Source organism: Onychostruthus taczanowskii, unplaced genomic scaffold (genome assembly GCF_017590055.1).
Source record: "Onychostruthus taczanowskii isolate IOZ18803 unplaced genomic scaffold, ASM1759005v1 scaffold53, whole genome shotgun sequence".
In the NCBI taxonomy this organism is placed as follows: domain Eukaryota; kingdom Metazoa; phylum Chordata; class Aves; order Passeriformes; family Passeridae; genus Onychostruthus; species Onychostruthus taczanowskii.
Genome location: NW_024502902.1, coordinates 2,215,144 through 2,286,414, shown reverse-complemented (window position 1 = coordinate 2,286,414; position 71,271 = coordinate 2,215,144). Strand labels below are relative to the sequence as shown.

Below are 71,271 nucleotides of genomic sequence, written 5' to 3'. Positions count from 1 at the left end.
TCTTGCTCTTCTTCCCATTTTACACAAATTTTTATTAGCTGGTCTCATCAAAGAAACATGCAGTAGCTGATTGGAAACATAGTATTTTGTACTCAGCTGTATATACTAGCAGATTTTCATAGCATTTTCCTCCCATATCCCATCCAAATGTATTGCTCCAATACAGAGTCCAATATAAGATTAAAAACAATTTTTACTCTATTGGATTAATGTCTTAATGTAATGAATTCTCTAGGCTACGCTATGCCCAGAAATAAAGATATCATATCTGTTGCATCTTCCATCTTTCACATAGAAAAAAAGGAGTTTCATAAATGTTGTGGAAAGGAGGTAATGACATAAGGTGAATTGCTCTTATTTGAGTACGAATATTTACAGGTTTTTCCCTAGATTTCTGTTTCACATTGCAAAGTGCCTGATTATTGCTAGACAAAGGGAATTTAACATTCACATGCACATCCAGTATTCATATGCACACCTGCATAAACACCAAATTCCTCAGCTCTTAGTTACAGTGCAAGAGCTCAGAGTTACAGAGCAGCATGCTGGAAACTATGTTTTTTGGAATCCTCTCTCTGACACAGTCACAGTTGGAAATAATTAAATCTTGATTATTTTTTCCCATATTTTGAAACCCAAATACGAGGAAAGCACCTTGGAATATCTGTATCTGTAGGTGGGTTTTATTGCCTGTGGTTGGTTGTTTTTAATCAAATCTCATAGTGTCAGATTCTTGTTTCTCTTTTTACTCTTTTGCTTTGGAAGTGACTTTTGAAAAGTCCTCCCTGATAGCATAAATGTGTGAAATACATCATCACTCTTCATCCCAGTCTCTTCTATGATCGATTTGAGAAATATAATTCTCCATCTGACTTGCAGCTAGCAGAATTCCCCAGAGCTGGCCACAGCTTGTGTGATTCAGAGAAGCTTTGAAGGTACTTGAAATGATACCAAAGACCATTTTTAGGATAAGCAGTCAGAGGATTTCACAGAGCCCAGGCATGGCCTGATGCCCACTTGACCCCTCTTGACTGCAGTCTTTTACTGGAAGTAGATCCCAGAGGATGAAGATTGTAAAGGGCTGCACCCACATAGAAGAGGTGTATGTACACGTGCATAGATACCTGAACAAATGCAGAGGTGTACATTTTGCTCTTTTTCTGCCCTGCATCCATTTATCCTTCAATGAACCCTCAACATTAGCGCAAATATGTTGCAGGCAGGCAGTTCACTGGTATACTGATATGGTGTATTGACCATAGTGGTCTGCTGCAGCCCTAAATTTTATGAATTCATGAAGTGCAAGCTCCACCTGTGCACAGAAGCGGATCCCTTGCTTACACACGGGCACAGTGGGAACAGGGTTGGTGGGAAGAGGGTTGGTTTTCTGATAACCACACACTTGCAGTGCACCATATATCAGTCAGTGCTGAAGCTTACCAAGAAAAGATGAGAAAAATTGAGAGGCAGTTAGCAAGATAAGGTATGAGGAGATTTAAAAGAAAGTAGCATAGAAGGAAGTGGCTACATTTCATGCTTTGGTTGTTTGTCTGGAGGGCTTGAGAAGGAGCTGCTCGACAGTTGTGTAAAAGAAACGATTCAAAGCAACTTCCCATCAGGCAGCATTCCTCAAGTGTCTGCTCTTAAGGAGCAGTCAGGGAAAATTCATTCTGTAGGAAGCAGTTAATGGGGCTGCATTACCGACCCCTTATTGCTCTGTCTGATAGAGAGACAGCAGGTTCACTTTGGCAGCTCCAGAGCCCTGATCAGTTCAGATTAGTGGCCCATCATCTGTCTGGCTTAATCAGGCATGTTTAGATATATTAATCATGATTAGAAGGGTGTAGTGCAGGGAAGGGGAAGAAAGAAAGAGTGAGATTACTCTTCTCTAGTTTCAAATGGAAGCTTTGCAAATCCCACTGAGTCAAAAGGTGCTTATCAAAGAAAAATTTAAATCCTGGAAAGGATTGTTTTGTTGAACACTCCAGCACTGGATTCAAATCACTGAAGAAGAGTCTCTTTTTCTTTCTCTCCCTTCTTTTCTCCATCTGCTGTCTTTACATGCAGCAAAGAAGAAAATCAGCAGCTCATGCAACCCACATTGATTTGGCTTAGCTTATCTGTAGCTCAAATTTTAAGTGTTATTTCAAAATTAGACATCATCGTAATAGACATCTGAATCCTGTGTTCTTGTCATGTTTATCTTTCAGGGATGCACAGGGTACCACTGAAACAGCTTCTAGGGCTTACTTTCGTACTTGTTAGTGTCCAGAAGGGGTGGTAGTAAATTGTAAAGGCTGGGAAGAAGTTCTTTTTTTGATCAGTAGCACTGCTTCTGTGGTTTAAGATTAGAACACTGTAAAGAAAAATTAGCATATTATATATTAGTATTATATAGTGAGATGTGCCAAATTTGCTGCTGTTGTAACTTAGTACAGTTCACAGATGATGAGGGAGATCAACTTGTTAACACTTATGAGTCTCTGAAAGAGACCAGCAAAGAGAAGAAAGTTTTGGCTCCCAAGAGATCAGCAAGGAGAAGAAAGTTTTCTTAGACCTCCCTCCATGGTGAGGAAGATCAGAAACTAGTGCTGCTGGTGGAAAGCTACAAAGCAGAGGTCAGGCTACAGGATCTATGGTGTTTTCCCCTGAGTAACTGGCCTTTTTTTGCTCCTAGGTGAGATAAATGTAGGACAGGCTTGGAAAATGTGCTGTTACGAAGAACGTATTCTGTTTGTCTTGTTCTGTGGCCTCCAGCCTTCTTTGGGTTTGCAGATTCATCCAGATTTCCGAGTGAAAAGTACAAATTGCTGTGTGGTGAACAGAGGCCTCCTTGACAGTGAGCTGAATCTTCTTTGGTCCCAACTGCTAATCCTTGAAACCCCATTCTTGGGCCTAAACTGGAAACTCTGACATGGAACACTATAGAACACAGCAGGCACTGGCTTTGGCTGCGTGTGCTCAGAGCAGCTGCAACACCAAAGCTGTAGGGCAGCTCTTCCTCTCTGGGCTCTTGGGCAGCAGTGCAGCAGTTAAAGAAAATCTGTGGAAATCCAGAAGAATTATTTGGTAGTGGAGAAAAATAAGTCAAACTTCCCTTTCTCTGTTGTAATCTACTCCTTCCTCCTCTGGTACTCCGGTTGGCTCTGTGACAGTTCAACTCTTGTGGTCTTGTAATTGCTGTCAAAATTATAATCTTGGGATGTCCCAAGACTGGCCCAGTGTAATCACCATACAAATGCAGGAGGTAGAGAACCTGACTGGTTTGAATAAAGAAGTTGCTAGAGAGACACTAATAATTCAGAGGCAGGAATTATGGAGAAGGGGACGTAGAAGAAAAAGTTGGCAGGTTTGAAAGGATTTGATGAAAATATTGAATATCAACAAGTTTGCCAGTACTTCGTTAGAATAGGAAAGTAGAGGATCTTAGCCATAAACTTCCACAGAAAAATCTCTCAGAAGTGCAGAGATGCTCCTCAGCTGAAATGGTAGGGGATATCTTTGGAGATCAATTTGCAGAATGATGGGAAGCATTGTATGAATTAAGTGGCAAATTAACACTGTTGTTCAGGATTAAAACCACATCTCCTTGCAATAAATGGTGCTACGTGGATGGGACCAGGCAGTTAAGTCTTACACTCTCCTGGTGGATACACAACCACAGAATTAGAGCAGTACTCTTACAGATAAAGCTTATTCCTATAAGAGAATTGGCTTCATGCCTTTAATTGAAATAATTGTACCACTTCTGAAAGCACAGTAGGCTGTTCACATCAGCTAAACTGAATGTTGTTTGTGAGCGTGATGGTGACAAGACCAGCACTAGAAAAGCAACAACATTGCAACTGATGCTGATGACCGAGCTTTTTGAAAATCCTGGGACGTGATCAAAGAGTACTGTTGCAGGTGAGCAACAAGACACAGAGCTTTCAAGAAAATTTTTGCTAACAGGAAGCACAGCAAATTGGGAAAGAGCTCTTCCCAGATCAGTTGGTGGAGCTCTGCAGGGAGGCTTTTATAGCACTGCCACTTCTGTGCACTCAGTCCTGAAAAAAATAACTGCCCGCTAATGACCTGTCACTGTGGACAGCCTGAGCAGCTGTTTGCAGGGAGCAAAGCTGTGAGAGGATGAATTGCTCTGTGTGCAGCATATCTGAATGTGGGAACAGGAATAGATGGCAGGCTGGGAAAGACTAGACAGCTTCTATTCATAATGTTCAGCTTTATGTGGATTTACAGTCCTGGTGCTCCCAATTCCACAGACGCTGGGTTATCACTTACAATTACTTACAACAATTGAAACCTTCCTTGTTTCCACACTTTGACTTCTGTTTCCCTTGTTGACAGTGAACCAAGAACAGGGGGAAGCAGTTTATCTTGAAGGTAACAAAACCTGGCCACTTAATTCTTCACGTATTATCAATACAATTCAGAGTAGACAAAATATTTGATGTATATGTTTTGTTGGAAATTACTTTTTTTCCTTTTTCTTTACTTTTTCTTTTCCCTTTGGTTTTCTTTCTGGCTGCCTGCATGCTTCCCAGGTAGAAACTAAAGTGAATAAAATGTCTTGAAAAAAGATTCGTTTCTTGAAAATTTCAGGCCAGCAAGAAATCGCTGAGATTTTTGTGAGACAGTATGTTCTTAGGCAGTTTTTAGACATGGTTGCAGACACATCTGTTTTGGGTCACTCACCTAAGTGCAAAAGCAGGTGCAAATTTGTCTGCATTAAGCTTTTTAAATCCAGGTCTTCTCAGACTGTATAATAGCTATGGTTTGACCATCCTGTCTGGACTGTGTCAGTAGTAGATAATGACAAAGAAGTCTGCAGCAAGTAGTTGTGGAATAACCTGTCTGCCTGGGCTGGGTTTAACCCAGTTTTCTAATAGAGATGGGCTAAAACAGGGATGCATGGAGTCTGATGTCCTTCCCATTAGGTTTGTTTCCATTACTTATGGCTTAAGTATCTGGATATTTCTTCATATTTTTCAACATAGCTGTGATAGATATATTCTGCAAGGTGAAGAGGTTAATGTGCTACCATAACTGTGACAGAGGAGGAATATATAGAAATGGAGAAGAAAGAAAAGAGAGTTATTTCCTATTCTATCCTCTTTCCTATCCTTTCTCAGTGTTGGGAGCTTGCCAGTATTGAGTGTTTTGTTTATAGTATAGAAAGCCACATCTCTTACGGCTTGACATTTAATAGATTTAATATTATAATGCAATAGTTCTGGATACATAACAGGAATCCATGCAGTGTTTTGTGACATTGTCAGGCAGCAAGCATGAGTGACAAGTCACCAGCAGCGTTCTTGCTGGGGGGCCCATTAGATCACATCATGGTAGAAAATAGAGAAATTAGGTCGTTCCAGTGTGTAACGTAATGCAATCTGTCATGCCACTCACAGACCACGAAAAAGCACAGAGCTTAAACCCAAGAAGACCGTGAGGACTGGTGTCCCACCTTCCTGTACAGAAATTTATATTTCTCATGTACTGATAGCCACACGGAAAACTTTTCACAACATGGAAAGAATTAACTGCTGTACTCTTCCTTTAGCCCCCTGCCTGCTGAACCTGTATATTTTTTCAGCAAATATATTCAAGATTATCCTATTCAGAGGGAATTTTCATTGTATCTAACCCTGACTGGTCTGAGTGCTTCAGAATTTTCACACTACCCCTGTTTTAACTTACAGATATTCCAGTGAGATTACTACCTCCCCAGAAGGCAGTCTGTGTGGGGACCACCATCTACCAGCCTGCTGCTGGACCAGTCCTCTTGGACTAGCACATTGTGATGGCTTTTGGTGAAGAGCCACAGCTCCTAAGGATTAATTAGGTCAGGTTAAAACTTACTCACAATCCACGGTGCTGTACCCAGCAACAGCTGCTGGGGAAGGAGAGTGAGAACACGACAAGTACATGTCACAGCTTCTTTCCCTATGGCCTCCCAGATTCTGACACTCTTGGAATGAACTCCTAGTGCTTATGTTATGAGAAATGATGGGCAAAACCTCCTGTTTACCTTTTCCATGACTCTCATTATTTCCAACATTGCTCTGTATTTATCCCTCTGACAACTTTTTTTTAAGGGTGAAGGATCCCAGTCTTTGATTTGGTCCTTCCTTGTCCAGAACCTTCCCATTCCTTTGGCCATCTTTAGTTGCTTTCTATCTGCTATTTCTAATGTCTCTGTGTGAGACAAGACCTAGCTGCTGTATTCAAGTGACAAATATTCAAGCAGGTGCCCCAGGGACTTGTACAGTGACACCGTGTTGTCTTCAGGTTTGTTTTTGGTCACTTTCCAGGTGCTTCCTAACCTGTCTTTTTGACTTCCACTCGGCTGACACTTTGGTAGAACCCAAAGAGCATCTCAAAGGTGTCTTTCCCGAGTGGTAATTGCTAATTTAAGCTCATTGCTGTGTTCATGTAGTTACGTTTGTTTTGTCCTAAGTCCATTGCTTTTGCAGCCTTCGGCACTGAGATTCATCTTGCACTTCAACAGTATTTTTAAAACCATCTGCAAGGCTTTGCAATCAGATTTAATTTGTATTACCCTGGATATTTTCTCATCAGTAAGTTTTGTCACTTCATGTTTTCCAGATCATTTGTGAATATTTTGAACAGAACATTCAAATTGTTTCAGAACTTTTAATCAATTGTTAATCTTCTACAGGACCTTCCCTCCTATTCTTTGAGAACCTAGGAGGCTTTTTAAAGCATCTTTGGTGAGAGAATTCATGAAAAATGATGTAGAAATGCAAGTTTTATATCAAGTGATCATCTACATCCACATTTTCATCAGCTCCTTCAAAGAACTCAGATTGTGCCGTATGACTTCCTTCTACAAAAGCTATGTGAGGAGGAATTGGTATGTTATTTCTCTCCTAGGGCCAGTAATTCATTTCATCATTAATCTTTTAACCCATTTCAGGCACACAGAAGTCAGACCTGCACCTTGCAGCCCCTCAAAACACATCTCAAACATCTGCATTGTGTTTGCTGCTTTTTTCCTAGTCCTGAGGCTTAGTTAAGTCTAGCATTGTAAACCAGAGTTTAATTGCTCATCCTTTACTATTTCATGTTCAGTTTGGATTTCATTCAAGATTTCTAAAATATCACATCCTTGAATTTACTCTTGTTAATTTACTGTTTTTTCCTAAAATCTTTTATTCCAGTTCTTCATCTTAAATAGCTCTCCTGGCTTTCCTCTGCAAAGAAAACTCCAGTGTGGGGACCTCCTTATATCCCTATGGGAGATGCATGGATGCAGAGAATTCATTTAGCTTTTGTGCTTCATCCTTATCTTCTTAGAGCATTCTTTTTACATTTCAATCATCTGTCAGCCCTACAGACACACTCTGGCAGGCTTCCTGTTTCTGTTGTCTTTGAAAATTATTTTATTACATGTTTTTATGTCTTTAGCTACTTGTTCCTCAAGATATGCTTTTCAACAGACTTACGGTTTCTCAGTTAACTTAGCGGATCTGTGCTCATTTCTGTTTTCCTTATTTGGGTAGAACTTGCACTTTTTGAGGGACCCTCCTTTCTTCATCTGTTAAACCACCCTGGGCTGAAGCAGCAGCCAGGGGCAGCTCCTTTTGAACTGGCACCTAAATATGCGGGGTACCAAATATTTCTGCCATTAGGAAACCATCCGTGCCCCGCTCTGTCCCGTGGCAGGCAGGGATGGGTGCCCGTGTCCCCCATGCCCACTCCGGACTGTCCCTGTCCCCTGACACGTGGGCCCGTTGCCGATGTGTGACACAGGCGCTGCAGGGAGGGGCCTGAGCTCTCGCTCCCATCCGTGCCTCGGTGGCTGTGCACCTGCTGCTCCGAGCGAAGCGGCGCCAGGGAGGAAAGCTGTGCAAGGTACGGGCTGGCCGCGTCTCCGGGGCCGGAGCGGGGCAGCTGCCTGGGACAAGGAAAGGGGGGAAGGGGGTTTGGGAAGGAAAGGTGAAGTACTGCGCAGGAGGGCAGAGTGTGGGATCCCAAGGCCATCTTGTTTATCGGCTTGCACATCAGAGCAAATCCCTCCAACTCTGCCAAATCTGACCAGCTGGGATGTGAGGGAGGAGGTAGGTGAACAGAAGGAAGTGTTTCCCCACCACCCCAGTCCCCCCACGCCAACCCTTCCAGCACAGCAAAGATTTGGGATTTTATACTGTCGCAGCATCATGCTGTGATATCATACCCGGTACTGTATCAGGTGCTTCTCTCTTTGAACCTGTCGTTGCACCAGCTTCCCATGTCGCTGCACAACTCTACTCTGACGTGATGGGAAGGAGCACAGAAGACCTGGGTTCCCTAGGGAAATTGAGCCCCATCCTAGTTTAGGGCATTTCTTACCAACTGCTGTTGGTTATAGAGTCCTGAAAGTTTGTTTGTTCTGTGAATCCAGTTCCTAGGAGGTTTATTTTGTTTGCACATAGGCTCAGCCCAAAATGCTATGCATTGCTCTGTGTGGTAGAATAGCCAAGACTTAAATGCATCATTTCACTGAGTGTTTTAGTGACTTGCTCTCCGTTATAAATTTTACCCTCTTATCACTGACAGTCAGTGAAGCTGCACCGTTAACTCAGTAGCAAGAGGTTTGTGTTTTTGGAGCTAAATATTCCCATGCCACTTGTATGTGGCTTAGCCGGTGAAAACAAAGCTGTTATCTGCAACAGCTCTTCTAGATTACAGGTCCCTTCTCCATTGTTTCTGCTGAAATGTCATCTGGAGTTCCTGTACAGATGCTCAGGGCTGAATCCTGTCCCTGGCTGCTCATCAGTCCAATAGGTTGTTCTGGCAGAGCCGAACAAAGACGCGATAGCTCGTGCTGTATATGTTGGTGCAAAAACTCTCTGGATGAAGCTTCAGGATGGAGATGTGTGCCATTTTTTATGCTACAGACATATAAATAGAAACTTTTTGCATATGGTTCCATTAAGTGAGTGCATTGTTGTAATTTTGCTCTCCTTCTGATGTAAGTAGGTGAAATTGGGAAAGGCTGAAGCTGGGCAGTCCCCGAGTGGCAAACTCTTCATAGGTGGTGACCTTCCCTGGCATTGTTCTGCTGAATTTGGAACCAGCATGGTGTAGGGTAATGGTGTTAAACTCTTTGGGACTCTGCTGTCAGGCTGTATTGCTTGCTGACATGTTTTAGACCTTTTCATCAACAGAGACACTGATGTTCTTGCTCAGGGAATGGCATTCCGCCAAACTAAAATGCCTACCTTGTGCTCTGGAAGCCAGGCTGCTTTTCACTTTTCATTTTGTGAACCTTCTGTTGCACCAGTCCCACAGAAGTGCTGTAGCCTTATGCTTCTTGAATCCACCCAGTTACAAAGGTGAATCACAGAGAAAATTCACCTGTGTGCAGAAAGCCAGCACAAAATGAAGGGCACTGGTCAGCTCACACTTGGAACTGAAAAATCCCTCTTTGAACATTACATATGTTTCATGCTAAACTCTCTACAAAGGTGATTTTCACAGAGAATATTAAGCACAGTCTAAAATTGTCCTTGGCTATCAAAAGCGTAAAGGAGTTGCACCATGCAGTTAAAAGCAGAATTTGGGATAAAAGGTGCTTGAGAAATGTAAGTTATGATAATAGTGAAAAATTTCCTGTCTGTCTGTGTTGTGGGGTGGTGCTGGGAGTCACACACATGCAGAGAGGGAAAGAATGGGCTGCTGGCAGGAGAGTTTTCATGAGAGCCCAGCACCGACCCATGTGGAGTGGGGATTCTCAAGTTACACATGGAGGGAGGAACAGGATCAGAAAAACAGAACTGGTTTGAAGTTCAGGCGCTGAAAAGTGGTAGGCTGGAGTTCAAAGACAGGATTATTGGCTAGTGTTGCTTTAGTAGTTGGTTGGGGAAGAGCTTAAGGCCAGAGCATTACTGCATTGCTGATTTATCAACACAGCCAACACTGTGGATGCTGTTTGAGCCACTTCTAAATCCAGCCGCTGGCAATGAAAGGCATATTTAATCCATGTGTTAGATTGTTTGAAGAGGTATCTCTCTCCTGGTCTCTCCCTGAGGCTGGGATTGCTGAAATTGGAAAGGAAATGAGAGGGGAGATTTTAACTGTTTCACAAACTCTTCTCCTTTGGAGGGGGCCACATTCCAATAGCACCTTTAACATTTGGATTATTGAAAAATAAAAGTTTTTCTGCTCTCTTACCCCTGTAGAGAGAAACCTCACTACTTCTTCTGTATCTAAGGGACAGAATCAAAGACAGGATTTGTATTTAAATAGCTTGCATTTAAATTGTTTTTAAGTGAGTTCTTTTCCTCAAGCTGGGATTAATGGTCTGCACTTAGGAGTTCCAGAATCCACCTGCACTGTTGGCTCTGATCTCTCTGCAGCAGGCCCCCACTGCAAGACAAAACACTGAAAAACAATCCTTGCTGAAATAATTCTCCTTTAGTCTTCAATTGTCTTCCATGAAAGACTATCATTGTTTAACCAGTTCCCTTAAGGGTTAATTCCCCTCCAGTTTAATAGCCCATGCTCTGTTAGCACACAACGGAGCTGACACTGCCTGTGGAGGGCTACAGGCTGAAGCTCCAAAAATATCTGTGCAAGAATAGAGGACAGTTCTCAAATCAGGCCCAAGCTGCACCTGCAGGGTTACACCAATGTCTTGGATTAAGAGTAAGACAGCGGCTGACCCTAATCTGCAAAAAGTATGAAAAGTAAGAATTAAAGAGCATTAGTAGGTCAACAGGGAGAATAGGGGGTGAAAATGTTTGGAGTAGGTGGAAAGCTGAAGCCTGAGAGCAAAGCACCGATGTGCCTTAGGGTGTTAGGGCTCAGCACTGCTGTGTGTTGGAAGCCCAAGGCAGCAGGCGGGAGGAGCAGGAGTAGGGCAGATCTCAGCTGAGCTACTACTCAGACCTACCTGGGAGCCCCTGGCACTGAAACAACCCCAATTACTCTAGAACAGATCCATGCTGAATAAGCAGAACTCTCTGTGGACTGCCAAAAAATTTGCCTTGGTGCTTCATAGCTCTCGTCAGTCACATGGATATAAATTCACCTATAAGCAGCAAAAAAGACAGTGCTAACATAATCCACTAGGAAGCACATCAATATATTTTTTTTAGTTAGAAGTGATCGTAACAAATCTCAACTCTCAGGACTGATATCCAGTGATGTTATCGTCCCTCTTGTGAATCACTTTTTTCAGGGATCTTTACTCAAGTGCAAAGGGACTCTGCAAGCAGGAAATAGACAGTTTAGTCAATAAATAACTGCTGTACACAGTTAACACACACAGAACCTAGTTCAGACTTAAGGAAATACTAGGCTGCACGTTACCATACTCCTCACCTGTGTAAAGGTACCTAAAGATTCTTTGCAGGTCTCAGTCAGAAATGAAGAGTCACCCTCCATGGTTGCCATCTGCCACCAGCTAGGTCAGGCCTGGTGGCACTGACAACTCAGCTCAGTGACCCAAATGATTCATGACAGGTACTCAGCTAGAATGACTATCACAACTGAACTATGGGTTTGTTTTTCCTCTGACAATTTATATCTTCCCATGTTGGTGGTTTTCCTCTGGAATCTCTGGGCTAATGCTGGTGCAGTCCTGGAGCTTTTGCCCTGCAGGCTTTCTCCCAGCTCATTCTCAGCAGTTTAAGCTGAGCTGTATCAGAGCTGGGCCCTGGATTCTGCTTACACAGCTAGATAAATCCCTGGGTTGTGTGTCAGAGGAGGAACATTACAGCATGTGTTGCCGAGAAGGAGGGCTACAGCAGTCTTTTGATTTTTGAAGTGGCAAAATTCTGGAGCTTGCTCAGTATCAACACTTTATATTTTGGGGATCTTGTGTCAGTTCTACTTGATAAGAAATATCTAACTCTAATTAGTGTTTCTCATTTGTTTGTACAGTGTCTTTCTAGAGCTTTCTGGTTAAGAATGTTTTGGATCAGACAAACTGGCACTTCCTCTCAAGCCATAAAGACTGGATGTTTTTGTGAGAATTGAGATTGGGTAGTGGAACCTGTGGCCTCAGGATCTTCGTTCCCAGACAAACCTAGCTTAGAAATCACAAAAATTACCTCTATACTGCAGCTGTCTGATGGTCTTCAGAAGCTGTGCTGCAAGTACATCTGCCAGCAGCGCTCTTGTTTAAGGTGGCACTGCCTGGCTATTTCTTGGCTTGTCAGTGGCAGCCTTGCCACTGGGCTGTGGGGTACCTGACCCAGCCATGGGAAATTGGTAACTCTTGATTATAAAAATGGTCCTGCTGGGGTACATCCGAGTTACGTGAGCAGGAAGTGGTGAAGGAGCAAAGCCCATCTTGCCACTTCCCCTGCCACATTGCTCTGGTGCCAAAAAGCAGGCTTTGGTTCGCAGGCTGGCTGATACATTTCAGGCTCCTGGGTTACCGACACTGAGGTAGGCTAACTCTCTGCCACCTTCAAAATAGGGAATACAGCCTTTCTGCAAACAGTGTTTTCCTACCTGAAAGTTGTGGTCATCCATGTTAAGCCATCACAAATAAAAGACTCTTTGAACCTTCCATATTGTGGCCGGTGTCCAAAAAATATATTTATTGCAGCCCTGTTTGTTTTGTCTGCAATTTGACTCACTCTTGAGGCAAAGAGTAAGTCACTGTAGGGGGCAAATGCATTTTTTTGTTGCAGGACAGAGTCACTTGTTTTATTGGGAACTGTGACAGAGTTGGTCTACACGTGTTTTTCCCATGAGATTGCTCTAGAGAAAGAGATCTGTTGGAGTAAGCATACACTATTGGTTATTTGTACTTCTGACTTCAGCTACTGACAGCCTCAGTCATGCCCTCTCTTCCACCTGCTCATGTCTTTCCAAGTCTAGTAACTAATGGCTGTCCATAGGTGGTGAGTGCTTCTCCACATACAAATCCCAGCACTGCCTGTCAGCTTTCCAGAGGCTGGACTCCACAATCCCAGTAGCTCATAGGTGCTGACAGACATCTGACATTACCTCTTCCAGATTTGCTTTCCCTCAGGACACGGTATGGAAGCCATTGCCAAGTTTGATTTCACGGCTTCAGGAGAAGACGAGTTGAGCTTCCAGGCTGGGGATGTGTTGAAGGTAAGTACAGTCCCCAGCTTGACTAAACAGCGTCTCTGAGATTGCTTCCAGAGCTTTCTTGTGCTTCCATTTGCCTTGGCAAAACAGATGAAGACACATCTATAAACTAGGATAAAAATGCAGGATAATCCTCTCCCATAGGGTTTGCAATAGGACAACAATTCCCAGGTTGCTTGAGTCTGTGGCCACTTTTCTTGATTTTATGTCCATGAACTGTGGATTTAGTTGCCCTGCAGTCCTCCAGTAATCAGCAGGAAAGAGTATGTACCTTTGCTGGGGCACAGATCAAGATCTTTGGTGACAGATTTTGAGGGTCCTGACTGTTTTCATTGAGCAGGTGAACTATCCCCAGTGACTACGTTATGCTGACTATGTCTAAACGCAGGCAGGACCAGTTCTGTCCAGTGGGTTTGCTGTCTTCCTTATTTCCAGTCTTCGAACTGTTTAAAAGATAACTCATCCATTCTAGAATTTATATCTAACTTTTCACTGTTAGTAATTCTTGTTAGATGCTGCAGGGATCTTAGGCAATTGGAAATAGAAGAGGAAAATCCCATGAGACAGACTGTTATACACATAGTGGAATAGTTTAAGACGTCCTGGTTTAATAACATTATACACACCCTTGCAGGAATTTAACAATGGGGCAGTGGCAGAAGTAGAGTTCATCATATACAATACAGAGCTTCTGGAAGTCTCTAAAGTTGATTTGTATGTGTTATGATAGAACAATTCTTTTTAACCTTACCAAAGTCCTACAGATGAAGCCACATTAAGTTTCACTCTAATTATTTATCCACTTCTCAGCCCCAGATGCTGTGTTTCCATTGCAAATGCCTGAGTATTACCCCTCTCTCAGTCCTTAGCTCCTTTACTGTCCAAAGGGATGATGTACAACGATAGGATGTACAGCCCTGTTTGGCGAGAAGCCTTTGCTACCTCTCTGTGCAGTCACAGATATTCCAGCTAATAATCAGATATTGAGTCTCAGCTTTGGCTTTTCCATCACCACCATTTTTTATTTTATTGGCCTTTTCATTCTTGGCATTTAGACAAAGCTGATAGCATCCAGAGCTCAGAACCTGTGAGAAGGTTCTGGAGAAATCACTGCCTCTCTTCAGCACAGATAAACACTCTTATTCTTCCCCAGTGAGTCCCTACTATCACGTAATCTTTACTGATGCCTTTTTTCTCAGGAGACTTCCATCAAGTCCCTGCTGGGGTGATGGTGTTGGCCAGATCACTTTTCTTTCTGTTCCTCAGTTTCCCTTCCTATAGAATCTTTATAAGCTAGAGTTTCCTTTCCAAGTATGCTGGAATCTCCTGATAAAAAGTGTCAACACTACACACCAGTTTTATTATTATTAGTTGTCATAGAGAATTCACTACCAGAAAAATCAAACTGCCTCTTGCTTTAATGTCCCTGAGGTGAACAAAACAACACCTTAGCCTCCCAAGCCGTAGTAGCAGTAAATCAGCCTGAGTAACAGCTCTGTTCTGGCACAGGCACACACACATTCCTACCCCATCATGAGCCCCCTCGTGCTGCCTGCAACAACCTGCTGATTTATGAAGGAGATAAGGTGGAGTATTGATGTAGCGATTACAAAACAGGAAACATGAGGCCCTCAGCCAGTAGTGACAGGAGGAAATTCACCCTCTTACCCCCCCTACATCCTTCTCTGAGAGGATGACACACTGAGAGAAACGTGCCAGCTCTGCAGTGGCAAACAGCTGCTGGGTTCTTCTGGAAACCTCACTTCCAAGAGAGCATGAGCAGGAAGTGGCTATCATCCCCCGTGTTTGGCCACAGCAGTGACAAAAGATCCTTAACCCAGTACCCAGGCATGAGGACAGCAGTGACTATACAAGTAGGGAATTCACAGCTTTCTGTTCCTTAACTTTTCTGAATCGAAATGTTTGAAAAAGGCCTACGTGGCAGGGAAGGCAATGAAGAATTGACTCCAGAGACAGTAACATCCTGTTGCCAATTCAAAGCAGTTAAAATGTGCCTTAGGCTCCCAAAACCATGAGACTGGCTCACAAAGTATTATTACTGTTAACAATAGATTTTAAATTAAGTCTTTTCCACTGGCTTTTTCCTTTTAAAACTGTCATGGCTCATGCTTTTAGGTTCCTCTCCAAAACCAGAAAGAGCAGAAACATGGTCTATTTCATACAGCAGAATCCTGTCCCAGGAGCTGGAATGTCAAACAAAACACCAAAGACCACAACATCTGCAGTAAAATCCCAATGTGGTTGTATTCCTGTCCTCTCTCCTCTAGCTTAGGGCTGTATCTTGGGCCACCAGCCAGGCTGTCATGAATTTGGGCCCTCCCTGGTCAGCAGTGATGTTTCCTTGGACCAATACAGTCAACGTTAATGTGAGCACACTTAATGTGAAGCTGCTCCAGTGGGTGATGTGGACTCACTTCTAGCTATCCCACGATCTCCTAAGTGTAACAGTGTCTTGAAAACACTTTTTACCTCCTTCTTATATTTTATACCTTGGCAAAGCTCAGGGCAGCTGAAGACTTAACCCACTAAAGAATCTCTTGTGAAATGACATGGTAACATCTGTGCATCCATAACACACAGAGACACAGCTGCATATCCCTCCATACCCATATGTCAGAGGGGTTTTCACAGATATTTTCTTCTTCCCTTGTGAATCTGAGATGCTCCAGTACCAACTACAAAAGGCAGCACAGAGAAGAAATTAAACCCCTACTAAGTCTTTCAAAGCTGAATTTCTCCATTTCACAGGTGTCAGAGATACATGGATAGGCAGTCAGACAAAGGGGCAGAGTTAACAAGCCATCTCTCTAATTCTGCTTGGGCTTTTATTGCTTGCTTGCTCTGAAGTAGTCATCAGCCACTAACCTTGTTGCACCATGGGTGGGGAGAATACAATGTGTAACATTTTCTTTTATTCTTACAAGACGTTCTAGGTTTCTTCCTGAATCTTGGCTACTTTTGCCTGTCTCGGGAGACGCATTTATTCCATCCATTTCTCCATTGCAGGTTTTGAGCTCCCAGGAAGAGTGGTACAAGGCTGAGCTCAGAAGTCACGAGGGCTACGTTCCCAAGAACTTCATTGATTTCCATGTTCCCCCGTAAGTGTGACAGAAATGGTGTCACCACCACGGCACATTTCCACCGGGTGCTGTCAGGACCACGCACAGAGGACAGGACAGGAGAAGTGCTGGGCATAACATTCTACATTTTGGGCTGGCCGGGATTGCCACACATGCTACACACGGCTCTGCCAGCACAGCGTATATCTAGCCCAAAGCATCCTCTGCTCTTTCGGAGCTAAATGGATCTCGATGATCGCTGTCAGTCCCAAGTGACTCTTTTGTTACTGCTGCGCAGAGGGATGCTGGGATGTGCCAGGAATTGCATTTAGATGTCCTCAGAGAGAGGAAGAATAGTCATGATGTGAAGTCTTGGGAACAGAGACAGAGGCTAAGCACAAAAGGAAGAGCAAGAGATCTTTCTGAAAATTAATTATAAAAAAAAATGTCCGCCCCTTCGACTCTTAAGGACGCTGCCTCCCTTTTGCCAGCCTGCCGCCGCATTCCCTCCCCGCGGAGCGCTGTGAGTTCGTGTCGGTGCACTAGGGGTCAGTGCGATGCTGCGCCGCTGTGGCAGCTGGTGTTACTCTGTTCCTGACGGAGCAGACCTGCTCCCTGCCACACTCAAACACATCTGTCAGGGCACAGGCGTACCTGCATTTCTCTCTTCCCGCTGGGGAGGTGGAACTGCACTTTCAGAAAGGAGTGATGCGTGTTGGAATGCATGTTAAATGTGCTCTCCAGCCCTGTGCCATAAATATGACAGTGCATGGGATTTTTATGACCTTTCAGTTAGCAGAAATGCTCCCAGGAGCACCTCTCATTGTCCTCTTTTTTCAGAAGTGCTGCAGCATGTCGGGGGTGAACAAGCAGGGCATGCACCAAGCGCAGCGCTCATGGCTGTAACGCACTGGTGCCCTGAGCAGTCATACTGGGAGCACGCAGGGATTTTGAGGTTACAAGTAAGCGCCTCTGTCCCCTTTGGAGGTGGCACTTCCTGGCCTTTTTGGACATAAGCCGTCCTGCTTGGCTGAGCTGAAGGACATTATTCGTTTGCCATGCAAATACGGACTTGTACTTTTGGGCCTCAGGGGGTTGAGATCTTCCAGTCGGTTGTTCTTGTTCACTGTTTCACAGGGCTGTGCCATCACTCGGGAGCACTGGCAGCTTCTTTTTTCGCACAAATTTTTCTCGTGTTGCTTTCTCTGTGCAAGAGCTACGAAGAAATATTTTCACTTTGACACTTTTCTAAGCACCAGGTCTGCACTTTGAAGCAGTTCAGGCCAGATGACAAAACTAGACGTAGGGAAGAAAGCTGCCTCCTATTTTTGATGGATTGTTTTTGCCCATCTTTTTCGTGTTAAGTAATCATTGAGATTGGCTATCAAGGCTCATCTGATTTTTCTTTGCTAGTGATACATAGGTAAACTGTGATGATAATAAGGAATTCCAAAGCAGAAATTACAGATGTTAGGAATTTAACCGTCCTTAATCTTAATGCAATACAGGCAATTACATATTGGATGAAGTCAAAGCCTGCAGATTGTAGATCTTATTAGCTATGGAGTGGACACGTGCAAATGTATGCAATTTTGTGTTTCTCTACTGAAAAATTCCTACTGACATCATATTCTTTCACTATTTATGGTGACTTTCTCATTATTAGTCCAGTGCCTGAAGCTGTTGTTTGTTATGCCTGGCTAGATTTGTGTAAGTGTGCTTATGTATGCTGTGCTTCTGTGATTTTGTGATATTGCAACTCTTGCAGGAACCAATTTATTAGTAGTAAAACTTTCATGGCTTGCTTCTACTAAAAATTTATGTGTGTTCCATGCAATATATCCATCACAGCCCAGTAATTTTCAATCAGTTTGCCAAAAAGGAATTTGATGTATGTGTCTGAGAATTATGTGTGTATACATGTATACATACACATTTGTCATTTAAAATTTCTTTGACTAACACCTTATTGTACTGTGTCTGTAATTACAGTTTCGGCTGAGTGTTGCTTCTTAGCAGACCAAAGCTTACATTGTTCTCTTTGCATGTACATGCTTTTACTACTCAAAGAAAATGGTCTGCATCCATCAAACCCCTGTACCTCAGCATATACGTGGCCCCTGGGAGGAGCCATGTGGGCTCCTCTGATCCTTTTGTTTTCTTCCCTCCACCCTGCTTATTCACATTCTCCCTACCCTCAACTTTTTTATTCCTCACCTTAATTAACATCCTTATTCACATCTCCATGATTTTTCCCACTTGACAGCTGGTTTGATGAGAAGATATCCCGCCACGAAGCAGAGAACCTTCTCATGAGCAAAGGAGTCGGCTGCTTCATCGTCCGAGCCAGTCAGAACTCTCATGGAGACTTCTCCATCTCTGTCAGGTATCTGCTTCTAACAGCATATTCCTGCTTCTTCTCCTGTTTAATGGTGTCCCTAGCCTCCTCTCAAAAGGATTCCTAATGTCATGTAGGCTCGTGAGAAGTTTGCATGCTGCCAGTCACTGGTGGTGCTGCTGTGTTGTGAATGAGAACAAATTAGGCATCTGATTCCCAAATGTTTCTGCCTCTTTTCAAGTGACACAGTGAATGCCCCATTCCAAAGCTGCATCCCCTGGTGACCTCCTTCTTTGAAAGAGCTGCAGCAAAGCAGAATGGTACACGGAAAGTCTCCCACTGTGCTTAACATGTGTCTTCCATTTGTTTTAATTCCCTGACAGCTCTGGTTACCAAATCCAAGAATTCAGCTACTAGCTATGAAGAGATTACTATTACATTGTTAACTTATTTCCCACAGGTCACTAAACAGCCATTGGACAAGGACTGGTTTTTCATTGCTTGCAGCCCAGCTGCATTTCAGCAGCTTGCTGTAGCCCAGCACTTCTCAGTGCATTTGCTTCTAAGCAGAGCTCTTAAATGATGTTTGGTTTCCCAATTTTCAGTCAAATGGTTGATAACCAGTTTTAAATTAGCATCATGATTAACAAGTCATGATTAGTCTTTTCCAAGTAGTGCGTACTTGCTGATTCAGGCAGCTCAAAAAGTATCCAGGAGGAATGCAGGAAAACATTCTGGTTACATTTGCACCAATTAACACTAGCAAATCAAGTACAGTCAGGCTCTTTCTCTGGCCTGAAGTCGAGCAGTGAGGCAGAGGTCAGATCTGTATGGCTGCACCCTCTTCACCCCACCAAACACAAGAGCTGTATTCAAGCAGCTCCCTGTGAACAGTTCCTGGCCTGTTCTTTCTAACCATGGCCCAGCACTATCTAAGGGAGAGCTTTTCCATTTAAACCACAGCCATGCTAACACTCCAACAGCTTGGGGCTGTAGCAGTCAAGGGAAGCATTCAGTCCCTGCCTGTTCCCATTAAGTTTATTTGTGCAGATGTAGCCTCTGAGAAGAGCCTGGAGTTTTGGGCCCCTGGAGTTGCACAGAGCAAGGAGGTGGGTACCAAAGCCAGATCACATCTGGTGCAGAGAGGAATTATACACATCAGACAAGAGGTGAGAGGAGGGGAGGTACAGAGGGAATAAGGGACAGAAGGTTGAGATTGTTAATTTGGCTTGCAACAGCAACAGAAAATGTCTTTTTTTTTTCTTTTTGGATAGGGAGAATGACCTGTAGTAATGATGTTACACTAGATTTTATACCATCTTAAAGCTTAGTGTATGGCTTCACATGTCTCTGTCTGCATGTAGTGGTGATCCCCATGGTGTGCAAAGGTGTAATACAGGTCCTATAGTCAATGCAGACTGGATGTTAACAGGACCTGCAGAGGCTGTTGGGTAGGCAACAACTGCACTTTTTCACCCTGGAAGGTCCTGTGACCTTTATTTCAAAATAGAGGGTTTAAAACCCTATGCTTTGTTCTGATAGTGCTTTGTGACTGGGCAGCCCTGGGGCACTCTCTGTTTGTAAATCGATGAGTCTTTTGAAACAGAGCCACATCTGGGTCCAGTACACACAAGGACTGCCATTGCATGACTTTCGAGAAGTCTAGATTTAGCCAAGCAAGAAGTTTTGATACCCTTCTGGAAAAGACTTTTCCGAAAAAGGTAAAAGTGCGATCTGTTGATGATCTCTTTTCCATTGGGATCCAGGCATGAAGATGATGTGCAACACTTCAAAGTGATGAGGGATTCAAAGGGTAGCTATTACTTGTGGACAGAGAAATTCCACTCTCTAAACAAGCTGGTGAACTACTACAAGACAACTTCAATCTCCAGGCAGAAGCAGATCTTCCTAAGGGACAACAGCCAAGAAGAAAAGGTAAACACAAACTGTCCTTAGGATTCAGTCAGAAACCTTTCTCAGTCAGAAACCTTTCTGTGGAAGGAGTTCATCCCATGAGAATGTCTCAAGTAAGGAGGAGGACAGTCTGTCCCTGGAAACCCAACCACATAACCACACTGGTGGGGCCTGAGACACAGATTCTTAGTTTTTCGATTCTTTAATTTTTTGATTTAGAGGTGCTTTGCTAAACCTGTGCTAAAACCTCAGAGCTGATATTCTAAGATGCCAGGGGAATCAAGACTTACCTTACTGAAATGCCTAGATTTCCTAAGGGCAGGTACAGAGCTGACTGGTGGGTTGTGACTGAGAAGAATTTGAGTCTGGTTTCTTAGTATTGTATTCTTGCATGCACCCAGAGTGCAACTACACCTGCAAGTTTGTCTGCTCAGAAGAATTGTCCATCTTCTGCTACTGAGCAAACACAGTAAAAGGAATGTGGAGGAGCGGAGGGCAGAACCTGGAGAAGTTAACCTGGCTGTTAGGAACTGGAAAGTACTACCAAGAACACAGGAGATCTGGGAACAAGATATGCCTTCAGGGAAGGTATAGCCAATGTTTGAGAAGGCAGACAAACCCCAGTCCAATGAATGCCTGGTTTTGTGCCAGGGGAACAAGCAAATGACATAGCAGAGGCTGCTACACCTTGCACTCCCTGTACTGGGAGTGAACATGCCTGGTCACTGCAGCAACCAAAGTCCTGCTTTGCTGGGAAACGGACTGTGGTATTAAATTACCAGGATGTGCAAGTAGAGGCAAGGCAGAAAGTACATGACCTGCTGACTACAGCAGTAAAGTTTTATAGGCTGCATGTGGGTCATTCTTGCTGCCTCAAAATGAGAGATGATACATTTTCAGTCTGAAGAATGGGCCTGGGTTGTTGTCTCTTTCTAGACCACTTCCACAGAACTTTAAAAACACACTAGTAAAGTATTAAAATAGAGGCTCTGGGATCTGTAAGAGAGAGATCACAGTGATGAATCTCTGTGTCTGGGAAAGGAAAGAAAGACTGTATGCATGTATATCAGTATAACAACCAGTTTGGGCTGACTATGAGCAGGAAGGGAAAGATGCATTTGCTCCAAGATGCAGACAGGCAAATGAAAGAACAGAACTGAAGTTTGCTTTGGCAAACTCTCTGTATATTTGTTATGGTGATGGGCACAGCAGAGTATGTTTAGCACTCATCACAGTGGGGTTTCTGTTCACAATTAAAATTTTTAGATGCTACAGCCATATGATAAAATGATTATAATATATAGATTTTAGTGCAGAGACAAATGAATTCTAAGGGCAGTATTTCAAGAAAGAGCTTGGCTCCTGTGCTGATCCTCACATCAGCAGCCATATTTTCAGCCCAGCACTGCCCAGTACTACCCTGACTTCAGATAGAGAGTGGCTATGACAAAGATCTAAAATACAGGATTCCTGATTTGTTCTTCTGTTCACAGAGGTGGGGTCTTTTATGTGAAAGAGCCTCCAGAGTAGTGGACAGTGGTAGTGCTAAGTGTGCAATGATTGCACAGCTTTAGTCAAGGATGTGGTAGGAAGCAAAACCTGACCTCACTTTTGTGATCTTTCTTCCTTCAGGAGAGGCGTGGTGGGAGCCTGGAACGGGTAGGTCGGGAAGGATTCCACATGGGAGGAGCAGCTGGAGAAGATCATTCTTCTGTATCCAAGAGATATGTAGAGCATCCTGTTCCCATACTGCAGCAGCAACAGGTACTGCCAGAAACAAGGGGCTAGGACATCAAGCCCCAGCATATGAAACATTGGCTTTTACTGCTTGTTAGTGATTGAGCAGTCATTTTGTCAAAAATCTGCATCTCTCAGCTGTGCACACAAAAGAGAACTTGTTTCCTAGATGTTTCCTGCTTCTTCTCTCTATCTGCCTGGGCCAATTTGTGTTGGAATGACTAAGATGTGTGGTCATATGGCTCCTTTTCTTGATTTTGTCTCATTCTTCTTTGGCTAATTTGGCTACTAGATGTATCAGCCTGCTTCCTGTCCTTTACAGTATGGAGCATCCCAAGACAAGGTAAAGTAGTGAGTTCTCAGATACAGTCAGCTGCACCAGCACGACTGATGTTCCCCCAGCGTATGGGGCAGAGGAAGAGCAAGGAGTGGGCAGGACTGGGTCATAATAACTCCAGATTGGCTGAAGTCCCCTTGGCAAGCATGGTTTTTATCTGTGACTTAGAACAACCTCAGTTTTTCTCCAAAAGTCTCAGAGACCAAAAAAGCCCCTCTCAGACCATTTGTCCCAGCAGCTGTGAAACACAGCCAAGGAGAGTCAGCTTTCAACTCTTAAGAAGTAAAACCCAAAATAGAACAGTCTAAGCTGACCTCTTCCATGAGGGTCATTACTTGCAGAACTAGAGCACAGGGACTTTATTGGAAGCAGACATCTAAAATTATTAATGTGTGGGCTTGCCCCTGACTCCTTGCCCACTAACGACTCTTAAATCCCCTCATTTATACATCTCAAAATATATTTGTGTCGTGGTTTAATCTCAGCTGGCAACTAAGTACCATGCAGCCACTCAATCACTCCTCCTCCCCATGGTGGGAGTAGGGAAAGAATCAGGAAAAAGGAAAAACTCCGGTTGAGATAAGAACAGATTAATAATTGAAATAGAGTAAATAGTAGTAGTAATAATAATAATAATAATAATAGTTGTTATTATTATTTTATATTTAATTAAAAGGAAATAACAAAAAGAGAGAGAGAGGAATAAAACTCAAGAAAAAGAAGCGATGCACAATACAATTGCTCATCACCCACTGGCTGATGCCAGTCCCTTACCAGTTATTAGTCTCTTCTGGTCAATTTCCCTCAGTTTATTTACTGGGTATGATGTTCTAGAGTATGGAATATCCCTTTGGCCAGACACTGAGAAGTCCTCGATTTAGAGTGAGCCACTACTTAGCAACAACTGAAACATTAGTGTATTATCAGCAGTATTCACATACTAAATCCAAAACACAGCTATTACAAAGAAAATTAACTCTACTCCAGCCAAAACCACAACAACATGAATTTTCTGCTGCTGTTTTCTTTCTAGGAAAGATATGGTGGGAGTCTGGACAGGAAAGACATGATGCACAGACCAAGGGACCATGGCCAAGGAAGCGCAGGAGCTATGCAACGGAGACACACAGACCCACTGCACCAGCAGACACCCGTAGGTGATGTACCTGGAGGGCCTCATCTGCCCAAATCTGGGTCCCTTAGCAATGGCCAAGCAGTCTGGACAGTGTCACCTACATGGAGGTTGCATTAGAAGTAGTGTATTTTGCCTGCCAGTCCATGTCTTACAAGAGATTTCTGAGTCTCAAGATTCTATCCCAGCCACTTGAATCTGCTGCTGGGACACTCTGAGGGTAGGACTACAGTGTTATGTGAGCATAGTTCTGGTAACTGCTCTCAAGGTCAGTCTTATGCAGCCTCAGTGGGAGGGAATTTAGCATGAGCTCAGCAAAATAGGGACAATCCCCATCTGGGACATTGGAATGAGCACAAGCTCACCCATGGATTTTGATCAAGCACAAGACCAGTCCAGTGGAAGACATTTCTGAAAGCCTAATGATCTCCTCTAGTAGAACTTCATGTCCATTAATGCACAGGGCTTTCAATTATCTTTGCCACCACAGCCAGGCAGTGACTAATGTCAGTAGCTAAATGTGCAGTACATTTTTAAAGTTCTTTGGAGAGCAGCCTCATGATACTGTACCACTGTATCACTGTACTGTACCAGTGCTCCTCCTGTCTTGCAATACACTTGTAGTCGTACTGTCTCTTCCATTAATTTTTGCTGCAGTCCTGAGAAGGCCTGAGATCACCCTGCTCCACTTCTCTGTGCCTGGCACATCTCTCAGACCTCCTTTGCCGTGGAAGCAGGACTCACCTACCTGACACCCTTGGCTGTCAGAGCCTCTTAGCATGTGGGTGTGATCCAGATGTGTCTCTGCAGGCACCCCAGACCACTCCCCTGCGGGATCCAAACCTGGCACCTGACCTTCAGTCACCACCTGCTCTGCCAAGTCCCACTGTGTGAATGCCCACACAGAATGTGGTGTCTTTCTGTGATTCCACTGCCCGCTACAAAGCCTTTCCCCATCAGCTCAGTGTGACCTAAGGATGCTCCTCTTCCTTGAAGAAATGTCCAGCTTAGCCCATAACCAGGGAACCAAGGAAAGAAGGGAAGGACAGTGGACCTTTCTCAAGAATGAGCGTAAAAAATCAGATTGGATTAGGAGATTTGGAACAAGTTAAAAAATAGGGGCATACCCCTTTTCTTGGCAAAAGCCCCAAATCTTTATTGTAATCCAGCTTATAATACAATGGTTTTTATCTCTCAGAAGCTGTGGCAATGAATAACAACATGCTTTTGCCTGCCACATCCCATCAGTGATGTAGAAGCCACAAATCCAATTATAGGAAGTTCTATATGTCCACCCAAATAACTAGGGGCAAGGTCTAAGCGGGGCCCTGAATAGAAGATTTATCAAAATTTGTCTGCCTTCAAACAGTTCTCTCCATCTGTCCCTGCCAGATATACCTCCTAAATTATCCATGCCTGGTGGTATGGATGCCAGCAATTTCCCAGAAAGAAACCCAAGCTATGTCCTTTAAAATATGATTTCTGGCCAGAGTGGGAGATTGACTGCAAAGTCCTTTAGAAAAAATCTAACCATAGTGCACACCCCAGATAAACTGGTATACCCAAACAGACACTAAATCCTTTGGATCTCAGGGACCTGACCTTGGGGAGAGTCTGAAGAAGGTTTAACACCCTCCCTTGTGCCCCAAAGTGCCCGAAAGAGCAAGTATCCTTCTTTATCCTTCTTTACAATGTTCTCTACTCTTGCCTGTGTGCTGGCTCTCTCTCAAATGGCCAAGGACACATTTTCATATCTGTCCCAGCAGCAGGCCAGCTCCCTAGGGCCATTCCCTAATAGTTACAGCCCAGCAGGTCTCAGGTAGGACTCCTGTGCTCCCAAAACTGGCTTCAGATGTGCTGTCCTGGCTGCCCTTACAGGGCAGAGGCAGCAGAGCCATGAGAACACAATTTCCTAAGGAGCTGCTCTCAGTCTGACTTTTCACCTTATGGTGCAAATACCCACAAATACACTGAGGCTGCTGAGAAATCAAACACGGTCCCTCAGGTGTCCCAGTTAATTGGTCCCTCCTTCCTGGCATCTTGGCCACTTCCTGGTTTAATTGCAAGTTGGTCTAAAATTCAGCGCTGCTTGTCCTTGCTGAGTGAATGTATTTACTGGGTCTTTAGAGGGGTGACAAGATGATCTTTGAAAGTCCTGGCTCCTTGTTCCCTGCCTGTCTCTTCTCTCCTTTCCAGCGAACACTGTGGGTCCGTGCCTTGTACGACTTTGATGCTCTGGAGCACGATGAGCTGGGCTTCCGCAGTGGGGACATCTTAGAGGTCCTGGACAGCTCCAACCCATCCTGGTGGAAAGGACGCCTGCGTGGAGAACTGGGTCTCTTCCCTGCCAACTACGTCACACCGGTGCTGCTGTGAGGGCACAGTACGGCCCAGAGAGCTCTGCTGGAGCTGCTCTTCTGACGTGACAGGGACAGAGAAGAAGTGCATCTTCCCTTGCCACCAGGACATACATTGGGTTTTGTTTTGTCTTAATTTATTGGCAATTGATCTTTTGAAATGTTGGTATGAAAGAGAACCCTTTGAGGAAGAAATTTTTTAGCCCTTTTTTTTACAGTCATGAAGGGGAGGGAGCAAAAATCTTGGACTGTTCATTAAGATTTTGCTGGGTCCTCCCTGCACTGTCACCTCTTTGGCTAACTACTGATAAGCTCCTGCAATTAGGTTTATTCTGTGGAAATGCCCCTCAGGAAGGTCAGGCTTCAGGTTAACTTCAGGTTCAGTATTCAGGTAGCCCTATCCCTTCATTTTGGATAGGGTACCAGTCATAGTCTCTTCAGGCTCCATTCCAGCTTTCTGTCAGAGGCAGGAGGGACACCCATGTGAATTAAATGGTCCTTGGAAACCACATTAATCCTTCAGGTAGGGCTTTAGGTTGAGGTTTAGACAATCTAGGCTTTTCTTAATAGTTTCTGGCTTTCTTCTAGTTCAACTGTTTTCTTAATAGTTTCTGGCTTACCCATCTCACACTGTGTGTATGGAGTGCATGGTTGTACCAGGTGAAGGGAAGGAACATTGGAAGCTTTTGTACAAACATGCAAGTGGTGAAGGGATGGGAGGGCAAGAAGCTTTCTTTGCTTCTTCTCGTAGGTCTGCTCTTCTTTCTGTACCCCCTAACAACTTACCCATTTTCAAGCTGCTCTCTTAGGTACCTACTTCACTTCTACTTCAGCTAGATAGCCTGGTTAGAGCAGATCAGGCCCTTCATCTAAATTAGTGTCCACCGGATTGGATAACAATTAATATCCCTCACTGGTTCCTTTTGTAGAACTCAGCTGGAGAGGGTTTGGAGAGGTTTTTCTGGTTTGGTGGCAGAAGTTCTTTCCTGAGAACTTGCTGTGCTGAGGACCACCACGTACACAAGAGAAATGTCTCATCCAACAGGTTAAGCTGTTATTCTACAGTATGCAGAGAATAAAGCTGTAGCCATCTAATAGTCTATTCTCTATTCCAGTTTCTTTTGGATAAAATAAGGTAAATTAATAGGTTTTCAAACAACTGCTGAGGGAATGCCCAGATGTGATAGAAGTTTTTTGCAAATGCACATTACCTGTCCCCTTCACAAACCCTGTGAAGGGGACTCAACTGCATAACCACTGTTCAGGCATATTGATGTGAAACAAGCTGCCTGAATTTCTCACAATGCGTGGGACCTCAGCAGTCAGCAAGAAGTGATGATTAATCATTACTGAAAAAGAAAGAATAGGTAAGTGAGAACCTCTAAACACAAATCAGACTCAGCAACCAAAAAAAAAAAAAAAGTTATTATCTTTTGTTAGTGCCAGTGGAAGAAAAAGAACCCAGGAAATAGGTTCTTGGAGAAGGCAAATTCAATGTAGCTGGCCTGAATAAAGCTGCCAGCTAGACAGAGTATTAGCACAAAGAACCTATTTTGAGACAACTCCAAAAGCAGGCTGTTAATGGGTGAAGTAAAATGAGAATATTTAACAAGGCTTATAAAGAAAAGAAAACTTTGAAAGACACAGTAAGAACTTACTGGCTACCACAGTTATCCAGGGAACACGAGTGTCTGGGCTGGATGTGGCCCTGTTCTCTTGCAGGAGCTCTGTTCTGGCCCTTCAGTGTCTTCTTCTGAAGGGAAGTCCACAATGCTTCTTTTGGAACAAGATCCCTTACCATTTGTATGAGGGTATAACCTCAGTGACTTCAGTTTGAAGAGTGGTTTGGTGTGATTTGCCCTTTTTTAATCTTTTTGTGTGTTGGTTGGTTTTCTGCTAAAGTAGTAACAAGTTTGAAAGAGAGAGGGTTAATATTCAGTGAGAGCATTAAGGCCAAGAGGAGATGGAACCAAGAAACCAGAGACTAACAAAGGCAAAGGAGGCATAAAAATGATGAATCTTTCATATTCAGCTCTGGCTGAAACAAAAGAAATGGTGTATTCACAATTATTCCCATCATGTCAAATCATCTTTCAATTAATTCCCTTTTTTCTGTATTAGTTACTTTTAAAATTAGAAGCAATGTCTCCTTTTCCTTTCCTCAGCACTCTAAAGACCCTCTTGGTAGTGAAGATGTAGTTGCACAAAATTAATTGAAGATAATGCACTTAGCAGTTTGATAGCTCTTCATGCATTTGAAACCCCTTTACAGAGATTAACTAATTAAGCAGGTCTAAGTAGTGCATTGTAAGTACCCCCGTGTTAACTCATGACTCATTTGAGGAAGAGGTAAATTTTCACGTGATTTTTGAATTGATGTTTAAGGAACTAATACCTAAGGTAATTAGTATTAAAGGACTGCACGCTAATTATGGACAACATACCAGAACCACAGTGAAATCAGGATTTCTCATTATGAGCAGCACCTAATGACGGCCAAATTACCAGGAGGTGACAGCCCCACGGCATCTGTGGTAACTCCCCCAGTGCCTTGCTCTGCTGCCTGTGCAGGGGCCGAGCTCGGGGCTGCCTTGCCCGGTCTCTCTTGCCTCTGCTTTTGGCCTTGCGGTGCTGCCTGCAGTCCCTGCACATGGCAGGAGCTGCGAGGCACAGGGGTCAACCTGCATTTTTGCACCCTCCCACAGTAAAAGTCATTTTTCTCCCAGCAAAAGGGCAGTGCTAAGGATTGTGGCTATTCCCAAGTCAGTGGAGAGGCCAGATACAAGGGGAGGTGTGGGCAAAGTGGAGAATTTTGGGAGGATAGAAGGGGCTGTAGGATGGAGATGTTTTCTGTGCCCCATGCCATTTTCTGCCCATGAAATCCTCTCTCTCATAGATAGGCCACTTCATAAGGAAAGAGAGAGACACTCCTCTCCTCTAACCACATTCCCTGTCAACCTTCCTGCTCTTTCTTCCAACAGGTTTTAATTGTAGCACAATCCTTATTAATATTGTGGTGATTCATTTACACCTCAGAGTCTATTGCCCATGCAAGAGGCACATATTAGCAACCTAGGACTGGAGCCTTAAGGTGACAGTGCTGCACTGACCTTACCTGACATTTGCCAGTGTTTTGGAAAGAGCCAAACGTCTGGAACATATCCCAAGAGAGTCCACTGGGAAACCAAAATGGGAAGGGATAAAGAGGAAAACCAGAAGAATATTTTGTTTCTTGTTTTTCTTAAGAAAGAAAGACAGTTCATGAGAGAAGAGAATGTAAACTGAGATAAATGTAGGAAAAGTATGTGGGAAGGCAAACATAACAAATGAAACAGAGGAATCTGGACTTGTATGTGGTAAAATAAGTTTGATGAGCACAGCTGAGCTGTGCTTTCTTCTGTCTGAATGAACTTTTTGCCTGTGTTCTGCTGAAAATCCATATTTTGCTTGGAAATGTCTCTGTGATTAATAAGGCTGAGCTAAAAAGAGTAAATGGAAATTTCTTTTGATGTGAAAGATGTGCCATGATCTGCATTGGTGTACATGTTTGCTGTAGCAGCTGTGCTCACTGGAGCATGCTGCAGAAACCAAGGGATCAGGGCTGGTTCCCATTGGACTGCTCACAGGTAGGAGCATCAGGGAGATGATCCTCAGGGCTGCCACAAAGTCAGCACCTGCTATGCCAGCCTCTTGGGCCAGGAAAACAAGTTCATGGGTGGTTGTTGTTGTTTGTTAAAATGAAGTTTCAGCAGGCTGTGCAGGAAGTCTGAAGCTTTTCACAAGAGCCACCTGTTAATGATTTTTTTCTATTTAGTGGCACCTCTCATCCTTCCTCCCCAACAGGATCCCAATGCTGCAGGCTCTAGAAAGGCCCTTTTGCCTTCAGCCCTTGTGGAGAGTAACCAAGGATGTCACAAGCAAAAGATCCAGCAGCCAGGGCTGCATGGCTTGAGCAGCCTCGAACAGCAATGAGCCATCAGCTGGGGCATTTTGCGCTGCAGGAGCAATGGCACAGCACGTGTAGTCCAGCAGTGAGGTGAAGGGTGAGCCCTACCCCAACTAGGAAGCAGCAGGTCTTTAGTAATGTCAATGTCACCTCATAGGGACACCAAGAATGTCTGGTGGGACGGAACTGTCGCCATCTGGACTAGGGCTCTGCTCAGACTCCGCTTCTGTTTCTGCAGCTCTTTGCAGAGGAGCCTGGGTTACAGCACACCAGGTGTGAGAAGTGTTTGGCAATGCTGCCCATCCCTGCCCAGAAGGCTTCATGCAGCTGCAGCCCATCACCTTGCTGCCCCTCCTGAGGGCCAGCTTGTGCCTCTGTGCTGAGAGAAATGCTCTGCAGACATCTCATTTCAAATATTTGTTCAAAGCAATTGGCTCAGGTGCTTTTAGATGAAACCCCATGGAGGTCAGTCAAAACCATTAGTGTTCCCTAGGTGATCCAGGCAGTTACATTTACTGGCTAAAACACAGGCATGAACTAAAGAGCTTCTGACACTCAGCCTGTCCTTGCTGCTGAAAACTTTGCATTTCAGTGGGGAACCATGAACTGAGTGCATGATAAAGCCTTTAACAGCCCTGAAGAAAAGGGCAGAGCATTGCCAATTTCTCCAATTTTTTAGAGGCAACCTTCATGTGACAGAACTGATGAGCCTTAATTCGCATCAAATGCAAAAGAAGTTTCTTACACAAGCAGAACTGCCAGCAGAAAACAGCCAATGACTTATCTGTGAGCTACAGGGTAGCAGGGAAACAGGCAAGTGAATGAGGAAGGGTCACTGACCTTTGCGTGCAGAGAAAATTCAAAGCACATTGTCTGCTGCCATTGTGCAAGTGAGAGGTGCTTGGCCCATGTCCAGCCTGCCAACATGAAAATGCAAAATTTCACAAATGGCAGGCGTGCAGGAATCCTTGTAGATGTGCAGAAATAAAATTAGCCCAGGCAACAAAGGGAGGAAGAAGAAACAAACAAATTAAAAGATCCCTAGGTCTCTTATGGCTTCTCCTCGCTAGTCCAAGTAGGCTCATTTCCACCAGGATTTGTGCAAGATATAGCCATGGTGAGTCTGTTTGTCACAAACAAAAACAAGAGTAAAAATGGGGAGAAAAAGCAGTTTAGGATGTGCATCTACCACTGTGCACTTAAAGCTATAAAATGGTGGCAGTGTCCTGGTATAATGACTGAAGTTTGAGTCTCTGTTTAAGTGGTGCTTCTGAAACCTTTCAGTGATGTCTGTGATTCATGCACACCTATGAATTCTGTGGTTCTATATCCAGCCACAGAAAAGGAAAAGAAAAAGGAAAACCCAGGAAAAATAGGAGATACCTTCTCTCCTGATCTGGAGGTCATTTGCAATGTATCTTCTGTGACTGTGCTGTACTGAATGTGTCATAATTTCCCTGTGCTACTAAGCGGTCCCTTTTCCTGGTCAGATTCCAAGAAGAGTACTACTGCAGTGCCAACAGGTAATAACAAACAGCAGGAATCAGTGCTTGGTGCCCCTTCTTGTGACTGAATGTTTTTTGCCAGTTTTGTTCCTGGTGTTGTTTTTTTGTTTGGGTTGGGGGGATGATGTTGATGTTTTTTGCAGCGTACCAAAGGTTTGGTTGTGAAATGCTGAATTAGAAGTAGGCTGCACCAAATGGGGTTTTTTGTTTGGTTTTTTGTTTTTCTCATCAAAATTTATGGAGAGAAAAAAAAATCAACTGCAAGTTTACTCCCAGCACTAAGGGTTTGGGAAACTGCCCTTTGCTCTGCCCCTTGGAGAGTCACTTCCACCAGAGCCGAGTGGGCGTGTGGCTCGTTCTGCACTAGCAGCTCCCCGGCTCACCTGGCAGAGGTGCGGACAGAGCAATGTGCGGCAGCAGAGTCAGCCTGCAGCTGGTACTTGAGCTGGCCACTGCGAGCTGTGTGCGCTCATCGCTCGGAGGTGTCTGCGAATAACAGCGGCCGTGATTTCACCAGAGCGGGTGAGTCAGTGCTTCAGCTCGCTGCCGCCCTGCGCAAAGGCATCCGCTGGGCTTTGCCGGGATCATGAGTTGAGTCAGCTCACAGGAGGCTGCACAAACAGGCCCGGAGCCAGCGCAGGGCGAGCAGTGGGAATGCACAGCCAGGAGGGGAAAGGGGAAGGCGCAGCCTCCCCGTCCTGGCAGCAGGAGCTCTTAGATCACCTCGTCCTGGGCTGCGGACTCAGCAAAAGCAAAACTTACCTGGCAGCGAGGTCGTCAGAAAGCTCTCCCATGAGATGGGGATCCTTTCTTCCAAGGTCGTTCGGGAGATCGGAGTGCAGGCAGGAAAGGGGGAGAGAGCTCAGGTCTGCTGCAGGCAGTACCTCTCCTTCATGGAAGCTTACAGAAGCTCCAGTTCAGCAGCTGTAGAAATTTTGGGTTGGTTTTGGGTTTTTTTTAACTGTGAACTAAAGCAGGGAAAATAATTTGACCATAGTCAAACTCTCAGTCATTCAAGCTGTGCTCAACATTAACTCCGAGGAGAATGGATCATACTCAAGAGTTTTGAGGAGTAAAAGAATAAAATCGAGAGAGACCTCGCTGCCCTGTGAAATCGCTGAATTATCAGTGGCGCTTGCTGCTGCTTCTCCCTCTGGGTGGGGTGCAGCTATCGGTCACGTTTATCAGGTTGGAGAGCACGCCAGGGCTCCCCAGTGTAAATCTTCAGCCGACCACAATGACAGCTGCATATTCTCATTTAAAATGTGCATCGCTTGTAGAGCACAGGCGTTTCACAAACACTGGAACACCGGACATAAACACCCGGAATTTAGGGCTCAAAAAGTAAGAGGTAGGGCTCCAAGACACAAAAATGGGTGGTTTGCATTTCTGGGAAATGAAATGAAAAATCAAGCAGGGGAATGAAGTTAAAATAAATGAAACTTCGCTGAATGAAATTAAACGAAATGAAATTAAATCAGAAATCAAGGAATCAAGTGAAATAGAATAAAACTTCAAGGAATGGAATGAAATGAAGTGAAATGTAACAATCTGGACATTTCCTTTCATGAGATGAATCGTCATTCAAGGAATGAAAAGGATATCAAGGAAAGAAGACAAATGAAATGTAACTTAAAGGAAGGAAATGAAATCAAATTAATTGAAAGAAAATTTTAAAAAGGAAATGCAATTAAATGACATCTCAAGATTTAATTTTTTGTACAATGACGAAGCAGGGAATGCAATGAAATAAGATGTAACTTCATGTAATAAAAGGAAATTAAATGGAATTTTAAAATACAAAAAAAATTGAAATGACAAGTCAAGGAATTAAATGAAATTAAATTTAATGTATATAATGAAAATAAATGAAAGTGCAAAAAATGAAATTAAAAAATGAAAAAGAATGGAAATGTAACAAAATGAAATTCAATAAAATCTTGAGATTTCATTTTCTAAAAGGAAATAAAATGACAATTTTCATTTGATTTCATCTTGTTACATTTCCTTTCATTTTTTCATTTAATTTCTTTTCCTTTTATCCCCTGAAGTTTCATTTCACTTCACTTCATTTTTTGATGTTTCATTTCATTTCATCTTTGATATTTGATTTCATTTCATTTGTCATTTTCAGTTCACGACATTGAATTTTAATTTCATGAAAGGAAATGAAATCTTGAGATTTCATTTAAATTCATTTTGTTATGTTCATTTTCATTTCATTGCACTTCATTTCAATTCATTTCCTTGAGTTTCATTTAATTCCTTTAATTTTCATCTCATGAAAGGAAATGGAATCTTGAGATCTCCTTTAATTTAATTTTGTTACGTTTCATTTAATGCAGCTGTCTTTTGTGTATGAGAAATTCACATTTGTGTTGACCACTCTGTAACTTTGAGCATGGCTGCAAACTCAGGTTCATGAGTGGCTGTCCTCTTTCTCGTAGGACATTTGTTCCCTGTGTGGACAAGGCCAGACTGGCTCAGCTCAGTCACCTCAGCCTCCTGTTTGCATCGTGCCTCTGTCTCCCTTCTCACTCCCACATCGGCTGGGACCTCTTGTCTTCATCACTGTAGCTTCTGATATCTTCATCCTGCACCCACAGCTTAAATCCTTCATTTGGTTCTTAAATTCCTTGTACAGTGTTCCTAGAGTTCGCTGTCCCCATCACTTATTTTCTCAAGAGTATGTAGATTTGCTTTCCATTTCCTTACACCTACCATGGACATGAGTGTTCTCTCTCTTCTTGTGTCCATGGGCTTTGTTTTATTTTATTTTTTAAGTTTTGCAAGCATTATTTTGGTATCTATTCTTACTGTTTCCAAGTTGCTGTAAGCACTTGGGAATGCTAAGTGCAGGCCAAGGCCCTGCAGTGCTGGCACTGTGGCTGTGCCCCAGAGCTCTTGCAGCTTCCAGCTGAGGATAAGAGGTGTACAGGCAAGTGGACAGGAATAGCACAATTTTAGGACCACAATTCTTACTAGGAACAATCATTTTGTCTCACTTTGTCACCTCATAGCTGGCAATACAGAGCTGGCATCCCCTCAACATCTGCACAGATGCTTAGGTCTTAAACTAGCCTGGAAGTCACTCAGGTCGCTCCTGAGGTATCAATGCTTGATCCCAGTTACCAAGGGATGAAGCAGAGAGAACCCATGAGATGAAGGAATCCAGAGTCAGCAGCTTTGGCAGAACTTTGTGAAGTTTCAGCCTTGGTGTCATTGTCTAAGTTTTAGGAAGCAGCAGCCTGTGCTGGCTTAGTGACAGAGCTCAGGCAGCAATTTGGTATTAAAATTTAAAATTGGTCAACCGGGGAGGAAAAAAAAAAAAAAGGGATCCTAATTAGAAAATGCAGAAAACTGACAGAGAAAACCAAATCCATCAAGGACATAACCATGATTGGAAAATCTTAAAACAGTACAGGATTTTAAGAAAATTTTGAATAGGAGTAACAATGATACACACTTAAGAACATTTAAATTGATACAGGGAATAGAGGGGGCCTTGAGTAAGTTTTTATGGAATAAGCAATGTATGTAAATCTTGGCAAACTCTGTCCTATAGCTTTGTCCCTGGTCATACCCAAAACATCAGGGATGTAAGGAAGACAGCATGGAATCAGTTCCCTGACAGAGACTGTGACAGGTTCAGAAAATAAGACAGAAAATAACAGGGGAAGGGAAGAGGGTGTTTTTCATTGAACAGTGACTTCAAGTCCATGAGAGCCTCAGTGTCACACTGAATGGAGGGCAATGAAACGAGAAGTCACAAAGGTCCAAATCCTTACACAGGTCTTTATTTTCCACATCAGATATATTTATATTAATGGCATCTCCTACCCTTTAATGGCATCTAATGCTTAGTAGTTGCAGTGGAACTGCCTTGCACAAGTGGCAATTCAATGTCTCACTGCACCTGAGCAGCTGACGCTCTGAAATGGGCTCTGGCAGCCCCTGCGGTGTCCCTGGAGCCTCTGCAGAGCAAGGGCTGCTGTGGGGAGAGCACCACGTGGGATGGGAACAGAGCATCCTGTCCCTGTGGTGGAGGGGAGTTGCTGCACACAGGATACTCAGCTGTGGGCTGCTGACATCCTGGACCAAAGGTAATTACTCAGGTCTTCATTTTCCTTCTCTGACTTCCACACTAATGTTTCTTCCCTATTTCTGTGGGCTTGTGTGTGCAGCTGCCTGTGGTCCAGAAGGTCTCTTATCTTCCCATCCTGACAGCTTGATGGGCAGTAGAATGAGTGGGATACAGCACTAAGAGGTCATTAGTATTCAAACAGGTCAGGAGCTCACTTGGGGGTTTTGCATGACAGTGTTTTCCCAACTTCTTGTCAGGAACAAGTGTTGATAAGCACGAGGGCAGTCACCAGTGGTGAAACTGGAAACGTGAAATAAAACCTTGGTGCTGCCTGGGGGCAAGGAGGAGCTCACCTTGCACATTTGCTCACCTGCAGGAATGGGAGTTCATTAAATGCTGCCCAGAAAATACAAAATGTGCTGTGGAGAGCTGGCAGTTTGCTTCCAGCCCCTCTGCTCTGCTGTCCAGGGCAATCTCACAGTCTGAGAAATTCCTTTTCTTGTGTATAACATGTCGAGCAATCATCTCTCTCCTGTCCTACACTGAGCTTGTGGGTCCTTAATTTTCAGTGTACACTAAAATTAACTAAAATATTTATGGCCAACTGTGTGTATGTGTGTGTCTGTAGAAGATTCAGTTAGTGCCTGCTTAGGTTTGTGGATATATGTACTTATTAGGAATTTCATAATTTCACCCAGAGTTTCCTTATGTGTAAAATGGAGATAATAACAGGTAATTACCTACCTGTCAGGGCTGCTGTGAGGACAAATTAACCAATGCTTGTGTGGGTGTTTGCAGATGAAAAGTGTGATATTAGGACTAAATATAATGATTGAATATTACAGAAGAGAGTTTGTATTTACTATGGTGGTTGAATATAAGTTGAAAGCACTTCGTAGGTGTTTATTTCTTGTGCAGTACTGAGTATTTGTGGAAGGTGGAAAACTGGTGGAGCCATGTTTGGGGTATGTGTCAAAGAAATGGCTGAAGTTCCTCTTTAACCTGAGAACCAACTGACTTTCTTCTTTCAGCTAAATCTAATGCTGAACAAGGGACAAGAGAACAGAGGAATGAAAATGTGGGCAAGCTAGAGAGGGAGGGAATGAAAATTAAATGCAGTTGAAGGTCGTGATTTCAAAGAGAAAAAATGTAAAAAAAAAAATGAAAGGGAAAATAAAAGCTAGGGGAAATGAGGACAGAGGAAAGGAAAGAAACCTCAGGAATTCATGGGTGTTATATTTTCTCAGAACACGAAATTATGAGAAAGTAAACACCAATTTAAAAGAAGCATCAGGAACAATAGATGAAAAGCATATGCAGGGAAAGAAATTTAGTGAAATGGGAAGGAAGCAAAAGATGTGCTTAATTATTTTTTGTTTTCATTTTGTTAAGTGTAATGACATAATTCTTTTATTTCCTGTGGTTTGTTGAGAGCTACTCCTTTGCCAATCTAGATAATGGTGCCAAGTATTTCAGATGCTTTTTGCATGTGTTCCATGGGCAGGCTGTTAGGAGTTAAGGTGTGGATGCATTTGTCAGCGTGAGAATGGCCCTGTCTGGTTTCATCTGGCTTTCATGCTGTCTCTGGAGAATTAATGGAACAAGTTCATTTCCATCAGCTCCAGTGAAGCTGCACTGTGAGTGAATCAGAGCCACTCTCACTGCCAAATGTAGCTGTTGCCCTATGAACCCCCGGTCCAAAGTGTTTTTCAGGTTAAACCTGGAATGTTTTGTGATTAAACCAAAATAATAAGACAAAAGCTTAATTGTCATGAGCACTCTGAGTATGATATATTGGTGTGCAGGCTGTCCAGAGGAGTGGCAAGGGGAGGTGGACCATGAGAACAGCCAGGTGGAAATAACCAATACACATAGAGTTCAGGGAGAAGACTGCCTTCCTTTGCAAATTGTCCTAGCTACAATGAAAATCATTGCCAAACATCCTTGCAGGGTCCTGTGGCCTGTTTGCTTTTGCATACTCTGGTTTGCCCTCTCTCATCCCCACCCTCCCTGCTTCAACATCTCTCCAAATCCAGGATGGCTCCAGTTCTTCACCTTGCTGCATATCTCTTCTTTGCACCCCAAAACTTATTTTGGGCTGAATCACTCTTACCTCAACTCATTGGCCTGAATTAATCTTTTGTGTAATTCAACTGACTAAAATTGACGTAAATTCAGTTACATCAGAGCTGAAATTAACACAGTCTGACTAAAATAGCACCTGCCTTTTCTACCGAACCAATGCCTGTCTCTTCCCCACCTCCACCCACATACCATGATATTAACATTTCTTTCTCCTCATTGCTCTTTCACTTATCCCACTGCCACAAGCAAGCTGTGCTCTCAGTGGTCGGTGTTGCCCTCTCTGCTCCAGCATCCTGTTCTCCTTCATCCCACAGCACAGGCTGTTGGTCCCTGTTAACAGCTGAGCCGTGCTTGTGTCCAAACCCATGCAACGGCTTTGCATCTTCTATTGGATTTTCCTGCCCTTCACCACAGAGATGCACCATCTGAGTTCAAAGCCTGTTTGCACTGGGTACTTCCTGTACCTGTAGAAATTACAGTCTTACTCCAAAGAATTTGCAAGTCAGACTGCCATGATGTACAAACAGGAGGAGGGAAGTTAGATGATGGTGAAGTTATTTGCCAAAGGTGGCCCAGCAGGACAATGGCAGAGTTGTGGTGTCACACTCAAAGCCTCTCTTCCTTCTCCATTACTTCCTTTAAGCCAGCATGGCATTTCTCATCACCTCTCTCGACCCCTGTCTTTGGGCCCTCATCCTCACCTGGTGGTAAAACATCTCCTCTGCTTGCTTTCTCATCCCCTCCAGCTTTCTGACTTCCTTCAGCTTGCCCTTAGAGCCTGCTCATGTTGACTAGGCTTTCTTCACTCCTCTTGAAAAATCTGGGTGTTTGCAGCCAAAAATAAAATATGGCTTCTCTGGTTGAGCTATACTTTTTGTCTGGCAGCATGCTCCACCCTTTGCATCTGGGTATCTCTTTGGGGCAAGGATTTATTCCATAATTGCTCTAACTTATTTATTATCATGGCATATGTATCTGCAGTGTTATGCAAACTGTAAAAGCTCCTAGTTCTAAAGGTCACCATGTATTTACCTTCCAAACACAGGTGAGCTCAGAACAAAAGGGAATGGCAGGCTCATGAGGAGATGAAGGCAGGGAATCGCCCTGATCTAACTAATTTGCCAAGGCAGTGTTCACAAAAGTAAGTTACCTAGTGCTGCAGACAAACAACCCAATCCAACCTCTCTGTATTCCAGATGAGTGAATTAATTTCCCAGCACTGCTGTGTAGTTCCACAGCAGTGGAGAGCAGCATGGACACCCAGAGCAGGATGTTTCTCATCCTAATTGTCAGGCAACTGAGTCTCCCATGCTGGGACTTACACGTGGAGCTTCTCGTTCTGCAGTGTTGGGTGCCAGCTGTAGCTTCCTAGAGGTGGTGGACAGAGGCTGGAATGTTGTAGAGGCTATCATGGGAGATTTATCCCCAAGCTCACAAGAACCTTGCTGCAGTTAATGGCCTTCAGAAGCTAGAACACCGCTGTGCTAGCTGGTGACCAAGGCCACCAGTACATCCCACACATGGCTTGTCACAGTGCTACCCCGAGCACTGGCATGAATGATTGCTGAGCTGTGATTTGCTTTTCACATTGCTCTGAAGTGTTGAAAGAGGATCACAAGGTAATTTCCTTACCTGAGCTCATGAAGTGACCCCACTACATCCTATATGCGACTTCCAGAAGACTAGGGATAAATTAAATGCTTGTGAGATATGCAAAATGCTAAGCCATTCTTTGCAGTCCTTCCCAAGATCAGCTTCTCTCTGGCCACAACATTTACTGTGACTTAGGTCAATTGTCAGCATGAGGGGAAAAAATAAATCCAATCATTGCTTCCTCTACTAATTGACAGCCTCAACTAAGTGGAATTAGAACCATGAAGACTGGACTCTCTCATTCTGATTGTCAGAGCCGAGATGCTCTGGTAGGGGTGCAATCTTCCACAGGTTGCACTCTTCCCCAGGGGATGCAGCTGCTTCTCCAGTAGAAGAATGTAAATACAGGAGGGTGGAAAGAAGGTGTGAGGGTCTGGCAAGCAGAAACCTGTTCCTGAGCCAGCCCTGCTGGAAGAGTAAGAGGAAAAGTGCCCAGGGTCACTCTCAAGGGAAGAATTTTAAAAGACCCCACCTAAGTATGACAGGGCAAAAAGTAGAAAACAGCAGGTGAGTAGGATAAGCTGAACACAAGGGGAGAGATAAGGATTCTTCATCATCAGGAGAAGGGGGGACAGGATTATGGATAAACTTAGAGCTGTGGCTTATTTCTGCTGCAGCTTCTCCTCCTCCTCCCTTCCTCCTATGTGTTTTGCATGAGGGTGCAGCACAGTAACCTGTCACAAGCTTGAAATAAAAAGTACTGGGGGACAATCTGTCTGAAAAATACCCCTCTGCCAAAAAAAAAATCTCTTAAAGATGATGATCAAAGCATTCAGGTATTAACAGATGAGAATGGTTTATGAATCTGGATTAGCTCAGAATCCATCTGAGTATTTTTAAACCTCTAAGACTGAAAGCTATAAACCTTCCTAAGAGAAATGCCATTTATTTTAAAATGAGCAGCAAAATCTTGATTAATTGAGTTGCAAAAGAAACGGATCTAAAAACAGGCACTGGAGGAACATGAGTGCATTATGCATTTGGGTTTTGCTTTTGGAAGAATTCAAAACCACATCTTGTTGCCAATGCTGATCCAAAAATATGATATTCTAAGCCTAAATTCAGGTGTCCGCAGACCCAGGGAGGGATTGTCCAGGTCACTATTCCTGTGACATTATCTCAGGACCAGGACCATCATCATGCCTCTCGTCAGTCGGCTGAGAAGTTCTTCCCTGCTGAAGTCCAAGCAGAAATGTCTCTAGTATCAAAACAAAGGTGCTCTGTTGGTTTCCCCGTGTGTGGCTTTGGGGTGCCCAGGGTGTGCCCCTGCTTGGAGGGATGCTATGGCCTGGGACAAATGCTGCTGTGTAGTGTCTCAGTCAAGCCACTGGTGGTCTGGCCGCACAAAGAGCAGGTGAAACAGAGGCAGGGAATGTCGCTTCGTTCTTTTTCTGTGACCTCACTTCAGCATTTATAAAGAAAAAAAAAAAAAAAAGGCAAATTAATTTTGAACATGAATTCCTGTGAAGTGTTGCTTTCACAGCTCCAACATGCCTGTCTGTGAACGGCCTTTCCAGAGGGAGCTTTGGTCGGCTCCCTTTATTTGCCTTCTCTGACTCACGGGAGTCACTTGCACCCACTCGATCCGCCTGCACCGTGGCACTGCTGGACGGAAGCACTGGCAAGTGAAAGGCAGGGATCTTCTGGTGCTAGCAGTGCTTCTGATAAGGTCACGAGCAGCTGATTTCTTATTTGCATTGCTTCTTTGGATGTTTTTAAGCTAAATACACATCTGACTCCCATGTATGCTGATCAGTAAAGGGCATCTTCAAAACCAAATTAACACACTTCTACCACATCTTAAAATCTTTGGTATCTTTCTTTATATTCATGAATCACAGATCAACTTGTTCCATCTCCAGGTCTAAGCCTACACTTCAGCCTCCTGCATCTCCGTTCAGAGGGTTCCCTTTTTCCTTCTTATGCCACTCCCTTCACATAGTTTTGCATTTTTGTGGGGGCCAAACTTCCTAACTATTCATTTTTGTATTTTTAGGGCCAGCATCTAACTTCTCTCCCCTCTAGCCAAGCTTCACAGTTCTATTCCTTCCCCCTCCTTATAAAAAAGAGTTTCCTATTTTGCCATGGCTTTTTTTAGCCATCCTCCAGGATGCCTAAAACTTTGTAGATACCAGAGCCTGTTCTCTGCTTCCAACTATTTTCCTTTCCTCCACCAAATATGCAGCTTTTCAAATGAATTTGCTCACTCTTGTGAACTCATGTCTCTCTTGCATCCCCTCTGCTGACTCCCTCTTACCCACCACTTTGGTTATAACTGTGCCATGTCTCATCACCAGCACATAACTCCATCTTCCCACTTGCTCCTGCTGCACTGCCTGGAGGTCTGCACCGCAGCACCTGGATAGTCCCATTAATCACTTCCTGCCAGTCTGCTACTCCTCCCTCCAGTCTCTGCCTGGGACACCCACCCCAGACTTCCTTGTCTGCTCCATTCCTCTTCCTGCTCTCACCTGAGCATTTTCTTTCCCAGAGAGCTGATAGCAATGCACACTGACAGGTGGCCAGTACACGAATAAGTGCACGATGCTGCAGACTTGTTGCTGTCTTAATTTTTCAGTGCCCCCATTCCTGGTGTTCTTTTGTCTATCAAGCACACCGTGATTTGAGTGCTACATAATTATAGCTGCAATTAAGCATCCTATTCAGAGGCTGCATTGCTGGTTCCTCGCTGCTTTCTTTAGCCAGAGCTTCCATTCAGGATTTAGCCCATCTGCAAAGGGACTCTACAGCTGTCTTTCTTCATTTCTTCCCCCCACCTCCTGCAGGAGAAACCAAATACAGGTGACATTAGTTTGGGGTTTCATTTTTTAAGCTCTTCTCTATACCGGCCCTGTGAAGTAGAGTAGTATTTTCCTAATTTTAGAGAATGGGAACTGAGGCACAGCAGATGACTTGGCCAAGGCCCCTCAGGGTAGCTCAGCTGAATTGCACCCAGTTTGAGTCCCTGCCTATATGGGTGTTTAAAGAGCAAGAGACCAGGGTCAGCATTATTTCTTACAGGAAACTGCCAAAAAAGTGCTGCCCTGTGAAAAGGAGCAGACAGGGAAAACAGCTAAAGGTCTTTCTGTGCGTGCTCAGTCAGCAAATACCTCGCTGCAAGACATGAGCCTGTGAGCGCAGTTGTTCCTTTCTGCTCTCTTCAGAGAACTCTCTTACCTATTTACTCTCACATGGAAACATGTGAGTGGGAGGCCAGAAGTGCTCGACTCATTTGCGGCAATTCTCCAGTTCAGCAGCTAGGTTTTCTCCCTGAGGCGGTGTAATGTGACAGAAAGGAAGCTTCTGAAAGCATTTCTTCATCCTCCGGATTGCAGTCTGTCACTGCTGCTGCAGAAGTGACACACCTGCCTGCCACCGCCTGCAGCTCTTTGGGTTGCTGGAGGGTGAACGGGGAAGGCAGGAACTTCTTCCTCTCCACCCTGAAATCCCCTTGTTTCGGGCTTTTTTGCTCTGCCAGTACTTGGACATGACTAATGCAGCCATTGCTGTGCTGGCTTGGCAACCCTTGCAAATGGGATTTCAGACTCGGGACAAGTGGAGCACGGCTCGCTGTGCACGTAGCAGTGTCCCCACAAACTCCTGGATGCTGATCCAGAAAAGAAAGTCAAGAAGGTGCAATCTCCACCAAGCCTTTGTGAGTCTTGCTGTGGTAGCAGCCAGCACAGGGAAGGAGTACAGTGTTTAATAACAACTGTGGCACAGGTGCCTATTTATTTACTCTTCTATTTCAGGACAGCAAAGCCCTGTCACCGCAGACTAACCTGCAGCTGACACAGTGAGAAATGGAAAACACTCTCTTGTATCCTCCATCACATAAACAATTAGTTGTCTTTGCACTAAACTAATTTTTAAGCAGTTGCTGCTTTTTATGGAGAAAAAAAAAAAACAAAAACCAAAACCAAAACAACAAAAGAACAAAAGAACAGATCAAATCAAAACAAAAAACAACCCAAAAATTAGTATGGTTAAATAATGTTGGGTTTTTTTTGGAGGATAGCACTCCTCACAAAAAGACTTCTACTATACAGCTCTTGAACACTGTAACACAAAATTATTCTTATTTTAATATCTGCCCCTGTTTTTACTCCTATTTTGCATGTAGATGGTAACTGTTCTTCAGCAAAATAAGATGTAGGTGAGGGGGAAAGCATCAGGATTTGGTTCCTAAAGAGCCGAGCACTCAGAGGTTTATAACGAGAGCTTGTAGCACTTTATGCCACACGAGAAACACTGCTGTGAGATTTATCAAAGAATGTATCATGAGTTGGGCTATTTAGGGACTGAAATTACATAGGAAGGATCAGCAAGAGCGATGTGTGCTCAGGACAAGCGCAGTCGCAATTAATGCTAAATATAAGGTGTCATATCTTTATCTAATGCACAGCCTGCACTGCCTCGCAAAGGAAAGTTAAGCAATTAGGCCCAAATAACCAGATTATACGTGGGAGGTGTTTGAAGACAGATTTAAAACACTGTAATAGGGTTGGGGGAGGGTTACAACAAGAGGTAATATTTCCTGATAGGTTAGTTTACATCCTTTGGAAAACGTTCTGGAACCGGACCAAAGAGTAAGCAAGGCCTTACCTGGGCCTTGGCCTGGGACGACACCCAAACAGAGGCGAAAAGTGAGGAGAACCAACCCTGCCATGCACAGGCAGCCCCTCCAGCAGGTAATCCCCGGGAACAAAACAAACCCAGTGACAGACAGCCTCCTTCTGCGTGGATTTGCAGCTGCCTCAGCGCAATTCAAAGTCAGCCTTCCCCTTTCCTGTTTCCCTTGAGCCAGTGCTAAGGGCAGAGAGGAAAACCTGTGCCTAAACAATAATGAGTCTGTTTTGGAGTGGAAACTGGAATTCACTCCTTGATCCCAGGGAGACAGGGGCAGGTGCAAGACTTTTCCCCACTCGGCCTGACAAGTTTCTTCTTCTCTGGTCCTGAAGGGTTGGATTGACTCTGTGGCAGAGAGGGCAGTGTGTTTGCACAGCTCTTTTTACTCCTCTGAGGTGAGGCTGTCAGCTGGAGGATCGGGGGAAATCAAAAGGAACTGAATCATCTGGCCTTATAAAAAGTCCAGATCAGGAAAAGACTTGGTTGGAATGCACTGATGTGAGAATGGGGAGGGGGGGATGAGATGGGACACGTACTTGCTTTGGGAAGGGGTCTCTCTCAGCTCCTGCAAAGCTCCTCGCCCCTATTTATTCTATCAACACACAGACGACATTTTGTCTTCTGGTGTGAGGTGGGGGTTAAACATTTCATCACAACAAAGTGAAAATAATCTCTGCTGCCTTTACTTGGATGTGGGAAATATTCACTTGCTTTTAAATACAAAACTGTACATATATTTGTGAACCAACTGTTGCTTTCATGTGGGAGCCTTAGGTGAACACAAAAGACTACATTGTGCAGCTACACAATGTGCAAATGAACAGAGCATCCAGGATTAAAGAAATTTTATTTAGCCCCACATGAAACAGAAGAGCTGATGGCAGCCTCTGGTACAGAAAAAAAAATACAACCAACAAGTAATTTAGTGAGGATTGGAACTAAGAAAGTCACATCTCCTGTATATTTGTATATTGTGGTTGATTGACCATGGTGCCTAAGATGGCAAAAAATTAATTTGAAACTCTTCCTACAGATCAAGCATTTATTAGCATTCTCAATTTTATGGAATATCTGAAATCTAATAAGGCATGAACCCACATTTTAACTTGCACTGTCGGGGACTGTGATAGAGTCTCTTTTTGCTATCAGGCCTGTTATTTTTCATAAAATCTGTAGGGATGTAATTACACTTCTGCCAAACTTGTTTGAAATCAGACAGTGGGCTCAAAAGTTTATTAGAGACATGGACAGACAGGCAGACAGGCACAGACACCATGACCATGTAAGTCTCATTTCCATCAGAAATAAGGCTAAAAGAACTTACATGGAAATTAATTTTTAAAGGAGACTTGATAGGCAGAGGAGCAGACCTTTGCAAAGTGTAATTTCAAATTTTAAGTGAATTTCATGCTAGGAAAAGCTTTTGAAGACAGACTGGAATACTAAAAGTATCTCTTTTACCTAAAGGAGAGGAACAGCACAGGATGAGCTGTGGTGGCCCACCAGATCCTTGTATTTTTATACGAACTCACACTGAGGGCAGGTGATTTCTTAGAGAGAGGAAACAAAAAGAGCAGCTTCAGAAGCTCTGTCCCCTATAGCTTTTTCTGCATGTGAGCACTTAGGGCTAATCACAGATGTAAAGCACTGTAAATGCCTCTGAATGTTTGTATTTCACCACTGCCTTTGACTTTGTTTGTATTTCACCACTGCCTTTGACTTTGTCCTTGTTTCCTTGTTCATTCCCTGCCAGCTCTGTCCCTGGGCTGCAGTGGGGAAGTCCTGCTTTTTATCCTTGTGTATGCAATCCGCAGTGGGGCTGGAATCTTGATTAGGGCCCCTAGCAACGATCACACACCTCCCAAAAATCGTAATTTAACATTACAGCCCCCAGTCTCGGTGGGATATGTGTGGCTATTTATTCATGCTCCCAGCCAGAGACTGGAAGCAGGGCTGTTTCACTCCCAGCTCTGACACCAGCCAGCTGGGCGGCCTCTGGCACATCACTCTGTCATCTTCCCCTCTGTAAGCTGGGTACCCCACACCATCTGCTTTTCTGGAGTTGCCGAGCTGCCAGAGGATTCAGAGAGGGCTGGCTACCAACTCCCTGTGCCACGGTGCACTGCTCACCTCCCTGGCCCCAGTTGTGTCCCCCTCTTCCTCAGGTGGCTGCCAAGTCTGAAAAAAGGGGGACAAAAAGTCTTAAATAGACTTTTGCATTTGCACCCCAAAATACACCTGGGGTCCAGGCCTGGTTCTCCTCCAAGAAATGCAGTCAGGACACTGGTGGCAGCCACGCCAGGGTGTTGTCCCAAATCTGGATTCTTTCACCCAGCGGGGAAGCTGATCCACAGACAGAGTTGAGATACTCAATTTTATTTCATGTTTGCACAGAGATGGGTGCGAAGTGGTAAATCCACAAAGCTAGGAAGCGTATTTATACATACATACACAATGTATACATATGCAAACATATTTATACAATCCAATTCAGGCAGCATTTGCATAATGAATCTACATCACTACCTGGCTCAGCTACTACCGCCTTCTCTTTCCCCACCTCGGTTTAAAGGCACAGGGTATTCCAAATTCATGTGTTCAGTGGGTGACGGTGTTCCCTCGGAGGTGCAGTCCTCCCATTTCAATGCACCAAACTCACTCTTAGGATACAATTTCACAAGTTAGTTTAAGATTTCTATCCCACATCCCTCGAAGCTGGTTTAGGCCGCCACATAACCAGCCTCTTCCCTTTATCTTACATCGCATCCTGCATCTCTTAGGTCAGGTTGTTCTCCTTTTTGCAGAAATTGTTCTCCCCGCAACCCGTGGCCCCATCCCCGGGGGTCACGCAGGAGTCTGGGAGAGGGGCCTGGCGGCGGGGACAGCCGTGTCCGCAGGGCCCGGGGGAGCGGCCGCCCCACCCGTCGGGGCGGGCTCGGGCAAGCCAGGTGAGGCGGTCCCGGCCTGCCTCTCCCTCCTGCCGCAGCCTCCTGCCCTCGCTCCCGGCCGGCGCTGCGCTGGGGCTGCCGGCGGCATGGCGGAGTCCCAGGTGCTGCTGCTGGACGAGCTGCACGTCAACGAGAAGGTGACAGAGGCCCAGGCCCGCTTCTACTACAGCGAGGAGCAGCGCCGAGCCCTGGAGGCGCTGGTGACCCGCGGCGAGGCCGCGTACCGGGAGGCGCTGAGGAAGGAGCAGCTCCGCGATTTCCTGTCCGGCCGGGAGCTGCAGGACCTGCGGGGCGGCTGGCGGGGCTACGACGACCCCCGGGAGGGCGGCAAGGTGGCGCGGGGGCCCGGCGGCGAGACTCTCTCGCTGGCCTACTGGCCCGAGTGCTCGGACACCGAGGTGCCCCCGCTGGACTTGGGCTGGACCGACAAGACGTTCTACCGTGGCATCAGCCGGGTGTCCCTCTTCACGCACCCGCGCAAGGAGGAGAGCGCGCCGCACCTGAAGGAGGTGGTGCGGGAGATGATCCAGCAGGCGCAGAAGGTACGGACGGGCCCTGGACGGGCCAGCCCTGCCCGCCCTCACCCGGGCCGAGGGTCTGCCTCGGGGCACGGGGTGCAAGGCGGGCGAGAGCCCTCGCTCCGAAGCAGGAGCGTGCTGGCCGTGCAGTGGTCGGCGTTCATCAGGCAGGGCTTTCCCCGCGCCTCGTTGCCATTCGTGTTACGCTTTGCCAAAGCTGATGCCTGTGATGGGGTTAAACCTCTGCACACCCCCTCCACCTCCCCTCGGCTGGGGTTCGGTAGCCGTGGTTCGCGTTGTCCTGTCCCGGCCTCATTCCCGGGTTCAGAGGAAGACAGGTCGTGATGCTGTTACAGCCACCCCTACCTGGTGTGTGCAGGTGTACCTAGTTAAAGACAGGGCAGCGTGTTCGTTTATGGGATGGTGTTTTTGGGTTCATTTTTTGTGGTCTCAACACCGTCCAGCCTGAGCTGCAAGTAGGCAAAGTGCAGACAACATGCGGCTGTTCCTCCCGTTTATCTTTCCCTGGAAATGAGTGCTGGTGGTGACAGGGTACCTCTGGCAAGGAAGCAAACCAGCCATGATGCTACAAGAGCTTGCTTTGAACAGGTGGGGGCAATCACGAGGTTTTTCGTCACCCACCCCGGATGTGGGTGAAGTTCCCGGGGAAGACCACCCAGGAAAAGATCTCCATCAGAGCTGACACACCCCTTGGGTAAAGGGGAGAACAGCGTAAGAAACTTCATTCCTGCGCTTAGTTTTGCAGCTTTCTGGTTTTTCTGCTTTATAATTCAGCAGTCATTTCCTCCTCCACCTGTTCCCCTCTGCCAGCACACACTATATGCACCACTTTTGCGGACCTGTTCAAACCGAATCTGTCGGGAAACACAGAAGACTTTCCAGAGGCATTAATCTGGTGGGTGATCTTCTCAGCTCCCTGCTCTCAGAAATTGTGCACACCCTGTAATTCCATTCACTGACTGGTGTGATCAGTCACTTAGAAGACAGAAGCTGTAAAGTCCTTACACTCTGATGTAGTGCAACTTCACCTCCTATTTGCGCTGCTGCAAAGGCTTCTCTAGACCGTTCAAGAACTGGGAAAGTTTGTTTCTTTCAATAGCTATGCCTAGCTAATTAAATAATTAATTCCTTTGTAGTTTTTTTATTTTTTTTTTCACTGACTGGACAAACTGTGCCCCTCCCAGCCCAAAGCTGGTTTCATGTTTAACAGCCATTTGAGTGTTTAATGGTCCTTTTCATAGATAACTATGCCTATTGTGTTCAGCTGAGCTGGCCCTGGCAAAAAAAAGTCTCCAGGTAGCAGCTTTTTTAATCACCAAATGAGAGTAGGGGATTGTTTGGTTTGTTTTTTTCTGAGGGGGGGTCTAAACAGATACTGGTAATATGTGGCACAAGTCTGTGGGTGGCTTATCATCAGTATTTTACAAACATATGTTAATTAAGCTACCTAGCTGCAATGAGATTAGCAAGCATTAACTTGCCAATCTTAAAATTCCTGTGAAGAGCTAGGCACACCTATGGGCCCTACAGATAAGTTTATTACCCATAGGATTGGAAGAGAAATGGGGAAAACCTCTTGCAGGGGTAGACACTCATGCTCTGACTTGCTGTGCTTGAGAACACTCCTAGCTGGGACAGGGGTTTGAGATGGTAAACACAACAACAGGCGTTGCCCATGGGAAGTTTTGACTGCTGTTCTCAATGGTCCCCAGTCTTGGAAAGAAGCCTGAACTGACCCAAGGCCCCACATCCTGGAGGGAGCCATCCCTTCACATTGCAAAGCCGGTACTGACAATTAATGGTTTGTCCAGGATGGGGTGTAATTTCTGCAGCTGTTACACTCATTGCAAATGGTGGGGAAGGAGAGAAAAGAAGTTCCTGCTTCTGCTATCCATTCCCTATGTGGATGTTCTTACTTCAAATTAATATTATTTGGCACCCTTTCTCCTAAATAGCTCATCCATACCACTGTGTGTGGGGGGGAGAGGGAGCATAACAGGCCTGAGTTACTGCATGAACTGTTCATGCCTTTAATTATGATTTGCCTGTATGTGGAGTTGTTCAGAAACAAGGTGGTACAGGTTTGCTGTATTTTAATTTTTAGAGATTCTGGTAACATTCCTGTTACGTTCCTGCTGGGAAGACAGAACCAAGGCAGGACCTGAAATCCTGCTCAGTAGAAGTTACTGTGGGGCTTAGTATGATGTAGCTCCAGCACAGTTCACCTCTATCAGGAACTTACATGTTAATGATGAGCATAAATACAATGTCAGCTCTTTTTTCTTTCTCTAACAAAGGGAAGCTGGTGTAAGCACTGTTGACAGAAGGAGCCTGACAGAGCAGATGTGTTGGTTGTTGTTGGCTGTACAAGCAGGGACTCAGCAGAGATTCAGCAGATGCAGTGGGGGATGTTTACTGTGGCATCACTTTCCCAAAAGCTATTTGTTCAAGGGCATTTTTCACAGGAAAGAGGTCTCTAGGGAGAATTATTCCCTCTTCCTTAGGGGGCTCCTGCGTGAGAGCCGCACCTTTTCCAAGCATCAAGTGAAGAAAGTCCTACAGTGTGATTCAGTATTTAGCTCCATTCACACCTGTATATGCCATCCCCAGCCCAGATGGGCTTATTGCTGTGATTCCCAGCACCTGGGAAATTAAAATTTAGACAACTCTATTCCCAGCATACTGTCAGTATGGCAACTCGGACCTGGTAAGCTGATGTTATGCAGAGGGACTAGAAAAACAGTAGTTTCCTCCATTGATAACCTTTAAAATGTTGAGAAGAATAACTCAGGCAGAAAAATTAATAGGTATTTCTAATGGTGTAAAAGATAGGTGTTTTGTCTTTCTCTCACTTTTCTGTAAGATCAGCATTAAAGCTACCCATAACATTCTTGGTTTTGTTATTACTCATCCTATAAATGTTCAGGCTTGTCTCTCACGTCAGTGGACCTTTTGTTTTTATGTAAAATCTATGCCTGGAAAGAAGGATTAGTTTTGTACCAAAAAAACAATGCATGCAAAGAGAGGGAATGGTCATTTTGCCTCCAAATCTTGAATACACTCCAGTCCCTTTCTGAGAAATATGAGCTGTTTATGTTTGAGCTCAGTAAATCATTCCTTGGGAAGCCAGCCCTGAGAGCAGACTTTTCACAGGGATTTGAGGAAAAGAAAAAAGGAAAATAGAATTCTTATTGTCTACACTATGCATCCTGGCTGAGGATGCAGGTCCTGATTCCTCTGCACATTCAGTCTTGCATTAGACACCTTCAGGTTAAGTGTTAAAGTTTTGTTTTCAGTGGGTTGTTTTTCAATCTATTTTCAGTGTTCTTCTTTATTTAAATGAGTCCTTACAGAGACAATGGAAGTTTCTCAATACAGAGGAAAAACTAGGTATTTGCTTTGGCATTCCTCAGGCTGCTAAAATAAGTCATTTTCATCCAGAGAAAGAGAACTCTCATAGGCATTTACTAAGGTCCTTCCAAAGTGCAGCAGCTAACCCAGAAAATTACAATTATTGGTAGTGCTTGGGCATGTACCTCCCTGTACTTTGGTCTCCCTATGGAGGCTTCTCCTCCATTATCTGTTATCAGTGCTCTCCTTTATTTTGCACCAGTGGGATGGGCCTTCCTTTCAGTTCCTAATATTTATTCAGTTGTCTGTCTACCATCTTGTTGTTTCCAGATTATTGCGGTGGTCATGGATGTATTTACGGACCGGGACATCTTCCGCGACATTGTTGATGCAGCATATAAGCGCTGGATCCCAGTCTACATCATCCTGGATGAGGAGGGTGTCAAGCTCTTCCTGGAAATGTGCAAATGCCTTGACCTCAGTGACTTGCAGATCCGGGTAAGGTGTTCAGTACTAAACCATTATCTCCTGCAGGTCAATGGCCTTTTGCAGTTGTAGTGAATCTTGGAACTTGCTTGGACCGGCAAACAACATCTCCTCCTGCCTGCAAGTCATACCACAACACTTAGAGTGGTGGAACACAGAGGGATAACAGCATGGTTTGATAATACAGAAGGAAAGAAAAAGGAAGGATTTGGATTTTTTTGCCTTTCACCCAAGACAGAGACCTGTGTAGTTTCCTGGCTCTTGTGACCACAAAATATTCCTGTTTGGGGAGAAAATTATCACAGAAAATTGCTATAGGTCTTCTGTGTGAGGATTCAAACTAGAGTCCCAAGTAGCTCTTTGAGTTGTCTGCATGGATTCCTCTTACAGGACACATATATTCTGTTGAAATCAAGACTTTCCTTCCCAGCAGGGGTTATCCAGGAGTGAATGAGCTTGTAGTCCTCCTCTAGGACGACTTAAAGGAGAATTTAAGGGATTGAGGACCACAGCTGCTGCCCAGTCCCATACCAGAGCGTGCCTTCATACAGTGCATGCAGCACAGCAGAGTAGTCAGTCTAGCTTGGCTGGCAGAAGCAGCCTCAGAGGGGTCTCACTCCATTGCAAACAGACTGAAGTCCTTTGTGTATTTCTTGTTAGTATTGTATTCCTTCCTTTTTCCCCATCTTTTTAGTCACTGTTGCTACTACAGACTTGTTCTAAATCCTGAAAAAAGTTGCTAGGTTGGAAACAACGTATGGGATGCCAGACTCATCCCTGTTTGTGATCCAATTGTTCTGTGCAGCGGCGGTGGAAAAAGTGCTTTTTGCCTGGAGGAGGGGTGGAGTTTCCTTAAACAGCCAATTAGTAGTTAAAAAAATCCCCAAAATACAACCAAAACTCAAAAAGCTCTGAAGATTACAGAGTCTCATATTAATCATTTTAGGAGAACCATCTTGAATCTGGATGAAAATTACCTGCATATATCTGAAGAGTTCTCCTGTGAGCTACCACTCTGCTCTGAGTTTCATCAAAAAAGACATCCAGCTGAGAAGTTTTCTAATTTTTCTCCAAAACAGTGGTGGAAGTTCTTTCCCTCTGATGTCTTTGAAAGCAAGACACAGAGCTCATTATAACAGACGTGTTTCAAGTGCCAGTGGTATTGTGTGTTCTAGGCTTGTGTCTCTTTGGTACATAACTGTGAAATCACAGCAGTAGTTCCATCTGCTCTGATACCAGTACTTTTCTTACCATGTCATCATGTACAGCAATGATGTCTTCAGCAGTACAATATTTTAACTCCTGGACAGAGTGAGTGAAAAGAGTCCTGGCATTTTAGAAAGAGTTGTGTTGCTACTGGAGAGGTGAGTTCCTTTCAGTCTGTCTTTTCTGTCTCTAAAGCGGTCCCCTTCTGCTCCCATGCTATGTTTTTCTTTAGACATCTTCAGCTAAAAATAGTGCAAGCTGAGTTGAAGCAAGTCCACTGAGAAGAAATTTTTAACATCTTTTGACCTAGTTGTTCACTATTCTGCAAAGCTTTAGCCCACAGATTGCTATCCTTCAAATTTTCCCCCTCTTTTCCCAGGTACCTCATACTGGATCTTAAATTCTCCTGAAGGTTGTTATAGGTTTTTTTTCCAGTACGGCTTAGGTGTTTTTTTCAGTCTTGCCAAGGTCAATGCAGTTACTTCCTGTATATGGTTCTGTGGAATGACCAGGGAGATTCTTCATGGAATGGGGAAGCAAGTCATTTGCCTCTCAAGAAAGATGTTCTCTTAGTATCTCACCCAGAGCTGCCTTGGATGTGCCTATGCTGCTGCTTGGGTCAGTGTAGCAGAAACCATCATGTAGGGATTTCCCTGGCAGCAGGCTTTGGATACCTGAGGAAGCTCCAGAAAGGTTAAGGTTTCTCCCTGAGGACTCCCCCCAGCCCTTCCTCTTTGATGTAATGTGCCAAGGGTTGAAGATCCAGATTTAAAGCAAGAAAGCAAGCTAGGCCTCCAGTCTTGTTCAGGCAGAATCATTTTGTCCCGCACTGTTTGATCACAGAAGATACTGAAATTGCTGAGGAAACTCTATCATTCACCCATTTCTTATCTACCGTCTTTCTCCTGACATCTGCTTTGATGTCTGAGTTTCTTCTACAGATTTTTAGCAACAGGGAAAATGTTATCTCCTTTTAGAATTACCATTTTCCTTTATTCTAGAAGATTTTTACCAGTTTTCACCAGACATAGTTTGCCAGCAAAGGAATTGCATAATCTTCTTTCCTGCCCTTCTGCCCACCTTTCCTTTGGAATGCTTGTGTGAGGTACAGAGGATGGCTTTTTTCCTCAGGAAGTTGCAGCCATGTGAAATATAACTCCAAGTTTTAGAGACAAATTCTGATCCCGGGGGAAGAGAGATGATGCACTACCATGAACTGCAGGGTCACAATGTTTATTCTGTCTTCTGTCACCACCAGATACTCATTTTGTTCTGTGATTTCTGCCCTTTTGGTCCCGTTGCCCTGTTCCTCCAATGCAAAGTGAATACTTCAACAGTCCTAATAGAGGGAGGTTTACTGTTAACACTGGGTTTTGCCCTTTGTCTATGTACAGTGATGGACATTTTCACAAAATTCCTGGCAATTGAATTACTTTTGTATGGCTGGCAAGGTATAATGATCTGCTGACAGTCTCATGGGAGGGAAACTGCTGTAGGAAAAGTAAAAGTTCTTAACCAACGCCAAGCATGAAATGAGAAAACATCAATTTTTGTCTGAAGGCCAGAGCTCGCCAGAATTGTATTTAAATTCAATCATCAGGACATTCATGGGTTGTTCATAAGAGCATGTCTTGTGTGTGTGAGTCATATGGCTTCCTGAGCCTACAGGACATGGTTTGTCAGACTTCTGTTGTGTTTGACACAAGAGTGTTCTACAGAGATCCCAGTGAATCAGAATTCTCATAGACACTAAATTCATAGCCCCTCAGAAATTCCTCTTTTTTCAGGACCTGAGGGTGAACGTTCTCACCAGATTTTAGATAAGTTTTTTGTCCTCATATTTCTGTAAACCCGGACCACAGTAACAGACACTTCTGCCCAAAGATAGAGAATTTTCCTAGAGTTCCAAGCAAGCCCAGGGAATGACTTATCTGCAGGAAGTTGACCTTCAAATTAATTTTTACATTCATTTTCCTAACATGTAAGAAGTTTCTCCTTTCACTTCAGAAAGTTTAAAAAGCTTCTGCCTAAGAAACTTTTAGAATTTCATTTCAGTATTTTATGGTTTTCATCATTGACTCCTACCTGAGATGAGGGAGGAGCGGATTGTGATGTGAAGCAGTTCTGTTGGTTTTTTAATGGTCTGCTTGAGTATTCTTCTAGACTACTTGTGACCTGAGAATGGGAGCTTGCAAGGCTCTCTTTTTGTAAAGACAGATAATACTCAGCAATGATCTTGGCAGGCCATGTCCCAGCTAGCTGCATTCCATCCTGTTCTACCTGAATACTTGCAAGTTACACAATTTTGTCAATAACTGTGCCTTTTCCAAGACTGCCCAGGGTAAACAGAGGATTTCCCAGTTCTAAGAGGGAAGGTACACATAGGATTCTCTGGAATCAGTGGAAGCAGTTACAACACCTCCCTTTAGGGTCTGTCTGGTGTATTCCCCCTACTCAGCCCCAGTTTCTAAGCACTACGGCCTAGGTCTGTCAAGTCAGTCACAGCATTACTGACTGTCTAAATTGGGTCTGATATAGCTTTCTGTAGATTCAGAGTGAGGTTTAAAAGTGTCACAATAGAGCAAGGAAGACCAATTCCTTACTGTTTGTATTAGGATGCTCTGTCAGACTTGACTGTTACCAGTCATATTGAGTGGTAGACAGGGAGATGTTAGTCACTGCTTGTGATAAGGAGTGGTGCAAGTCTGTGGAAAGGCAATATGGAAATTTAATGCAGACTGCATCTCCCATAAGCCAGGATATTGCAGAACAAACCTTAAGCAGGCTTCTGCAACAATACAGATCTGGAGGTGTCACATCTATGTGGTGAGCTAACTGGTCCTCTAATCAAAATATTTGTTACTACTGTAACTCTAGTACCCTCTGAAAATGCCTGCAATGTCATTTGATTTATATTTGTCTCTCCTCTTTTGTTATTGTGCAGTTTTTGTACGTGAACCCAGGCTTGTTTTTCCTCTGTAGCTTGACTTAGCAGTCTACAAATGTTCCAAGATCCTTCAAGGCAGAGAATTGTATACAAATAACCTGTTAAGTGACTTGATGTTTATATGACTTTGTGCTTGTTTTCTGCATTTCAAGATGTATTAATGCACTCCTGTACCTATTTTATTCAAGGAGGTTTTTGTGCTCAGCTGTTCAGTTCTATCCCCTCTGCACCATCCTAAGTGTTATATACAGCTCAGTTACTGCAGAAATTCAAGTGTGCCTTCTTTCCCCCAAAAGAAGGTGATAGAACATACAAACACAATAAGATCCACACTTGTTGTATGCTGGGAAACTTTCCGCTCACACGGGCTGATACTTCTTGATTCACAGGAGTACATATCACATCAGAGCTGTTGACTGATGTCTTGTGCAGTCAGCATGGCATGATTTGGCAAATCCCACATCCAACATTAATCAGCAAGGAAAAAAAAATATTTCAGGTGATCAGCCAGCCAAATTCAAATGTTATTTTAATTACTGGAAAGGGCACCATTTCTTCTGTGCTCTACCCAACCTGTCTTCAGCATCCCATACATATGACTCACTGCTAGGCCTTGGGCAAGCCACTTCATCTTTTTCTGTCTTAGGCTCCTCATCTTTAAAATGGGGTAATAATACTTTCAGCAGTGTTGGGAGCATTAATTAGCTAATGCCCACACAAGACTCCAGACAGATCAAGCAACAGCTGAATGCAAAACAGTGCTATCATCAGTTACTGTTAGTCAGAATTTGTATTTCCACTGCTGTATTCTAGTGGGGAAAATAGCAGCGGATTCAAAAGGCAGGAGTTACATTCAGAAAAACAGCTTTTGAAAGAAATCTGCATTCTTATAATCATTCCTGCATGCTGATTTCTATAACCTGTCAATATTTGAGCTGTTGGTGAGGTTTATATAATAGGACTTAGCTCTTTGTGGGATCTGAGGTGCTAGCATTAGCCAAATCCTCCTGATTCTTCTGCTCTGGAGATGGGGAAGAATGAAGCAAAGGCAAACTGACTTTCCCAGAACACCACAGGTAACAGTATCAGAACTGCAATTATGCCTGGGACTATCTGACTCCCATTTTTGACTCCAGTTCACAGTGCCTTTTAGCTTTCCATTCTTAAGGAATCCTTACATAAAAATATGGTGGAATGAAGAAAATTGTCTAGATTTGTGTGTCAGAGTGACAAGATAATTTGCTCCAAACTTATACTGACGTTCAATGTTTTTGGGTTGTGGGGAGGGCAGGGGGAGTGTTTCATGTCAGACACTTTGGCAGTTCAGCCTTGTGCTGCCAGGACTCATGAGCAGAGTAACACTCAGTCCAATGTGCAAATATATCCTTCTAATATGCACAGGCACATATCTATTGTTGAAAAGCATGTAACCTTAACTTTGTGGTTTTTCTGTGCCTGGTAGTTCTTTGTTTCATTACTTGTAGGTTTGCTGACAAAAGGGTGTGAGATGTGAGGTTTGGGGAGAAGTATTCTTTTTCTAACTATTTCCATTCATTTTATGAAAAGATTCTCCTTACTCGTCTTCAGAAATTCTTCTTCGCTGATCTATTCTGGACATTTGTAGAGACTTATCTGAAAGCATTGTCTTGCCAGTGGCTCAAGTGAATAGCTCAAGACAGCAGGCAGGGTTTTGATGATGCTGACCCCTTGGACAGCTGGAAACTGTCCAAGAATGGAGAGGAGTGACCTGCGTAGACTATGCTTTCCTTTTGCAGCCTTCTGGTGGCTGGTACAAAATGAGCTGTAGTCCCCGAAGTAGTGAGACAATGTGAGTGACATCTTAAGACTTGGAGCTGGCAATTATCTAATTTTCTGCCCTATTTATTGTGACATTTTGTCTTTTCACCTCCCTGTTAGAATGTCCGCATACGCTCTGTGACAGGAGTTGGGTTCTACATGCCATCAGGGAAGATCAGAGGCACGCTGGCATCCCGATTCCTGATGGTGGATGGTGAAAAGGTGGCCACTGGATCATACAGGTGGGTTACTCTTGTTTAAGGTGTTAAGGCATTTATTTAAAGAATGGTCATGACTTTGCTTGAAAGTCTTCTTCACATGTCACCCCCCTGCTATCCCCGCTTCTGTAATCTGTGTGGCATCTGTAGAAACTGGAGTGGGACAACAAAGAAGGTGGCATAGAGCCCTTCTTCAGGGTATGGAACATACCCATGCTGGCAGACCTTTTCAGAGAGCTAGAGACAGTTCCACACTGCATCTGGAAGGGGTCTACAAGGACTCCCCACCAGTCCCTGAACTCAGTTCTCTTCAGTGAGGTTTTCAGTCCGGAGACTCTTCCTGTTGATTTAAAAAGCAGTGCTGCTTTTTAAAAAGTATAAACTGTCCTTCACAGTTTCAGGGCCTTTTCTCCCAAATCTGATCTACATGTCTAAAGAAGAACAATAATGTTGTGTCATGTATCTATTGGGCCCCATCTGGCCAAGGATGGTAAATGGGGCATAATGCTACGTATTCCCCTGTAGTGTCTTAGGTTTTGTTAGGTGGGCTGGGTCAAGTATGCACCCCAAAATCTAATGTCAGTTCTGTTTCCTCCTCTTAGCTTCACATGGACTTCATCTCACATTGACAGAAACATCCTGCTAGTCTTGACAGGACAGCATGTGGAGATGTTTGACATTGAGTTTCGTGAGCTCTATGCCATCTCAGAGGAAGTTAATTTATACAAGGAACTGGGTATTGCTAACCCATTCCTCCTTGGAATTGGGAAGCCAGGCTTTCATTCCTCCACCGTGGCTCGGAAGTTCATTAACCCAAAGTATGGTTTAGTAGCAGGGGCAACCCGTGGTGATATGATGCTCTGGGCTTCACGGCACAGGCAAGACAATCAGGGAAACATGGAAAAGGAGGAAACAAGTGAGTCAAAGAAACGGTTAAATCAGTTCCTGAATGACTTAGTCACATTGGAGCAAGTGTTCCCAGAAATAGATCCACCTCTGGAGAACTTGAACAAGCTGAATCGGAGCCCTCAGAAACTGTTGTCCCGGCTCCACATGGACCTGAAAAACAAATCCAAATCCAGAGAGTCTATTCGTGACATAAAGAAGGAAGATGCACAGAGCAATGCAAAGCAAGGAAAACGGTTTGCCAGTGGGATTTTCAGTCGCAAGGCCAAGCGGTCTCCAGGCTCAAGCATCGAGGCCAATTCTTTTGCGAGTGAAGGACATTCAGGAGAAGACCTTGGCAACATGAAACTGGAATATGAGAGGCTCAGCATTGGCCATGCTAGTGTTCGGAGCACTGGAGGCAACTCAGGTAAAACCTTTTACCAGCATACTCTGCTTTCTGTGTCCCTTGTTCTGAGCTTGGCTGATTGATGCAAGCATACCCACTATAGGCACTTATGATTAGATCCTCTCATTTCCTCTGAACCAAAATGAGCAAGAACAAAGGGTAGAAGTTGTATCAAAAGATACATGCAATATAGGTTGAAAGCAATTTAATGGCAGTCTGACTGTAAGGTTAGTACTTCTCATGTGGATGTTTCTCGTACTTTTGAGCAGCAAAGGAAGAGAAAGGTGAACATTGCCTTGTGTAAAACAGTGCTCAGTCCATTAAGTGCATTTGCCTAATTAACAGCAGCACTGTGTTCTCTATTGTAGTGGCTAGCAGGCCACAGACAGATTTTCAGTGTAATCCCTCCTTTCCAGTGACAAATTCCTCGTGGAGAAGTGAGGAAAACGTGTTTATGTTGAGGTGAGGGGACAAGGAGTGGAGGAAAGGGTGCAAGTCTTTTTAATTTGTTCCTTTGCCTCCTTCTGAAATGGGAGAGAATTTCATGAAAATAGAAGCTACAAAGAAGTAGATCACTGGATCTCAACTTTTCTTTCTTTGCTAATGCATGATTGATATTTTCATTAAGTCCTTTGAAGGCTTCAGTCAGTTGAAGATAAAAATTATAAAGATTTCTAATGCATTATGGGTCCATAGCTAACTCTCCAGCATTTTACATGTTTTGTGAGATTGAAGTAAATCTTTGGACTATTTATCCTGGTTCTCTTCCTCTCATTGAGCTGTGTTGGGTGTCAATACATTCTGCGCCATCAGGAAAATAAACTAATTGCAAGGAGAACATTTCTTCTCCACTTGTCTGGCCAGAGACCATTCTGTGCTCTGATGAATGCAAAATGCACATGTAGAGAGACTGAATTCTTTTGCAGTTACCATGATGTGAAACGGAAAGACGTTCTCTTGGGACCAAGAAGAAAAGCAAGGTATTGGGACAGTCAACAACAATGATTAATTAGGTTCCTGGAAATATTTTTGGCTGAATGAAGGACAGACTCAAAAATGCCAAATGAACACAAGAAAGAGGAACTGTAAGAAGGGATGGCTAATTTATTTGAGACTGTAGTAGATCCATTTTAGAATCTGCATTTGGCATTTGGGGAGGCAGAAGTAAACCCTTGTCTAAAGAGGTCCTCTCTCCAAGTAAGTCTTGAGCACAGACATTATGTGCTTGTGGGCCCTATTCCTGAAAGCCAGGAAAAGCAAAATCAGTGAGGACCTGTGGGGAGATGTATGGGCATTTCCACTCGCAGGAATGGACCTGAGTGCTTGCACCACCCTCTAGTGACAGAAAGAGAGAATTGAGTCATCTCTGATTCATCATCACTTTGCAGTATCAGAGATTCTCACTGTCACCTGTTTCAAAGCAGCCAGCCTGGCCTTCCCACAACGTCCTGATGAAATCAGGCCCAGCTTAAGGCACGAGGGGTTGATGTCTTTGGCTGGACAGGGGGCACTGCACCCTGCTGGGGCATTGCACCATCCGGGCAGCAGGGGAGTCCCTGTTCCTCCTAACATGGTGGATCTGTGCCAGACAGTCTGATGCTTGGTCTAGACCATTTCCACAAATACATTAGCATGCAATTATGTTCAGGTTTTATTTATTGCCACTGTTACTTCCTGCAGACTGACAACTCTTTCAATAAGAGGGAAGGAAGAACTGAGAACAGGGCCAGGGAAGGTGCTGAGGTCCAGCACACCAGTCTTCCCCCTGTGCTTTTTCTGACCTGATAAATCTTTCCAGTGAGTCCTTGCTAGTATTTTTGGTTTATGCAAATTGAGAATGCCTGTTCATGGTGCCAGTGGGAGACTCCATAGCTTTTGAAGTATGGTGTAAGTAGACTTTGTCCATCTGGTGTCATCAAAGGCTGAAGGAAGATCATGGGTTGTGTTTTACTTTTGAATTAAATCAGTCTCTTGTGAGAGAAAACTTCTCTAGTCTAATAGTCCCAAAGCGGCATGTGAACAGAGGTGGTAGAGGGCACATTAGATAGATGGAGACTCATGAGGAACAGAAAAGGATTTAATAAAAAATTCTTAAACACAGCCATGGAATAGAGTTCCAGCCTCAGTATAAAGATAGGAGGCACTTTGTTCTTGGGTAACTTTAGGGCTGACTTAGCTTGAAAAGTTTTAAGTTGTCTTTGAGCAAAGCTAGTAAAAACTGGTGCTGTGATACTCTGCGTGACAGAAGGGAGGTAAGAAGTGGAAATGAAAGAGAGGGTACTTGGTATTCTGGCAGCTTAGGATGCAATTATTCAGAGCTTCACGGTTTGAAATAGCTGCCCTTAGCTTTTGTAAAGATTAAACAGCACACTTAAGCCCCATGGGCCTGCCTGTGCACACATCCTCCAAAGTCACCATTAATTCTCTAGCACCAGAGACACATCCCACCTTGCAAATGCATGGAGAGACCAGATCCACACCCAACTAGCTCATAGAGTAGTTGAAAGACATTATTCAAGCAGGCTAAAAGTCAGATTCAGTCTTGCAGGAGCAAATGGTGATGAAGAGAATTTGAACTGGGAAGGGAAATGATGGAAGTGTGTGCTGTGATGGAGTCTGAAAATCTGATGCAGTTTTTACAGGCTAGAAAAGGATTCCTACAAGTGAGAATTGGGAGTCTGCACAGTACAAGGGCTACAGATAGAAAGTAATGTCCCAAACTAAGTATCCGAATTAACACCCTGAGGTGTTGTCCTAGCACATGGCAGGTTGTACATTGTCTTACAAGGCTTTCTCAAACCACATCATGAAATTAACAGAACCCTTGGATTTCACTGTTGCCCTCTGAGGGACACAAGAGCAGCTCTGAACCTGACCAGAATCTTGTTAATTTTAAGCTGGTGCTGGGCAGACTGTGGTCAGCAAAGACAGCGACTTCTGTGTGCAGTTTCTGGGAAGCACTGCAAAAGTCTGAAAGCTGTGTGCCTTCAGAAGGCACAGACTTTTTGGTTAGTGTTCTCCTTTGGAAGAAGCAAAGTGGGCTTGTTCAGAAGGGTCTGCTGACCTCAGGTGCTCCGTGCATCGACTTCATTCCTCATGAGCGGTGGTTGCAGGATACATAAACACATACACTTAGTAGAAGGATTTTGTGTTTCAGTTTTGTATGCTTCTTGCAACAAAAAATGGGATTTACTCTGGGCACTGCAATGGCATTAAAATAGCTGCTTAGTTATCACCAGCATTTTGCAGCCAAAGTGAGATCATGGAAGGGTGGTAATTGGAATTTTCAGCCTCTTTTCTAAAGAGAAAGAGGGAAACATTGTTGAGTACATACAAGGAGGATGTTTGCTCTAACTGTAGTGGGATATGTAGAAAAAGGTCAGAAGACAGGAGCAGAAAGTGACAAAAATGAAAGGGTTGGGAGTTGAAATTAAGCAGAGAAGCACAGACATCTTTCCCCGCTGCCCTGGGCCAGAGTCACCAAAGCTTTACTGAGCTCAGATGAGCTCCTCTACTTGAAAAAGCTTCTGAACATGCTTTTGTACAGTGCTTGAAACAGATATGCTGGGGCATCCAGATCAGCATCTGGCTGTAATGATGGACACCAGGCAGAAGTGTAAGTGTTGAAAGGTACAGATACTGGGAGCAGAAGAAATTCATATAGTAAGCAGTGAAAAAAATTAGGATTATAAAAAACTGGAGGCAGCATACTCTGCTACTTTAGTGAGAGACCTTGAGGCCTTGGGATTGGTCTTGCAAAGGCAGTGGTGGAAACACTGGCACTAGAGATGTTTGAAAGAAAACACGAAAAAAAACCTCTACTGAGAATGTGTGTGGGTATCAAATGAATGAGATGACCTTGGGTTTTCGGAGTTTTTTTCCATACCTCACTCTTTGGAAAACTTCCCACCCAAGACATGACCAGACTATTTATCAGTGCCAGCTGGGACCTAATGAAGCTGGACTGGGTACAAGCCAAAGCCTAGAAACACTTCTGCAGTGGTTTTCTCTACAATATACTCTGCATTTGCTCTTATTTTAATGTTTCTTCATTTCACTGCAGCAGAAAAAAAGCCATGAGAGAGTGCAGAATAATGTAGGTGTAACACAAGGTGTATAGTAAAAAATGAGAGTGAAGCATGAGTCTGAACTTCATCCAGGGCTTATTTACTTAACATTAACACTACTTTAACTTCTTTTCCTTCCAGGTAACCTGAATCCAAACTCCACTATGAGCGACAAAAACAAACAATCTACCTGTGTGTTATCTTGATTGGGAAGGATTGTCTGGAGAACTAAAGACTGAATCTCAAGCTGGAACAGTAACTTCTTGATTGATGTTGAACCTGCAGCCACATCCTCATGCAGTGATCTGTAAAGCCACTGCAGACCCTGGATGCATCTGGCACCCCCAGATAAAGCACATTTACTGGGTGATGAGCAGACTTTGGGTAGTCGGTCCCTTAAATGAGGGTTAGTGATGAATGTATTAGTCCATATGTCTATGTGCACACATATTTTGTATATAAAAACAACTGTGATGACTGGTCTCAGAGCTCACTCTGTGCCCAGAGAAATGCAGGAGATTATCTGACTTACTTGTGCTGCTACTTCGGTCTGTCTAGCTGCAGACTTGGAATCACTGTGTTGCATTGTTTACTCTACTGCACTAAAAATTATTGATCTGACTGGCTGTAAGGCTGAATCCAACTGAAGTGGCAAATACTGTGTGAAGTAGGGATGTTTACAGACAGTGGAGCAATCCTTTGTCCATAAGGAGTCTTCCTGTAGATTCCTGTTGTCACTTGCCCAGGCAGAAATGAGTGGTGTGGGAGAAGGATTTAGCTAACAGTAGCCTACAGAGCAGTATCAGAACTGTTTCACCTCATAAATGTAGCAGTCGAACAAAGTGATTTAGCAAGAATGTGGCAAAGAGGAAAAATGGAATATAGGGCAATGTTTAACGTGCACTTGAGACTGGGTCAGGAGAAATGCCTGACAAGGGGCCTGGGCAGAATCTGGGAGCAATAACACAGACTTCAGTGGCTGTGATGAAATCCTCATAGTTGCAAATTCAGCAGTATTTTTACCATTCATGGAAACTGAATGATTAAGGAGCACAACTTTGAAGGTTGAAAGAGGAAGCAGTGGAGGCATGCAAGATTTTCAAATGTCCTTTTCTTTTTTTTTTTTTTTTTTTTAAAGTTAACCTTTCCAGAATCTAAATCATGCTAAAATTGAGAGCTTTGATCCATAAGAAGCATTGTGTTCAATCAGACCAAAGGCCATCTGATCTGCTGTTCTGCCTCTGAGAATAGCCTGTAACAGGTGATCACAGAAGCATAAAATACAAGGCTTGTATATACAGAGGTCTTTCTCTGACACCATCCCAGCAGTCTATGGACTTTCTCAGCTTTCTGGCAGTTCCTTCTGGACCTGGTCTTAATGAATGCACTTAGTCCCTTTCTAAAAATCCTTTTTTACTTTTGGCCTCCAAAGTGTTCTGTGGTAACAAACCCTAAATTCAATGCATGGTACAAAAAAGAACTGTTGTCAGGCTGTTTTAATGGTTTCCTTGATGATTACCTCCTAGCTGCTGTGGGATCTGACTAGCATTTCTGTCCTCTTGTTCACTATCCTTTTTCTAGTTCTGCTCACTAACAGAGTGGATAAACAGATTGTTTTTGTCTCTACAGTGGGCAGATTGACATTTCACTCTGCTTTCTTGCCATTTAAATTACATATCCTGCTGTCATAAGTAAATCCTCTTGTGATACCTAAAAAAATTAGATCCTAGTTATTAGAAGAGACCTGAAAACTAACATGCTTACTTCCAAAAAAAAAAAAAAATTAAATAGCAGAAAACCACAGGTTTAGTTTTGTTGCTTTTTGTTTAGCAAAACCGTCTGGGTTTTTAGCTGCACAACAAATTCACAGCAAAGGCAATTGATGCACTCCCAACACAGAAGCAGCTGATCGAAAGACTCTTTCGGGTGCTGGGTTGCAGTAGAGGTTGTTACACTCAAACAGCTGTCTGTAGTTGATGATAAAATGCAACTGATTGATTCACTGATTTATTAATTGCCTTTCCTTGAAGTATATTTAATTTGAATAGCAAGCAGTTTTACTGTTTTACTCTATTTACTCTGCAGAATCTCTTGAGATGTTAAAATACCATAGGTATTGTGCCCTCTGTTAAACATACTCCTCCTCATTCCATGGGTTAAATGCTTGCTAGTCGATATAATACATTCTATATAGCCTTATGGGAATGAGCTGTAGTTTTACAGCTGGGTCTGTCAGCTCATATCATGAGCAGTGTTTCATAAAATTGTTCCTGTTAATGGGGAAAAAAAGAGGTGTTGGAAATGACACCACCCCTTGGATGTAGAAGTGACGTGATAGCTGAGCTATCCTGTTGGCTTCATGTGTGTAGCTCATGTGTCTAAAGCTACTCGCTGTCTTTGCAGGATACCTGAAAGTGGTTTGATTTTGCTGTACTTTGGTTACCACTCTGCAGACATTTGGGAGGCTTTTTTTCTCTCTTTGTATTTATTTCACTTTGTTAGCAAAGATCAGATATAAATTTATTAGGGTGATGTTGTTCCACTTTTTGTTCTGAAAAGAACAGTATCATCTGGTGCTTCCTTTTCCTCCCAGGCTTTTAAAATATTTATTTTTTTAATTGTGCAATAGGTTAATTAACTAATTAGCACCATGTTGATATATATGGTCAGGTTTTCCAGGAAGTCCTTTATCTCCTTGTTGCTTCATCTTGGGTGACTTCACAAATAGTCCAAGAGGCTGATTTCACTTGTCTTTCCTTTCCTTCTGCGCTTACGCATTAGCGTGCTTTACTTTCTCTTCCCTATGGTGGATGTCAGAGCTCTTTTCTGTAACCTGTCAACTAACAGGATATCCTTTCCAGAGAAAGTCTCTCATCTGCTTGTCTTCTTTGTTGCCACACCAGTTCCTGAAAGGTAATGTTCACTTGTTTTCAAATTCTTTCCATGGAAGTCAGTCTCATGCCTTGACTCCAGGGGCTAGTAGAATTCCTTAGGCTTATCACGCGCTGCTTAATTACTTAATTTGAGAGAACAAACTTGTTTTTTGCATGATATAAATCTGCTCCTTAAACTCAGCATGACTGTGAGGACTCACACAGCCTTGTTGTTCCACAGTGGAGGTTTCAGGCTCTGGTGGAACTAGTTCTTCCCTGAAGATAAAATCTGCTGAACTTGGGCTATTTACCTGCTCCTATGGCAACAGAAGAGAGTCTGTGTGAGGTGAACACATTTATTTTGACTAGTTTTTGCTAATTGTGATTCTTGATGAGTGCTATAAACCTGGGGCTGTGACCTGTAAAATGAACCTCTCTTGCTCTCCAGATAAAATGTGGTTGATGGTATTGGGGGTCACAGAGGCAAAGAGCAGTGCTTAGGAATTGTGTTGGAAGTCAGCCAGCAGAGGTTGAAGGTAGAGCAGTCTTCAAATAAGCTGTCATTTGGTGCTTGCCCAAGATACCCCCTCTTGTAATCAAGTCACCAACCTCCTGAGGGGGTGGGAAAGATGGGAATTGTTGTTCTGTTGCTACTCAAAAGAGCCACATTAGCTCTCTTTGGCATCTGTCTCCTGACCCTGTACAATCCCAAGAGGACGCCTGTCCTCTGGATATCTTTCCCTCTTTGGCTGGTCTGTGTGGAGCGCCATGGGGCCTACAGCTGTGGTCCTGGTTTTGGACAGAAAGTAATGAAGCTGGGGCTCATGGCTCTCTCTTTCTGGCCTGCAATGGTGAGTGGTTCAGAAAGAGCCACTTGGCTGAATGTGTGCCTTCTGTGTTTCTTTTGGTATGCATTTGTATATTTAATGTATATGTGTCCAGTTAATTATGTGGGAGACCTTTTCTAAGTCAAACAAATAAACTCTATACTGTGTTACATTTAGATACTGTGTTCATGGTGTCACATGTAATTTCTCTGCTACAGTTCCTGGATTGGGGGCATTTTTCTCATTTATTTGTCAAGAACCTATACTGTCTGCATTAAAGCAGGTTTCTGTGTAAGTGGTGAACTTCTTTGATCAATGTTTGGTGGTATATGTTAAAAGAAATGCGGGCAGCTAAATTCTCCACAAGTTCAGTGTTTTGTGGCCTTGAGTACCTTAAGAGAGACTAATTCATTCCTGCTTTCTTGCTGCTGGAGTAGGCTGCAGCAGATGTCCACTTTAGTTGTTTGGGGTTTTTTTTTGTTGTTGTTGTTTGTTTGTGTTTTGTTTTGTTTTGTTTTTTTTTTAATTACTTTGCAGCTGAAATGTATCTTGCTGCAGCTATAAATGCATCTGATAAAGTGCCACCTCGGTTTTCCTTTCCATCTTTCTTATATAATTTGTACCCATCAGCAATGACATTTAATTTATGAAACGGAGTTCCTGTGCTACATTTCAGTTTTACCTGGTACAATGTAATCCTTGACATTTAAGTAACTCACAAGTTTTTTTTTTGTTGTTGTTGTTTGTTTGTGTTTTGTTTTGTTTTGTTTTTTTAATTACTTTGCAGATGAAATGTATCTTGCTGCAGCTATAAATGCATCTGATAAAGTGCCACCTCGGTTTTCCTTTCCATCTTTCTTACATAATTTGTACCCATCAGCAATGACATTTAATTTATGAAACGGAGTTCCTGTGCTACATTTCAGTTTTACCTGGTACAATGTAATCCTTGACATTTAAGTAACTCACAAGCTCTTGTTTCCCATGGTCCTTTTGTTTGCGTGTACAAAAGCCCGTTTTAAAATTCCTGAGCATGTTTCAGAATAAATCCAGCCTCTATTTTACTTTTGGGCATTAGAGTACATTAAAAAGTATATGCAGTAAACAAAATCTTCATCTTTCAGTGTTTTAAATCCGTGTAGCAATTGCATTTGTACTGTTTAAGAGGAGTCTGTCTAATCCAAGCTTGTTTCACAGGGTATCTCAGGGCTCTGCAGATGCTGAGCTTCTTTCTTGATAGCAATAGCACCACCATGACTTTCTGCCTTTTCTTTTTCTGTTTTGGGGAGGTTCTCCAAGAAAGAAAGATAAGACTGTCCTTCCCCTCATTTCTCTGCTACTTTAATACTATACTTTTGTTGCTTGACACTTTTGTCTGTGCTCTTGCAAAAGCAGGGAGCAGTCCAGGACTGAATGACCTCTTTGTGTCTCTAGAACTTATGTCCCCTGTCCTTAGCCTGCTGAAGAAATGCAAATTTGGAAATCCTCGTTAATAAGCAAGGCGTTGGAAAAGTAGAGTCAGTGACTGTAGGAACCAATTTGGAAGAGAAACCTATGGATGTAGATGAAATGGTAAAGCCTTTATGCCTCCAGCAAGGCTGGCAAGGTTTACCTAATTCTTTGCACAACTCGTATTTCTCATCCTTCTCCCAAGTCTGGGCATGTGTGCTTGGGGAGTTTGGTTACAGAAAGCCACAGCATGACACACAGCACTCAGCATCCAAATGTGAGCAAATTTGCAGGGCTTTTCAGCAAGATAAGGAAGTAAGAGAGTAGGTGGAAGTGTGTGCACAAGAACTTAGGGGCACGGTAGCTGCTGTATCCTAAACTCATCACATAATGTGTTAATGTCTTGAGTTTTAGAGATGTTTCTAATTCTACTCCTTTCTCCCTTTTCAGCCTGTCTGCAATATCAACTTTAGCCTTCCATCTTACTTGTCAGGTTTTATTTTCTTTTTCTAAAACATTAGAAATGTCACTGATAGGAGGACTGTAGGCATAAAACAGCCCTCCTGCCTGCCTTGGATAGAAAGCAGCAACTTCTAGATGACAGAGTGCTGAAAGCAATGATTTCATAAACACTGGACAATTTTTTTATAGAGGCTGTAATTTCACTGGACGTGTGAAATTGCACATAACCAGGAAAACACAACCAAAAGAATTTGTGCAGAAAGCGCAGAGGCAAAATACAACATTTGCATAATGAGGATTGTGACTGTTGGAGAGAGCTTGAAACCTAGAACATAAAAAATGAGAGCTGATTTCAATGAATTTACATTCAGAAGCACAGGGAAGGATCAGGGAGGTCAGGTTAAGGATATTTCTATTTGTGAGTATTGACTCTATTCGGCGTGGGGGGGTTGTCTTTTTACTTTATTTAAAGCAAAAGAGCTTCTGCATTGCAAATGTCCAATATATAAGAAAGATAAGTATGTTGCACCAGTGGGCTGTGGACTGATCAGCAGTTTGCATGGGCTTGGAAGTGGATTTGGCACATGCCTGCTGCATGTTGAATGAGCACCCACGTTTGTTCAGCCATTTGATTTCCCAGAGTGGAGTGACTTCTAGCAAGGATATTGCTCTCTGCAATGAGACCAACAGCCAGTTGATTGCAGGATGCAGCACTAATATCAAGATGCTACTCTGACACTTTTGTTTAAAAGTGCCCAAGGGATAAGATATATGAGCTAAATGTACGTGAGAACATGGGGAAACAAAGGAACAGGAACACGTCTGTGAGATCTGGCTGCTGGAACACGTTGGATTATGTTTCTCCTCAGCTGGCTACAGACTCATGGCAGCATGGAGAATGGGGGAAAAAAAGACTGAGCCCACAGGAGAGCAGTCTGCTTACTCCAGAGCAGGACCCTACACCAAGCATTAGAAACAAAGGCTATGTCTTTCACACCATCAGCATGTGTGGAATAGGAATGCCAGTTGTCTATGACAGCAGGATTGCAGCAGCACAGGTGTGGAGTTTTACACACTTGGAATTGTGAGGAGTATAAATGCTGAGGGTTTCCAGAGGGTTTATAGTATAAAAAGCTGAGGGTTTATAGAGGCAGACCCTTGTGTCTGAGGTTCCCCCTAGGATGCAAGAAAAGGTAAGTGCTGCTGCTTAGTTATAAAGGGCAGAAGCCTATTTGCCCCTAATGCATTGCTTGGTGGGTGTTGTGGTTAAAAAACAACACAGCAGGGGCTATTTTATTATTGTTATTCTCTGGCTTTTGTGAAACTGCACTACTAGTGGAAAGGTACCTGGGATGAAACTTTTTTTGGAGGGGATGCTTCCACAAAGAAAGATTATTTAAAAGAAAAAGCTAGTTCCCTGAGAAGTTACAATATATTTGGTGAAACCATGTGAAACCTTAACGTGTAGGTGCTAGACAACCTTGGGAAAAGGGCACTTACTTCAAGTGTTTGAAAAGAAAAGCTATTTAAACTTTGAAGGAGCTATTGGTTTTATTGTTACAATATTTATGATCCTCTCTTTATAGGTCATGCAGCCATTTCCTTAGTTATCCTTAATCTCCTAGCAGAAAATCTTTCCCTTGGCTGACAGTCCCCTTGTACCGAGCACTTGCACTGCAGAAACAGAAAACAGCAAATCTAAACAAAGCGTGATCATCTATAGCTGCCTTGCTAAGTGCACAACACATCTGCAGAAGGATCAATTGCTCTGATTTAGCATGGCCATTAGTGACATTTTGCCACTGAAAGGAAGAAAATGTCTCTCTTTAGTGTCCCGAGGTATAACAGCAATAATCATAGACATCAGAAATGGGAAAGGTCACTAGGTCATCTAGTCCATTGCCTCAGTACAATGCAAGGCAATTCACCAATATAACTTTTCTAGGACTTGGTAAATTATGCTACCACTTGTTTGATGTTCTCCTTCAAAGTCTAACAAATCTTATAGGAAGGAAGTTAAAAAATAACTTTTTGGAGGGCTACAGTAGGCGGGTGTTCTGATGGGCGTTGCACTGAAATAATGACCTGTCTCCTAGTTTATCAAAGCACCTGCCATTGCCCTTTTACAATGAGGACACTGTAATATATTCACTTCCTTTCTTCTGTATTTATGACTGCAGCATTTCAACAAATCAGAGTTTTCTGGAAGGAAAAGTTGGGACTATCTCTACTGGTTTCTCACCAATTTCTATACCACTTTTAAAGGTGTTGATTCAGCCACAGAGGTAAGTTACGCTTCTGCAAATTAATTTCCCTGCACCCAGTGGGGTTACTCTGGATTTAAACTGGAGTTACTGACAACCCAGTATGACCAACAGCTTCCTCTTTGCATCCAAGGAGACAGACTCACAAGAACAAAGAGAGACACAGACAAGCACAGGCGCCAGCTGCAGATGCTGCACCCTGCAGCCAAAATTAGGGTGTTGTTCCAGGCAGGTTCCATCTTGTTTCAAAATCTTTCACATAGGTAGTGCTTGGTATAAGTAATTGGGAATTCACCCATGCCCAGCAATGTTGTTAACATGAGGACACCCTTGGAAATGCTGTAGGGTGTTTGCATTGAATATTGCTGCAAAAGCAATTGCTGCAACAGAAAGTCTTCTGTTGGGCTCCCCCTCCCCGAATAAACAGTCTCCCTGTCTTCTTGAACACCTCTCTGGTATGGAATATCTTGGAGAAGAAACTTAAGTGCATATTTACCTTGCTCTTTGAGCATTAGCACTACCCTGTGGAAGCAGGACCATAGGTTACAACAGATACCAGGCCTGGCTTAGGCTGTATAAGATACTCAGTGACAATAAGCAATCCAGCAGCGGAAATTAAGTGTGATCTAAGCAGAGGAAGAAAACAGACTGGAACTGAGCTGCTGAGGG

At 43.7% G+C, this 71,271-nt stretch overlaps 2 protein-coding genes across 2 annotated transcripts; both read left to right on the top strand.

The window, feature by feature from the left end:
* The first annotated feature begins 13,002 nt into the window (after positions 1-13,002).
* GRAP2 (GRB2 related adaptor protein 2) lies at positions 13,003-25,991 on the top strand. The gene is made up of 7 exons (XM_041416785.1): positions 13,003-13,080; positions 16,105-16,196; positions 18,424-18,543; positions 20,262-20,430; positions 22,042-22,173; positions 23,517-23,636; positions 25,812-25,991. Exons 1-7 carry the CDS (start codon positions 13,003-13,005, stop codon positions 25,989-25,991), a joined length of 891 nt encoding a protein of 296 aa, XP_041272719.1.
* A 20,902-nt stretch (positions 25,992-46,893) lies between these two features.
* Positions 46,894-62,933, top strand: FAM83F (family with sequence similarity 83 member F). The gene is made up of 5 exons (XM_041416869.1): positions 46,894-47,364; positions 51,043-51,210; positions 57,269-57,390; positions 57,969-58,681; positions 62,869-62,933. Exons 1-5 carry the CDS (start codon positions 46,909-46,911, stop codon positions 62,931-62,933), a joined length of 1,524 nt encoding a protein of 507 aa, XP_041272803.1. The 5' UTR covers positions 46,894-46,908.
* The last annotated feature ends 8,338 nt before the right edge of the window (positions 62,934-71,271 follow it).

Excerpts from the sequence above, each read along its gene's own strand:
- GRAP2 (XM_041416785.1), top strand. The coding sequence starts at position 13,003 with ATGGAAGCCATTGCCAAGTTTGATTTCACGGCTTCAGGAGAAGACGAG. Across the intron at positions 20,431-22,041 it reads ACAACAGCCAAGAAGAAAAG|GAGAGGCGTGGTGGGAGCCT; the intron begins GTAAACACAAAC and ends TTCTTCCTTCAG. Across the intron at positions 23,637-25,811 it reads CACTGCACCAGCAGACACCC|CGAACACTGTGGGTCCGTGC; the intron begins GTAGGTGATGTA and ends TCTCCTTTCCAG.
- FAM83F (XM_041416869.1), top strand. The coding sequence starts at position 46,909 with ATGGCGGAGTCCCAGGTGCTGCTGCTGGACGAGCTGCACGTCAACGAG. Across the intron at positions 47,365-51,042 it reads TGATCCAGCAGGCGCAGAAG|ATTATTGCGGTGGTCATGGA; the intron begins GTACGGACGGGC and ends TGTTGTTTCCAG. Across the intron at positions 57,391-57,968 it reads GTGGCCACTGGATCATACAG|CTTCACATGGACTTCATCTC; the intron begins GTGGGTTACTCT and ends TCCTCCTCTTAG.